The sequence below is a fragment of the Bombus vosnesenskii genome, unplaced genomic scaffold (assembly GCF_011952255.1).
Source record: "Bombus vosnesenskii isolate JDL3184/JDL3185 unplaced genomic scaffold, Bvos_JDL3184-5_v1.1 scf7180000013311, whole genome shotgun sequence".
Lineage (NCBI taxonomy): Eukaryota > Metazoa > Arthropoda > Insecta > Hymenoptera > Apidae > Bombus > Bombus vosnesenskii.
The window spans coordinates 1,255,933-1,328,021 of NW_022882959.1; the positions used below are offsets into that span (position 1 = coordinate 1,255,933).

Consider the following 72,089-nt stretch of genomic DNA (forward strand, 5'->3'; position numbering starts at 1 on the left):
AAAAGTATTATAATAATAAAAGAAAAAAGTCTCGGAAAACTCTAGATCATGATACGAGACGACACGTAGTCTCTGTCAATGAATTGAGAACAAAACCAATTCCGATGCCTTGAACGATCGGATGCACACGGATATTCGCGAATAAAAACGCGTACAACTAAATAACAATGGGGGCCCATCGAGACCTTGGACCCTCGCGCTCGCTATCCGACCCTCTGCATATACATACGCATATATGTATACACACATACATACACACACGCGAGCACACACACACATGCATATATATATATATATATATATATATATATATATGTATATATATATATGTATATATATATATGTATATATATACATATATATATATAAATTGTGCACGCGGAATTACAATTCGTTTTGGGACAACGCCTCGGCATTGATCGTTGCTCGATCTCCGAGTAAAAACTATAACGTATATTCGATAGCTTTATCTAGATAGATCGACTAAAACTGTTTCGTGTTTTTCCATCGATCGCGTGCTCTCTCCGCCAGTCGAGCCCACGAAAGATAGCGCTCCTTCGCTCGCAAGTCGCTCAACGATCAGCGAACAATCGAACGTGCGTTCGAAGGGAAGTGGCTGTTTAAAAAAGAAAAGAAAAATGTCCCTAGTCCCTCGATGTCCCGCGTTTGGGTTTACGAATCTTCGCGATGAATCTACAGAATCCGTACAGAACACTAAAATATCGAACACGTTTCGAGATCTGTCTCTCTTTCTTCAAAGACGATTCCGTTCACAGTGGTGACGAAGGGAAACCAAACGACGATTCGGTCGAGCAAACACAACGTATTTTATATATCTATGTGTCTTTCGCACGCGCCTGTGCGCGTTGTATACTCTTTGCGTTTCAAGAATTTTCTCGCGCGTTCTTCGGCTCGAACTTTGCCTCGTCCCTCTTGATTCTCTTCGTGGCCGTGGGTCCCTCAGCGTCGTTGTCGTTGTCGTCGTCGCTGCTGGGCATCGCTCGCTCCTCGGCCTCTAGGCTCAGCAGAGAGTCACCCTGGCCAGAGTTTCCCTCAGCGGCGTCTCTCAAAAATGGACGTCCCTCACATCGGTCGGCGTGCCCGCCTTCTCGTGTTCCAGGATCTTCTCCTGGCTGGTTATCTCGTCCCCCAGAGGCCTCTGCGACGTGCCCGAAAGGGATGATCCGGTCACCTGATGGCCGTTCCCGCCGGTACCGTCGGCACCCACTGCTTCAGATACCATCTCTTCGATTTGCTCCAGGCAACCTTGCAGGTAGTCCTGAAAGAAGAGGAAAACATCGATCGGTCTTATAATTGGCTTCTTAGATACGGCTCTAATATTTCAATCAGGGGCATTCCGAGAAACGTAGCGGGTCGGACAGGTTATCCTGGGAATCGAGATTGATAGATTTTGCGGAATATAACGATTATAAGTTACAGAACGTAATACTTGTTACGATTCTTGTTAGAAATTAGAAAGAAGGCGATCGATTTATGCAATCGTTAGGGAATTTCGTTGCACGGCCGAAGGAACAGGAACGCGTAAGATAATTCGATTAATTAATCGAGCTGGCGTGTAATTTTGATCGACGAGAGAAAGTTCCAAGAAGCAGTTTGAGAGATGGTTCGCGAATCCAGCCAAGACGTCGCGCAAAAACGTGCTGATGAGCGGAGTGTAGCAGGTGTCGGGCACATGTTTACGGGGAAAAAAGTCACAGCGTGACGGGAAAGGGAAAAGACGATTCGAAACACGCGCAGACTATACATTCATAATGCGTCGAGTGCAAATAAAGTGCACGCGTGAATGGCTCGGCATGGGGTCTACGTCCTGTAAGCGCAATATTTTCGACGACCACATGTGTTTAGAAGCAGGAAGGAACGTATACCAAGAACTATGTTGGCCACCTGCCCCTCTGTTCATTCATAATCTCCAACCGTCCAGATTCGAACCAAAGCGAAAACCAACCTCTCCACGTGGTTTTTTAAACGTTTGTCTTTTATATTTGTAACGCAGTTCGACGAAAGACGAAACATCGAATAATTTCGACGTTCATCCACATGCGTGAAACTTCACCGATAGGTGCTCCATATGTTAACGAGAACGAACCATTTGCAATGTTCGAGATCTTTGTTTTAAATTTAATTTGTTCTTTTTCTTTTCACTTAAACGTTTTCCTTAAATCGTAAATCGAATCTGACGAAAGCTCCTTCGATTCCTCTATTTCGATGGATCTCTTTGCAATTGAACTTTGTTAATTAAAAATATCTGATAAATCTCACACAGAAGCAGACACACAGAAGCTGTCACGCAACGTTTATTTCCGACATTTCGGATAAACCAGGTGCAAATCAAGCTGCGATTATATCTACTCGTTGACAGTGCTATCCGAGGTTTCTCTCGGGCGTCGTGAAATAATATCAACACGAGGACAAACCTGTTCGATAGCCGTGATGCGAGTTAACTCGTCGAGGAGGCCGGCCAGCCCGTAACCGCTTTTCCCTGTCCAATCGAGACCGTGGAGGGCCGCTGCGACGCTCGCCGCCGCGATCATGCTCGGCGTATACATGGAGAATTTGTATTCTGCAAAAAACATGTCCATTATCGAACTTATCAGTGTCTTATAATTATTAAAAATGATATTTACTAACTGAGCTTCAATTCCGTATAACGTACTCGTGAAAGGATCCTGTAAACGTTCAAATAATTTCGCAAGTTTTTCCTCTAATTATCGAACGTAAAGTAACGGCTACTAATGGATGTCGAGCGTTTCGGTACAACGCCAAAGAAATTTTAAAACGTTCCCCGTGTAATACATTCGTAGAAGGATCGTACAAGCGTCGGAATACTTTCGAGAGCAACTGCAACTACTCCCTTGCCGTGTTTCGGCGAAAGAATTAGAATAAAAAAAATCTGATTGCACTCGCGCGCATCGTCAAGTGTAAACAGTAAATTTCTCGACACTCACTCACGTGCATTAACCTTATTCCCATTGCATCCACATCCACCTGCATAACATCCACCGTGCACATAAAACTCCCTTACATTGCTCCTTAAATTCCAAACACACATCTTCTCAGCCATTCCGAGTAACACGAACGGCATACGAAGTAGCCGATTCTCGACGAACCGGCGAGGAACCTTCTTTCGAAACATCGAAAACACAACTAGAAAAAGACAAAAACACGTTACCATTATTTCCAAAAAAAAAAAAAAAAAAAAAAAGAAAGAAACAGAGAAAGAGAAGGATAGGATAGTCCAACGTTCGATCGTATCTCGTCGTCGAAGCGCGTTAACAGAAGCGGCCATGAAAACGAATCCTAGAATTCCGTGTAACGTTTCATTCCACGTTCTGCTAATAAAAAATCTGCTAATAGAACCGCAGGTAGACACGTCCCAGGAAAAGGGTATTCGAAACGAGATTTACGACGTTGAAAAGTCCGGCCTTGGTGGTGCCAAGCCCAAAGGTTACCGACTCAGCAAACAACACCAGAACGCACAACCTACAACTCTCTCTTTATTTCTCCACTTCCCTCGCGCTTTTTAACACGGTCGAGTTCCATCGTGAAAGCTTTCGCCACCTTAGCGAGCTGTGCTAATCTCCATGCTGTCGCCAGTGACTTTGAAAATGGGCCACCGGCAATGGCAAACAATTGCCAGGGAATGGGCTACGGGGTCTTTTGTCTTCGTTAGGTTTAGGTACGAATTCGGTCCCGGTAATCACCTAATGGTACACCCATCTGGCCGACAAACTGCCATCCCGGACTTTCTAATGCCTTTGTTGGCGGAATAGGTTGTAGTTTTTCTTTTTTTCTAATTTGTTGTTTTACGCCAAATTATCGGGAACAGATGCTTTTATTAACCAAGACATTTTTTGTTAGGATTACGAAAAGTATTCGATACAGGTGACAGAAGGGTAGAAATCCACGTACTGTGTCGATATTCGCTCTGAACACGGTACACCTTAAAGTAACGTATACTCCCGGAAAAGAAACGAAAAGGCGGAGGAGTCCGCCGTACGTCGTATTCATGCGACGAATAAAACTTCGTCGTACATCTTATACGGTAAATACGATATGGAAGAAGTAACGAGGTACCGACTGGCCGTGTCTTTGAATCGATCGGTTTGATGAAACGAGCTTGACGATTAGACGCGGCAACGGAGCGGCATGGGCGACGAGCGAACTATTCGCAAAGCGGGCCTCGAGATCGACGATAAACGTGACAATCATCGACGCGATCGTATTCGTCCTTTTATGCCGGTAATATATAGTCCGGCGCGCGTTTTGTGTGGATTTTTCTCAAACGCGAGCGCTATTCATTCATGGAAAGATGGGAACAGGTTCCTGGACAACCGAAATGTCCGATGGACAAGCTGAAATTCAACGGGCAGCGTGTGTGCGCGCACGCACACGCCGTAATAAAGCCATTAAGAATGGAATTCCGCGAAGCCGCTCTTAAATTTGCAGAGCCGCGAAAGAGAAGAGGAAGAAGAAAGAGAGTTATAAAGCTGGTGCAGGTGCGTTCTGTTGTCCTCGGGGATGGCGAATTACTATTGGAGAACGGCATTCCTCCATCAAGACCACCCCCGCTCCATCCATTTCCATTCTCTTTTCTTTCTCGTCATACTCCGATCGTACTTCTGCAACGGATTTCTGCTTTTTTTTTTAAGAATCTCAGTTCTTTCGTCTCTTTCAGGCTTTACTCTTCTCTCTTACTCTTCTTACTACTCTGCGTAGCGTCCTCGTAGTCCTGTGCAACGTTATCCGAATCTTTTATTTCCTTGTACACCCTATTCGCATACGCGCAGCTTCTTCCCACGTTTCATCTCGGGAACATGTTTTTCTGCGACTTTTCCGGATTTGATTTTCTTCCTTTTCTCTCGCTCCATGACTGTTTCTACGTGGTTCTCGAGTTCGTTCGCGTAATTCGATGCTCTCCGGGTCTTCTACCTTCGTTTCGAGGCTTCGGTATGATTCTGTCCATAGATCTTTCTAGAAGTTGGTCGCATACTTCGCCTTACCTTGCCTCGCCGTTGTTCTCTTTCCGATGCCTACTTCGTTCCATCTTTCCCTAAGGACTGCTTCTCATTCTAGCGGCGTTTTGTTCTTGCTCGTGTTTCCTCGATGGTCTTCCTCCCTCTTCCTTCTCTTGGCCTCCCTCCCTATTCTCATATTCATTTTCGGCTCCTTTCCTCTTTAACGTCCTCTCCTGCCTTTCTTTTCATTCTACTTCCACGTCTCCTTTTCTTTTCTTCGCTTCTGAAAACACGACTAAATTAAAATCTCTTCTCTAGTTTTTTACCCGACATCTTTATAATTCTCATCGAGGCCTGCGATACATCGCAGAGCGCGAAACCGACGGATCTAGCGCGCTAATATTCGAACATGCATCTCCTTCTTGTGACATCGTACGTGTACGGAGCAACGACGAATCGTTTCGCTTCCTCGTCGAAGAAGTGGATCGAACGTCGTCGTTTTAGCTCGCGAAAGATCCGTACGAACACGAATCCAACATTAAAGAAAAATAAAAAAAGAGAATAGAGAGGTGTTGGCGCGAATTGCATCGATGCCGATGACGAAAACAATCAGTTGGAGCGCGTCGTGCGCGTTGCAGGGGCGTGGAATCGAAAAAGGCGAGCAGGGAGCAGGTTCACGGACCTTCCGCGATTCAAGGAAGCGGCTGGAATTCGTGGCGCCGCCGTTTGCTTCTCTTTTCGTCGGTGAAAAAGAGGGTCAACCGACTCGAACCGAGCTCGGCGAGCTACCTAGTTTGGCTCGTGAGAAACAATCATCGTCTCCCGGGCCGCTTCTAGTCTTTTCTCTTTCTTCAACAGGGACCACCAGAGCCGGCCAGACGACGAAGGACGATGGTCCTTGCTTTTTGCCATCCCCGCTTGTAATAACAACCGACTGGCAGCGTCCAGAAGGGGATTTAAACGTGTCTTGCGATCTCGTCGTGTTCGACGCCCCCTTCTTCCTCTTCTTCTTCTTCGTCGTCGTCGTCGTCGTCCTCTTCTTCTTCTTCTTCTTCTTCTTCGCATTCTTATTGCTTTTGTTTCTCTTGGTTCCCACTCTTCCTCTCTTTCTCGCTCGCTCTCTCGTTTCTTTCGATTTCTCGATTTTCCAGCGAGACTCGAGCGATCGTTGTCGTTTTAAAACAGCTCTGTTCTTCGCGGACATCGATCCCCGTCTCTACTTTCATTTGTATAACTGATTTGTATAATTAATAGCATTTTGCGGAGATTTTTGCAAGTTACTCGAGTTTCGAGTTACAACATATTCTTCCGTCTTCAAAGATAAGATCCCCTTTTATACAAAGAGTCTCGATACAGACACGACGATTCGATCGGAGATTTTTACCCACAGTTTTCTCAAATCGAAGGTTGTATCACTTGCTGCTACGTAATTTATTCTATTGGCTCTTAACAGACCCATGTGGTCAGCGACGATCATCGCACGACTATTCCGTTTACGCTTCGTTCATCGTTATTCAACGTGATGGCGATAAATTTGTCGAGATTGTACAATGCATCGTTATTTATACATATTTGCAAGGTTCCGCTTATGATTAACGACGATAAGAAGACGAAGCAAAAATTTAGCGGCGAGGAGGACTGTTTTACGATCGTGTAGCTCGTTATTTCGAATTTTCTCCGAAGGCTCTCCTCCATCCTTAATTTTCTTCTACTATTTGTACTTGCTATAGAAAAATGTCTCTCACAAAATGCAAAATAAACGAACCAGCGCCTTCGTTAAGACACGTAACGCGTTAAAAATTTCCTGCGAATTAATGAGAAAAAAAAATCAATTTTGCTCCCTCCTTCATTTATCTCGCTACGCTCGTAATCACGAAGGTAGAAGTCATTTCTCAAGCGGCAAAAATAACACGGAACAGTTAATTAAGATTAAATATCCAACGTGTTACGCTATCCTTAGATTTCGGAAGATTTATGCGATTTTTGCGAAATCTATTTCTATTTAAATTTCTATTTAATTTAAATTTCTATTTAAATTCGTAAAAGTATAAAATCGCATAAATATCGGCGATCCGCTGATCGCGTTTCTCCCCCGTCTGATCTTCTATCGTAGAGACGAAAAAATCTAACAACGGTTATTTCGGTCAGCTGTAAACGTCGAGAGGTTGGTCGGATCGACGATTAAAGAAAATAAAACGAAAATAAGACAGGAATCACCCTTGTACGTTCGTTACGTCATCTCTATGTCCATTCTACCTTCGATCCGTAATTGCACGCTCGGCCATAATCCATTAAAACGAAACGCAACGAAAAGAAATTAAAGAGGCAGAAAGAAAGAAGAAGAGAATGAGAGGAAGAAAAAAACGGAACGCATAGAATCGACTCAAAGTAGTTACGCGATGGTTTCCGCCGGGTGCATTATTCACCATGCACCGGCATATTCATTAACGCGTGAGTTAACGATGCACGTTCCCGATTGTTTATGATGCCATGGCACGGTTCTAACGAGGCTAACAATGAAGGTCCGCGCGTAAAAATTGCATTTTAAAGAATATCGCCAGGCGATTATAATTTCTAATAAACGCCTAAACGCCGTCTGCCCGGCCAATTCCGCGGATATCGCCGTGCTTTTTCTTTCCCGTATCATTCGTACTAAGCAGACCTTGATAAAATTGAACGTTCGAATAAACAAAACGAAATTGAGAAATCTCGCGACACGAAGTGTATATATAGGAACGTCACGAAGTTATACTTTCGCCTATAGATAGGGTGAGAAAAGAATCGCAATCAACGCTTAATTAAAATGATAATGGCCTGTTTTAACGAACGAATACTAGCGGCTCGTACTATGCACTTCCGCCACAATGTTGCGTTTAAAATGCGCGAACATCGAATTAAATCGCTTACTACGGGGAAAAGAGAAGAAAAACGAAAGAAAAAGCTGAACTGGCGTTAATATTATCGTACTTTTAAAATATTCGAATATTTGATAAGCAGTCGCGATAAAAAACGACACGCAGATAACGTTTGCTTCGTTCTATATTCATAGATGACGTAGAATATGACTGTTGTGCAAGAATTTATCGGTTTCGTTAATTATCATTAACCAGTTTGCAGCAATTAGAATATTATGGCAAATAGGTATCTGGCGCTGGACAACTTGAAATATCGTTGCGCCAATTTCGCGGAATCGGCAAAGTAGGACGAACGAATAATTTTGTGTTCGTAGAGCTCGATATGTGGCGCAGTTACCTGTGAAAAATTTACAATTTTTACGAACGTTTCTCTATGTAGATCGTATCTCGAATTTTTAAACGTATCTTGCGTTCAGCATTTTTACGTAAAAACACTGCGATATCACGAATAAAGAAGACTTAGATTCGATACAATTTGCCGCGTAAGGTTTCCGTTTGCATCGTCGCTTTGACGATTAAAATTCCAACTTCCGATCGTGTTCTTGACCCATAAACAGTAACTTCCAAGTTGTTAATTTCTCATGCGCTTCTTAATGCGAAATCTATTAACCCAAGTAGCAAGAAGTAGTCAACCTTGTTATATTTAAAATAGTATCCGTTCGCGCAACACGCGCATTGTTCAGAAACATTTAGGAGACGCTTTATACGTACATTTTACTTCTGTTATCTCCACAGAAAATAAGAGACGGTTGTAAAAAACAGACAAGAAGTAATTAAGCGTATTTCAAACAGATAGACAAAATAAACATGGATTTTAATTAACATTTTTAAAGAGGCGTGAGTCACTGGCGACGCATGTTGCTTACCAGGAAAATTTTTACTCTTTCGTTAGTACGCGTCACGCGTATGCGACATATCGTGTTTTAATTTTCTTCAGGATACATGCATGATATCTTATTTGTTCTGGTTCGAGGTACTGTGTTATAAACAACGACGAGTCATCGCTGGTCTTACGACGCGTTGCAATTACAGATCGTTCGATAGAAACTGTAAACGTAAATGATGCGTGGAACAGCTAGTCATACGATACATCACGTATACAGTAGACTCCCGCATAACGCGAGTTCTTACAACGCGAATTTATATAGCGCGTTATACGCCAGTCTACTGTATATGCGTGACGAGTAGTTGGCGGCAAGAGGCGATCTAGTCACCGTCCAGCGTTATATGTACGCGCGTGACGCGTTCTAAAAGCCGCTTAGGATCGTCCGCTTAGCGTGTTTTACTATTACGTAATATTTAAAAATATATGTAATATATTATATTTAAAATTTCGAACGTTCGAAACTTGAGCTGCGAACACGCGCGACTATTTCCATAGACGGCGGTCGATAGAAAGGGTCAAATCAACTTCAACGTCTTCAACATCTAAATGTAACTTTCACCGTCACACCCTCACACCTTCTCATCCCATGGAAAAATTCCTAAACGGAAGATCTGCGGATGGAAAATTCCTAAATCGAGTAATTGCCAAAGCCAGAAACCTTAGAACAACCGCAGGCAAACGCACTCGATCCACTCGATCCTCCTACAAGCCTGAATTCGAATTTTGCCCCGTGAACGGGGTTACACGTTGCCAGAGTAAAAAAATCATCGTTCGTCATTTACCTTTGTTCCTTCGAATTTTCCACGGTACAGCGGGCACGCATTCGCCATGCACGCTCATCCCACACACATAAATACATATGCAGAGGTCGGTAATCCTGATCGTTTCTCACCTCTGGCGCTGAGGGCGATGAAGGTCTGCGCGTGCCTCCTGACCATCACCGGGTCCCAGGTACGTGGCACCGGCAGTCTGCTCAGGATGTGCATCAGGAAGTCACCGGGTGTTACGGCGGACAATTCCCATTTCAGCTTCGAGACGACCAACTGCTCCCACCTCTGCAACAATCATCCAGACGAGAACGCGGTTTAGACGATCGCATCATCCAATCTCGTTACATTAGCGTTACGTTGGCGGAAGTTTTCTTCTAAGGAATTTTCTACTTCGGGGAATAGGTTTGAAGGGGTTAGACGTGGGTAGTCGGTGGGTGTAATACGGCGATGCGCGAGAACAGATAAAACGACGACTCTCTAAGTTGCATTGCACATTGGATAGATAGGTTTTTGTTCGGGATTTTTCATGTTCTGCAAATAGATCGTCGGTTTGTGTGTGTAGCATGGATTTAACGTATCATCACTGGTAGACGCTTTCGCGGAGAGAATCAATTGGACGTTATTCTGCACGAGGTTTCGAATATTCGACCATAGGAGAAAGAGTCGACGATTATTCTGGACGACGTTTTGGATGTTCGTTTATGTGAGAAGGAATTAGGAATTTCCTTGTAAATCATGGTACCGGTTTCATATTTTAAAAGTTGAATATGCACGGAGTAATTCGAACGTAAGATGGACGATCGAATTTTAGACAGCAGTTTCCCAGTTTAAAATTACTTTCAGATATTTCGTATCACGTATTAAGATACTTCACGCAACGCGTGATGAGAATACGAGGAATTCCACGTGTTACGCGTTTAATGCGGTGAACATCCTTTACGTTACACGCTGAACATCGTCGATACACCGAACACCCTTCGCATTACACGTTCAATACACCGGGCATCCTTCGCTTTCCGTGTTTATTCTTGCACTTGCCAATTTGCATATCGGACAGTTTCTAATATCAGTAGCCGTATCGAACGTTTCGCGAGTATCGTGTACGCTATCGCGAGATCCGTTATGTCGAAACGTAATCCAGACGAACGTTAAAGTCGTTCGCTATTAGGCGAGAATTTCTTTTTAAACTTGACGTCAAGTTCTAATATCGTTACTTTATTTGTTTATAACTTTAAAATAATTATAGACGTATTAAAGATAAATTCTCGCATGGAAGATCCCGCACGATCGCTTTACACGTTGTATTCTGTTATATATCGATTAGGATAATCTGAACTCGCAAGAATGATTAAATAGGCGATATTATACGCGATACGTTTTCACGACACGAAGCAACATAATAATATCCTTGCAATAATAAACGAGGCAGCACTTTATAGAAACTAGCAGCGAACTCGCTCACATCGCTATGAATCTTATCCAGCCAACCGACTGTTCGAATACCTTCGTAAATCACTGTACACGCTATTAACATTCCAAATTTCAAACAAACTCCAACGTTAACGATCCCTCTTCTCCTAACAAGAAAAATTAATTACAAACAGCCGTAAGAGTGAAACGAAAGTGTCTCTGTTATATAAAATCTCGAGAACCGTGAATCAAAAAATATTATACGCATTGAATATTCCCAGTTATCGAGGAATGGCCGATTTAAGTTTGCATGCAAACGGGTAGACGCGTTAGTTGCTCGCCGCGCGTGTATCGTCGTCTCGATCGTAGTAACCGTGCACAGTGTACACGTACCGCTCTCTGTTTCCTTTCCGTTCTCGCGGATGAGCTGCTCGCTCGAGTACGTCGTAGTACCCTCGTTTTCTCTCGACCGTGAAATTACACGGCGGCTATACTACGTGGAGTACTACGCGTCCTTCGGCTTGATTAAAAGTCCATTGAATTCGGTGGGTATATACGCTACTACTCAAGGTTCTGAAAGTCTCTTACGAAACGGCGCGACGTGACGTGTCCGTGCCACGCCGTATGGCTTTCGCACGTTCACCAAATAAAGCGCGATGGCCTCGTGGCATCGCGTTTCTTAATGAATCGTCGTTAGCATCCTCCTGTTAACAATGTCTCTGTTCGATGGTCATGGAATAATCTTTGATCGACATTAGGAAAGCTATGGCGAAGGTTGGAACGTCGATCGCTGTGACCGACCGTTCCTTCGGATTCAGGAGCATTCGGAGCACGTACTTCGGAGAATCGAGAGAAACGAATTTTTTTTAACTAATCCATTTGCTCGTTCGTTACTTTTTCCATACGGCCATTTGTCGATCTATTAATCAGAGTCTAAATTTCTAAATCTTACCTAAAACATTGATCGAGTTTTTCAATCGACCGCTCTCTAACTACGTCAAATCGATCGTTCGAAACGAAATTCCACAGAGAACCATCGAATTGTATTTTTCAATGAAATAGCCGCGGATATACTGGTGGTACACGTACGAAACGGAAGAAAATGGCTTTTTTAGTCTGTCACCTGAGCTACTTCTTAGCCGGATACTTTTCCTTAGGCGTGAAATTAAAACTTTAGGAAAATGGAAATAACGTCAGCTGGTTAAGGATTAAAGAATGTTTGAAACTATAAATCATTTTACATATTTCGTGCATGGAAAATAATACCGGTAATCGGCACGAGTTAACGGTTTAATTATCAGAGCTTCTTTGGTCTTCCAAGGATTTCTCGGATCTTGCCGGTTTATTTTACGGAAGCTTATCGTCTTCTTGCTCGTTTCGCCTCTTCGATCGACCACTTACACACGAGAAGGCGAAGCTTTATACTCGAGTGCGTGCGTATATGCTCGTAACGCGACACGCAGTGCCAGTGAATGAAACAAAGACGGCGGCGCGCAGTGGTATAGGCGTGATTTTTACGCGGCAGCCAGCCGCGATTCTCAAGTAGCGTCGGAGTCGATAGCTGCATCCACCGTGCAGGCAGTCGACAGCTCCTCCACGCGACGCGACGAAAATCATTCGGACGATGGTACAGAAAGTTTCTTTCGTTCGATAGAATTTGAAATATTATCATCGATACACATGCGCGTGTACATTATCATCGAATAACGCTTTAAATTTTCTATGTAACTCAATCGTTCTTCGATTCCCCGACGAATAGTTTCATTTTCGTCTCTTTGCTTAGATCAAACGACTAATATTCGATTGCCAAAAAACGAACGACTTATTTTCATAAATTCGCTCGTCGTACAGACACGCGTATCGATCGAGTCATTCGTATAGCGATGTACCGTGCGATAGAACCTCCTAATGACGAAACGTTCGAATAATACAACGCATACGTGCACCGAAGTCTTCCTGTATCGGCTCGTTCGAGTAGTACAACGCTCACATGGTAGAAACCTGAACAGCGTAGGTTCTACTACGCCATACTCTTTCAAAAAAAGAAGTTGCCCTTCCATACGGAGTGACTGGCCAGCCCCACGACGCGGCGGCGGTCGCTTTCGCGGTGATCGGGAATCGCAGAAGAAAGAGGGTACGCTGCGTAATATCTCGTGGATGGCCGCGTAAGTACATACAGCAGTGGTGTGTCACGGAATGCGTGACGGTGCAACGACGCGATGCGCCGGGGCTACGCACGCCACGGTACGATGCGTACGCGAGCGTAAACGTAACGATTCCGCGGGAGGCCAACGATCCGCTTCAGGGATACCACGTTTTACTATTTATAAAGCAACTCGCCGGTTGCGTTTTCTCGATCGTCGATGATCTCGGTGAGAGCCACGGCGCTGCGTAACGACGACGACGACGACGACGACGACGACGACGACGTTGTACATAGGCGAGACAAGTCGCTGCGCCTCGGTCTTTGGCTGCCTTCGGACGAGCCTCGTATCCTCCTCCTCCTCCTCTTCCTTGTTTCGTTTTATTATTTCCTTTTGGAATATCTGGTGTCGTGGTGCGAGCGCGAGCCCGCGTGTTAGATGATGCAACGTCGCCGCGGTTGCACTTGTGCATTTGCATTTTTCCACGACGGCCATAGCCTAGGAAACCGGGTTCTCACGAGAGGACGAGGTCTGCTTCGTTGGAATGTTAGAGCCCCTCGTTCTTTTTTCTTCCCTTCTCCCTTTACGTCTGTGTACTTGTGTACAGGATGTTTCAAGAAGGTTCGCTAGAAATTTGGGCGCGAGTGGTTCGAGCGGCGGAGACAGCGTTGCGGAGAGCATTTGGTAGAAAATAAATTGGAAGTAAATCGCGGCAGTGATCTTTTTGCTTTCTTCGGAAGGGCAGGTTTCCAGGATTTATATTCAAGTCACTGACCGATCTTTGTGCAACATCTGGTATACTTCTACCCTGTCTATCTGGTGCCTCGTCCGATTAAATGGAATCGGATGGCGTTCGATGGAGAGTTGTGGTGCGAAGGGAAACGCGAACGTGTTCGTCATGCTTCCAGGGTAATTTGTTCGAAGACGGCGTTTAGAATCGATGACTCGCTGTGGAGTTGCTGCGCCACTTGAAAATATCTCTCGAGCTAGGACTAACGTTCGATCGTTCGACTCGTGACACGGTGCAACGTTTATTGTTATCACTAGGTTGCAGATGGTTATGGAAATTCGTATCGTTATAGACACAGCTAATGCGATCGAACATGACCAATCGTTCATGGCACCTGCTAAACGTTATAAAGAATATTCTACTTCGTATATTTTACACGTCTTCTTTTATGCGTATTTTGTACATTTTCGCGCATTTAAACGGCCCATAAATGCATAAAAATTATAACGATAAAACTGACTGATTATCGCTAATGGATTGGCTAATGAATTTATCAATTACACATACAACACATACACAAGACGCAGAGACGAGGTAGGCACGTTATTTTTCGTTCGGAAAACGTGCGATTGTTTGATGCGAATGAGTACGAAAAGTGGCGAAAAGGGGAAAAGTAAGGTAAAGGCGAGAAATGCACCGAGCGAGCATATCGAGTGGCCAATATCGCTTTATTATCATTTGGTCGAACTTCCTGTTGGCTTTCTACCGGCTCGATATGCGTTATCGACCACGAAATCGAGAGAGAAAGTCGACACCGAGCTTGAAACAGAAAGAAGAAGGAGCACGCTGTGAGACGTGGAATATTCGAGTTCTACGCATATGGTATGTCCACAGGTGCAAATGGCTGTTGTAATAAACGTGTACAGTGGAAACAGGAACGTAACCTCGATTAAAAGGACCATACATCGAACAACAAAGAAGAAGAATATCGTTGGATCGAGCGATCGTCGATTCTATATTTTATATCGCTTTATATCATTTCATATCGTTTTATATTTACGATTATTCCACAATATTTTCTACGTTTTAAAGTTATTCGAGTCGCGAAGAATAATCGCTAAAGTGCTTAAATAAATACTGGAATAATAACCGAACTGCCGAATGTTGAAGGAATGTTCGACAGATTTCTTCGGTACGTTCCATGAGCTTCAATAACGAAATAAACGTATCGTCTATTTCGCCAGCAAAAGTATGCGAAATAGCACGCAAGGGAAATACCTTGCTGGTATATGCCTGGTACTATTTGCAATGAGTAATAATTCATCGATCGATGGAAAAAAAAGAGGGGAGGACCAGGAAGAGAAGAACGTGCTCGTCTCGAAAAATCTCGGCGACTGGTTCGGACCGGTTGACAAAGCGAGAATAGAAAAGCTGATTGCCAACGTCCGGAATGGACGCATTCCATGCAAAGAAGATAAGAGGTTATGTGGAGGATTATCGCAGCAGGCTTGAATTTTTTTAGAAATATTTGCATTCCAATCGCAGGGAATTCTAATTTATCGAAGAACGGTATAAAATGCCTAAAAATAGTTGTAATACATTCTAATCGATACTAACGCAGGAATCCGTACATAATGAACTATTCCACGACATAAATTCGTATATTTACAGTAGCTGTCTTGGAATAATTTGTGACTACATTGACATGCCACTGTCAGCCATCTACGGTCGAAGTATTATCTACAGGCCGGTTTCTTTCCAACAGAAAACGGAGAGCGTTGCATATGGCATCGGGTAGAACGCCAAATGGGCGAAAGAATAACTCACCAGGCATTAACGAGTCTTTAAAAACAAAGGTTGGGAATTTCCAGCAATAAAACCGAACTGCGTTTTCTCTCGTGTCTTGGTCGTATAATTTTCCCTTTTCTGTCTTAACCAGAGCAAAAGTCGACGCAAGCTTTCCAAAAGTTATCCCAAGAGTTTCGAAAAATTTGTACAAAGTATCCGCAATTCTTTGCAATAACGAATGATATAAGTTGGGCCGATAAAAGAAGCTGGAAGAAAATCAGACAAGCGATAACGAATATTATTGTTCGTTCTACGTATTACGTTACTAAGGACTTACGTTAACCGAGTACGAGGCGAAAATGTAACGCGAGAAAGAGCAAAATATAGCTGCATCGTAAACCAAGTCACGTTCAAGGCTTTAACAGAAGTTGCGCGTAAAAAAAGTACAAGTTGTACGAGGGTGAGGAGAACAACTTGATACGCTACTGGGTATTCATGGTATTGCGGTAGTGCGTATCGTGTGTACGCGTACCTACTTTGCGTAGACGTGCACGCATGCGCACGCACGAATGACGCAACGCGTGTGCACGCGTGATCCACGTGCAATTTAACCCTCTGCGGTCTCGTCTGGCAGGACGAGAAACCATAGCTTGCGATTATTATCTGCCGATCGAATTAAATTAACCGAAGAGAAAGTACGAACAACGCAAAATTTGATCAAAGGCTCGATGATACTACTAAGAATTATTCGATAATACGATTGAAAATGTACGCGCGATCTCGCGAAAGTATTCGAATGCTCGTAGTTACGCGAAACGCATTTCGAAGTTTCATCGGTTGTCGGTTGTAAAAATTTGAAAGCGATCGAAAGACGTACACGCCAAATCTACGAATATCAGTTGCTTGGCGAAACGGAAATTTTAATCACGCGCGTTAATCGAGTACAAAGTTTCTTTTGGTAATTAAAAGCGCATAAATAAGTCACTAGCAACAAAGGATACGTTGCTCCATTTTACATAGATATTTAGGAAGTTAATGAGAAATTACTGGACGTAGAAAGAACGCGGTTCTTTAACAACTTATACCGTGTGGCTTTTAAAAACTTAGTCATGCAGATATCTGTGGTATGCAGCAACCAATTTCTGATATTATCGAAGGAACTATAAGACCTATAATAACAATGATCGTAATTAAAGTTGATGTACAATTATGTTAAAGAGCCGATCGTAGAAGCCTAACACGATAAGATCGTAGATATCCGAGAAATGCTTATTCGACGTAACAGGCTCTGAAAATAACGGCTGTTATTTACTAGATCTACCTATTGAGAAATCACCCCTTTATCGCTGGCCTTACTACTATCGATACTTGTTTACGTTAACGGCTATCCGCTTATTAGTTCAACTTCGGACCCAACCTGAATTGGATCTACGTCATCAGCTTCTCGTCACCGATTCCAACGGCGTTTCCGATTCGTCGAGTCGAACGTAGCGGCTTGATCGATCCTCGCTTCGTTGTTCCAATTATTTTCGACGCGATTAAATCATAGTACCACGATCCGAGATCTATATATTCGCGCGTCGCCTATTAATTTCATCGTACGTAAGAATTTCCCTTTTTATTTCTCTGCGGACGATCGACTCTTTCACGGTAGATATTATATTAACGATTAGTAATTAGTATTAGTAATTATATTAATAATACAAACTATCTTTCCTCGGATTTCGATAACAATTACTACCATAGGCAAATTCCATCTGTACTTGGGAAAATTAACCTCTGTACATTCACAACGCAATTTAAGCCGCTGATATATCAGTCGACGAAACACAGGATAAATTACTCTGACATATGTTGCTTCACAGAGATAAGACATCGTGTGAAATCGGATAAAACGCGGTGATAGCGGAGTCGCGTAGTAATTATGGTTATTTTGTTGTAATTACACGGGCTCCATGTGGTAGAACGTTGCTTAATTTTCCGTTTTCGGAAATCATCGACTTTCCAAGTTGCAGATGACGAACGGAGGGTGGAATCAGTGCGACAGGTGGTGAGCGTCGACGGAAAGGGTATCGCGCGAGTTGCACAAATTTCGATACTCCGCTTCGGCTAATTTCGTGTACTTTTAATTTTACTTTTATCGATAGATGACGGCGATTTAACAAGGAAAAATAGGCATGCAAAAATAGAATGTTTACGCTAACAAAGAATAACGAAAACGTACAGAGAGCGAACGATAATCCGTTCGACCGAACGGTATATCGCGTAAGGCGGAAAAAAAGAAAACGAGAAGGCGGGAAGGAAGGTGATTCCGTGTAGCTGCGATCGATTTTTGCCAACGAGAGCGGCCCGAATTCTAGACAGACCGAGCGACGGAAACGGCGAAAGCGAGCAACAAAGCTAACGGACAATAGGTTTCCTTGAGAGGAGAAACGCGGAGGGTTACGTCCCTGCCATTACCTGGCCGGTTCCGAGAAACCGGGGTCCGATTTATCTGGTTCGCAATGAGGAATCGATAGGAGGTGGCCTGCAACGAAAAGGTAGACGCCGATGTTGTGCATCGGGTGTCCCGAGAAACACTAGTCTCGTGGGAAATTGAGGAAAAAAATCTAAGCGCTTATCAGGTAGTTTAATTAAAAAAAAAAAAAAAAAAAAAGATGCCTGGACGAAGATAAACAGTCGTAGATTCTCGAAACACCGTGTATTTTGTGAGCAGTTTTGTGAGTGTAAACTTAGTAAATAGAACCGTAGATAAACAGACGTAGATTCCCGAAACACCCTGTATTTCGTGAGCAATAAAGTGTAAACGTAGTAAGTGGACGTATCATAGGATGGACGATAAGATAACGGGATGTAAATTTTATGTATGTAGGGTATCGAGTAAGTCGCGAAGCAAGTATTTCCTATTAAAAATCTATACGCGCGTTTTATTATCCCGTGGACTCTTTGCTTCGATCTATAATTTACCGGCTACCGTGGTATAACGTATAATACCACGCTAATGTATCATCCGTGCTGCGACATATAGATCACCTATTTATCTCTAGGATGTAGTAACATTCCGCTCAATTATATTCCATATATGTATGGATAAATGAATACCAACGGATACAGAGGGCTAACGAACCTTTTTATTTCCCTCGTAACGCAAAAAGAAGCAAGCGATAAAAATTCCTCATCCACCGAACGAGAATTCTCATCCGTTCGTTGAACCGTGCTCGCTAAAAAGGACCGAGAATCTAAATAAATACAAAAAGGAGTACAATAGAATGATCGATAGGTTCGATAGATGGCAGCACCATCGCGCGGAGCTGAATGGGTCAAACAGTTGGGACACCGAGTGGATGGAAGGGCAGAGGGAATCCGTGGAGGGAAGAGAGAGCCGGAGAGAAAGTGAGAAGAAAAGGTAGAAAACGAGCCAACGTGGAACGGTGGAGAGAAGTCTCCTTTCGATTTGAAGGAGAAAGAGGGGAGAAAGAATGACGCAGGATCGAAGGGCGGCGCCTGTGAGCAAGGTGTTTACCATTCTGGCCAAAAATAAAGTACAAAAGGCCAAGGTATAGAGGGCTCCTTCTCTCAGCGTAACTGGCAACAAAAAGCAGAATCACCGTCCGCCGCGCATTCCTTAGCCCTCCATGGGCGTAAGGCATTCCCAGGGAGAGGAAAGGACCCTCTTCGAAACGGTGCTCGAGGGGTCGTTTTCTGGTCCTTCTAGTAGCCATCTATGGCTGCGTCGTTTAACGCTGGCCAGTGCCACTTCCAGTAACTGTCTCTCCCTCTCTCTCTCTCTCTCTCTCTCTCTCTCTTACGATCTTTTTTTCTGCAGGACATCTGCTCCAATTACCGGAGAATACGACTGGTCCTTTTTCGCACGTGAGAGACTCCCTTCTACATCGGTAACGCGCCACCCTACCGGAATAGCCATTCTCTCATTCTCTCTTCCTTCGCCGCCTTTATCGGCACTCCTGGTGAGATATGGACGCGAGACACCAGAGGGAAACCATGGCGTTTCTTCGACCATTCGGTGCCCGTTGTTCGACACTGGCGCCTGGAGCTTTTGAAACACCCTCTTCTAAGCTTGAATTAGGTTCGTCACGGTGTTCGAGAGTTTGAATCGTTTGGGTGGATTTTCAGGTAGTCTTCGTCGAAGGGTAGATTTTTGATGATTTTGTTGGTGTTTGTGCGTCGATGGAAAGTCGACTGTTAAAGAATATGGGTCAGCCGGTGTGGATTGTCGAGAAAGAATAAACGCTGCACTTTGGAGGAACAAGGAGATTTGGAAATTACACGCGAGAAATGTGTATAAGAAGTAAAGCCTTTTGAAATACGATAACGCTTATCGCCATGGGAAGAATTTGCCGGTTCGTTATCTAAATTTCGCTTAAATTTTTCATATATTCACCCTATCGGAGAGACTTGCTCGAGCAAATTTAAATTTGAAATGAATATTTTCAATACACGTATTTATATATTTATTTAGGACGGTGAAAGAAGGCTGTGCAGTGTATATAGATAGACGCATCGTTGTATTTCTGACGATTCCTTTCCCGGAATCGCGTGGGACAGCTGCTTCCAATGTCGACTTTTATTTGTGCATGTGCTTATGCATCCTGTACCGTGAAACGTATATTTTTCAATTTTTCACGGACCGAAAAGAGCTTGTTTAAGAATAAACGGATAACGAATAAATCGCTAGAACGTATAACGAAATTACACCGAAGAGATATTCGTCGTGGCAAAGTCGAGAATCGACCAAGAGTCCAACGAAACGAACAGCGACTGGCTACGATAAGAGAAACTTGAAACAGTTGTTACAAAGCGATTGTATCGTCTTCGAATTATATCGCAATTTCAAGTTTTTAACGTTTTAATAAAATTCTCCAAAGGCAAATTCCTTTTAAAAAATTACCATAATTTTTAATATGGCTCATCTAGAAAGCTATTACTGAATGGTGGAGGTTCTTAAAGAACTTGTTGCAACCTTGTCCGACTTGTTTCTACGTTCACTTTGGAGAAGAACGGCGGTGACCTCATCGTGCGTGTCTGACGTGGTACTGGCAGCGACTACTGATTCCTTCAGCCTGCCGCACGTGCTCTGCTTTTTGTCAGAATTTTCATCGTTTCGCCAACATTTTCCTGCATAACTGCTTCTAATACCGAACTATTTTCGAGAAATCTTTTCTGAATTTACGAACGGAAATCGTAAAGTATCTTTTATCACCGTGCTTTGTGCTATTTATACCACGTTTTTAGTTTTAAATATAATTTAAATTCTTCGTCGATCGCCTTGCTTTTTCTTCCTTTCGCACACTGTCTTTTGATACACCTTAAGCGAAGGTAAGAAACAGGATGCTGTAACGGCTGCATCAATTTACTTAATAATTATATATTCATTAATCAGAAATTCGAAAAAAAAAAAAATAATTTTCGATGCTTACGAGTTCGTTGGCCTTTAAATTCTTCGTTTAATTTAATCTTTGTCAATTCTGCGACTCGATCAAACTTCTTATCAACGAAAATAACAAAATAAATCTCGCAAAGCCGCTACAAGGAGAGAAACAGGTTTATCTCGATAGGTGCGACGCTATTCATCGCGCAAGACTCCTAAACCACTATGACGCAAGGAATTAAAACTTAAATCGCATTAAATAACCTAAGAATATTATACATATAATAAAAAAAAAGAGACACACAGACAGAGACGTCTAAGAATGTAACGAGAATATAACCATTCTACGCATAATATGTACGATACGGAGAATTGAAATAGATCATTTTGTTTGGAATCAAATAAAACGTGGAAGAAACCAATTTCTAGGAAAATGTCGATGTACCATGATGAACCAGCTACGGGTACCCGCATACCCGATCATCGTCCAAAATTATGTTTTATACCATTCGAAGAAATTGAGAAGGATCGATGTACGAGCAACGAGTTAGGCGTTTTCGAGGGTTGGGCGGACCCCGGGAAAACGTAATTAAGATTCACTTTGTGCCTCCTAGAAACGCTCGGTTCTGACTACGAGGCTTTTGTGTTTCTCTAAGATCGATCGTTTCCTGCCTCGATCGTTTTCGATTTTTAATGAACGTTTTAATTAGTCGATGGTATAACGTACCTTGGAAATTCTTCGCTCGTATGGTGTTATTTTTGTCGTACCGATTAGATATTTTTCCGAGAACCACGAGAAATATCCTTTACTAGGAAAAATCGTAACCGGAAAATCGCTAGAGAAAGGAATATCTACGTGCTACGTCCTCGAAACCTCTTCTACGATTTGTATTGTTTCGAATTAACAACGTCGTTCGAGAAACCGCTGTAAAACCTACGGATTATCTCGTTCGACCCAAACGCGGACACGTTACGAACGCAGAGAACGAGAATAGGACATTTTGACCGAAACTAAGTCATTTTTCTGTCACGCGTGCCGCTAAAAAGAAACAAGCGAAAGATCTTGGAATCGATGGAACGAGATCTGGTGCCGCGAAATCGATCGTCTCGATGCTTCCTGTGAAACGAGAAGAACGGTTCCGACGACACGTGGTGCGATCCACCGCGATACGTCACATCCGCGTTCGAGGCCAACGTGGACGAAAAGAATCGAGCCGCTGTTGCTTTTAGAAGTTAGAAAGCCAATTCTCGCGGTATATCTTGGCCTTGGCTCGATCAATATTTACGAACATCCGGCTTACGAAGATCAAATACCAAGACGCTACGTTCGATCGGGGGCTCGTACAAGGGACCCTTGCGACAAGTTCTCGTGTAACACGGTAGCTCGTACAAACGGAAGTTTGCACTCGATTTCCATGGAATCATCGTGACCGGATTCGCAAATCCTTTGCTACGCCATATTTGGAATTGTCTCGGATTTGTTTTGCGATCGTAAATCATCTTTAACGGAAACTATCGCTTGCGTCTAGAATAGTCTAATAGTCGATAATTTAATGTCTTTCTCTTCTTTGCTTTGTCTATTTTACTCGAAGAATAGATCAAAGAACGTCCTTATAATTTTTTAGGCCAAAGCGAAGAACACGAAATTCACGGTACACCGTGAAATTTGAAGCTTCTTCTTCGGGTATTCTCGATATTCGAAATACCATCGATAGAAGGTATTTGCATTTTATCGACGTGAGCTTTCGCTCCATCTGTCCCCTGGAATCGGTGCTTCGTTAAACGACAGAAACAGTCGCATCCCGTGTGTCCTTTCACGCGAAACCAAAATGTAAATTACGAATGATCGTTTTTGCAATAACATCTGCATAGCCTTTAAGACCACGCGTTGCCTTTGTTCTCGGGATGTTTGAAAAAAATCAGAAGCACAATGCTGCGCTCGCCTGAAAGGTAAAGGAGGCAGCAGCCTCGAATGAGAAAGAAGTTAAACGCATAAAATACTTCCTGCAAGCTACGATGCATTACGAAATGTTAACGAAGCAATATCTTTGTTCGTTCGTAAAACGATTATTTCTCGCGGGCTGGGCCCATTGTTCCATCTTGCGCGACATCGGCGAAGGGACACGTTCCAGCTTTTGCCTCGAATTGCAAAATTGCCTCTTCGTTTCTTTCGCTTTGGTCTTTCGCGCGAAAGTAAAGTACGTGATCGGTTTTCAGCGATGGCGATATATATGTGTCGCGGCAAGGTCGGTGGTCCGGTTAGTTTAAATGGACGCTAGAAAGCTGAGGAGAAAAGGGAGATTTAAACGTCGTACCGTTGAACCAAGTTCGGGATTATTAAAGGCGGAACAAGGAAGTGGAATTTATCAAGCGGCAGACATCGACCTTACGCTCCACTGTCAATGAAATTGGTCGATGGCAATAAGGGAAAGATAGCACGGTAACAGAATCGGAATGGAAAATATTGGATAGAAAAATGTGAAAGCGAAGAAAGTGACGTTACGATTCGTTAATAACGTTGTAAAAATTCGCTCGTTACTTCCGAAGCAAATAAAATAAATCATCGTTTAAATTTCTCGATGACAGCAAGAGAAATCTTTATTAAAAGAAATTTATTATTAACATAAACGTCGTTTCGGAATAATAACACGCGAACAATGATCGTACTTCAAAGAGGAACACTGTAAGTTTACCATTAAAATTCAGAGTTAACATTGTAAACAGTTGTCACAATTGCGGCAGTGAATGAATTCAAATTGCACATTACGACCTATGTATTTACCGTTTTCCTCATCTTTATGTAACGCGTTCAACCAACCACCAAGGGGGAAAATGCACGTGCCTCATTTGAATATTATGACTTCGCGTCTTCGCAGCATATCCCTTCGGTGTTCACTTCGGCTTTTTATTTCCTTCGTGAATGGTTTTAACAATTCCGTTTAAATCCGCGTCAAGTTTCGCCTATTTCCGAAATTTCTAAAATCCCGAGTGAATTTTCTCTTTCTGTGCCCAGTTGCGGAAATCTGAAAATATTTCCAATCTCCAAATCCCAATGCGATCCTTTTAACGTTCAAAGAAACTGGAGCACATATATCTCCTGCTCCGTTCTCAATGAAAACGATCCTAAAATTTATCTTCGCAGAACGAACAAACAATATCCAACGAGATTGACCGTGTTACCTAGGAAAACTAACGTTCACGCTAAATCCATCAAGCCGTGTCTAATTTCCCAACCCTTCTCGTTTCACTTCGGTCTATGCTCGAAGCTCGAACGAACCTGAATTTATTCAACACCCACCCACGAAGCTAAATAAAATAGAAGTATAAATATGCACGGCGCGAACAAGCAACGCTCTTAAAAAAGAAGCAAAAGGAAAAGAAGAAAAAGAAAAAAAGAAGAAAAGATGGATAAGCCTCATGGTGGAGCTACGTCACGGCTAAATTTCTGTCGAAGGCAACGATAAAGAGTATGGTCGGGTACGTGCGCGAGCCAGAAAAGCGAGTTTACGCGGCCTCGGGCTGGTCACCGCCCCCACCGACTCGTTCATAGCGAAACTATTTCTAATAGTCGGCTACGAAGCCGACAAAATCGGCTCCGTGACGCGTCGAACAATAGGCAAACGGGCTGAATTAAGGACAGAACCGAGAAATCGTCCTAACTCGTGAAACTAACGTCCCTATTGTCCCTCGGGTATATTTCTCTTCCCACCTTTCTCGCTCTTTTTACGTAACGACAAAAGTCGCGCGTATCCCTGGCTCTTGCGTTAACATAGGTTTTTAGGGACCTTGAAGACGTGCTTCTAACTGGCTAGAGAAAGTTCCGGTCGAGGAACGGTAGGTATTTCACGTCTTAATGGTATTTCTCATGGACCCGACTAATTATATTCCTTTGGGCCTAGATAATCGGGGCATCGGTATTTTGCTTTTTGAAGGAATTTTTGCGGAGTAGGGTTGGTACAAATATATAAAAGCCGCAGAAAGTTTAGAGATCTTTCATTCTCTAAAATCACTGTAAAACCTGTAATCACTGATCTTCTCTTTCACGGCGAACAGAGTGCAGCGAAAACAGTGCACCTGTCGTGGAGCAACTCGACGACAAGCTATAACGTAACGTATCCAGGAAACCGACGAAACGGCGAATTCGCGTTGAATCTACGAAGGATTTATTATCCTGTGTTATCCTTGAAAGCTTCTTCTAATAACCATATCTTGCCGCATTAAGGACGAAACACGGATTAACAAGAAGTACGTTGAATCGATTCCTTTCTTACGTAACCACCGATAAAACAAGAAAAAAAAACCTGTTTCCAAGAAACTGGAATACAAAAGCTAGAGAAATCTATTCGCACGCCTGTAGAAAACCTGGATGCAAGGAATTCCTGGGGATCGAGCTAAACGAAATCGAAACCGGAAAGCTAGAAGCGCGATTAACTCCATAGATTCAATTTCACGCGATTTAAGGAGGGTCGATTTAATTCCAGTTTTCTTTCGATCGCTGGCAGTCCAGCGATCCTTTCGTCCCAGTCCCGTCGAAATGGAAACCTGCTGGCATCGAACAAGCGCACCTGTCGCACGACCGCTTTAAGGTAGGCCACGTCGAGGAAGGAAACACCTCGTTTCATTGGTCAAGACGCAAGGTGTGTATTACGATGCTCGCGACAGGTTGTAGCATGTGTTGATAACGACTCTCGAATGCGTTTCTGCAATTTTCTTCTGCTGCAATTTCACGTACAAAGGCCCCCCTTCCGTTCTGAATGCTTCGAACGATTTACCGCAGCAGGTTCGTTCGCTGAAAATTTGTGCCGATAAAAATCTTCTTAATTTCGACGTTGAAAGCGTAATTTTCCTCACGATGCTTCGTTCTACGAGTCTTAGCAGCTAATTGGTAATAAAGAAAAACGAGTTTTTTTTTCGAGTCGTTGAGAGAAATTTTTGGGACGTTCGACGTTTTTAATATCCGAAGGACGAGGAACATTCTTCGTATGGGAAAATCGACTGCGATATCGTCGGAATCGCAAAGCGTACGCTTACGAAACGAATCAGAATCGCAGGTTCTTTTCAGCGATTAAGAAATTACGTCAGAGAAGCGAAAGAAAAAGAAGTCGCTTTCTGAAACTAAACACAATGTCGGTAACCGTCGTCATCCGGGGTGGACATAGTGTCGGCCGATCCGAAACCCATTCTTTCTCTCTATTCAATGGAACGGGAAACTGTGGTATTTGAATTTAGTCACCGGTAGCATACGAGCTTTTTCTCATACGCGTCACGTGCCGCGGGGAATTTAAATGCCAGGAAACACCAGCGGCAGAAGAAACGAGAGTTTCCAGCGCGTGACAAAAGAATAACAATGAAAAGCGACGAGGAAAGGAGATAAGGCGGAGGAACCACGTAACCGGCGATCAATAACTATAAATCGAACGGCAAAAAAATTCATTCCTAGGGAATAGTTGCTTCTAATATGTTACGATAATAATAATAATAATATATTCCAAATAGTTATTCTTTTTGAAATTAAACAATTTCAGCTCGAAAGGGGGAAGATTCTGTATCTTTATAAATTTACTTAAACTATATATAATCCCCGTTTTCTATTTGCCCTACCAATTTCTATCGTCTAAACCCTTTCGCTTTGAAAACGTTTTTCATAGCACGGGAGGATTGAAAATTGATCCGCCGAATGAAGACATTTTACCGATATTTCTATTTTCCTTTTACTGCTCGAATATGCAGGAAGAGAAAAATAAAACAGGTGAAAAGCAGCACCTTTTCATGCCGCAGTACGCATCTTGTTTCTTTGCAATTCGCGTGCTGGCTCCTAATTGCAGCGACAGATGGTCGACCGTTGGCTCGAAACGACGCGACGCATCGACCATCGTAATAAAACGCGACCGGGTTATCCAGATTAGTTTGGTCTCGAGAAAAGACGAAATGGATCGTGTCCCTTCCTCTTGAAAAAAGCCTCTTCTTCTCCTCCGGCGGTCGTTCGAATCGACGAATAAATTAAGAAACGCGCATAAATTATATTCGAGAGAGGCGAATAGGAGTTTTCGAGGAGACAGATGTCTGACGACGAACGTGTTCATCTACTGTGAATTTTACACTCGTGCTGACCGTACACTTCTCGCCATTTGCATACGGATCTTCCCAGACGAGTTTGGAATGCACGCGTTGGTATGAATCATTTTCGAGTTTCGAACATGTCCGATTCTTTTGAAAATATTTAGTTATAACGTTTAGCGATTGAATAAAATCGCACGATCTACTTACTTCTTTTTCTTTTTTTTTTTTCTTCTTTTTTTTCTGAGAAGTTGTTTCTATATATAGCAAATATGGTGAAACTAACTTTGATTTTATTTGAGAAAAGGCGTACGAAGGAATCTAACAGATACGATAGATACGTGGTTACTCGATATATCAGGTAGGCTCGGAAAATATTGCGCAAGTTTCGACGTGTTTTCCATTTTTCGAAAGGTTTATCAAACGTAAGATCGCTCCTTAAATCTTTGGAACTTTAAAGTAGAATGTAGATAAAGAGCGTTCTATTTATCTATATTTAAATATCACGGTTGCCAATAAACGTTAACCACGCAGAAATTTTTAACTTTGTAAAGTTATTGTCAGAGGTAAAATTACTGTTTACGATATATAACGTTTCTCGAGAACGTCTCGTTCCGCATCTTGCATCGATGCATCCGATGGCCTTGCGATCTTTGTTAAAAATTATTGCGCCTCTAATCGCGCGATTTCCTTATATTTTGTCTTACATTATTCACGCATGACTTCTATCTCGCGTTTCGATCACAGAGAAACTCTTTCGAGAAAAGACGTATCTATGAATCCAATATGAGAAAAATACTTGGAATCTTAAAAGAAGAGAAACACGAATAGTAATATATTGAACAAGACGATACGAACGCCTGGTTTTCCGAACGTTTCTCAAATTTTACGGTGATTTTTTAAATTTGCCAAATTACTTTGCTGACAAAGTCTCCGAATACGAGTGCCTCGCACAATCTAAAAATCTAAAAATACCACGACGCTGTTACGCGCGAATGTTCACAAATATACTAAAACAATATTTTATAGAAAATAAACTGCGAATATAAATTTCTTAATCTTATGGAATATTTCATTGCGAAATAAATTTAAAAAATAAATAATTGTCCGCTGAAAACAGTAAAGTCAAATGTCGGCAAAGTACCTTCTCACCTACGTACGAGCTAAAAAATCGAAACTCACGGAACGGCGATTTCATGGGGCCTCGAATTTGCAACCGTATTACCGTCCAAAGACGTTGTAGACGTATTTTCTCCAGATTTAAGTAGCATCCCGGTTTTAAAACATCGCGGCTGCGTAACCAGGAGATTCCGTGCGCGATGCGCGTATGGAAGCACGCGTACTCGACAAGCGCACGCAACACGTGCGATGAAAAGCACGCACCAGGACACGTGTCGTTTCTAATCGAACGCAGGCAGGTGAACGTTCGCAACTTCCTAACCTTTGTTAAGAAGTGCGCGTGTGTAGGTGCTCGTAAATTATCCGATCGTTGGCTAAAAACGAGTTGGAGATAAATCCAGGAATACCGCGTAAAGATATGATTCAGAATGGTGGTTTGCAAAATTTTGCCAAGACTAATATTAACAGCTAACTGATGCGAAATTTAAAAAAGGAAAAAAAAAGCCTTCTTTGGAATGGGAAGGAGATACGAGTGAACCGGTTATTTCCAAAACGGGCAAAATTCGCGTAGATTAAACGTTGAAATTAAACAGAATGATTAAGTGTAACCGAACTATCGCGTGCCTAACCGGTACTTTCAAGGCTCTGTTATCGCGTAGAATGATCAAGGAAAGGCGAACGTCTGACTGGTGAACATCCGCAAACGGCAGCGGACTATGTCGAATCCATAGGCGTTCGTGTAACCACGATCGGGGAATTATACGGTACATGGACTAACGATCGACTAGGAATTTGAAAAGAAATTAATCGATAATTAATAGTCGAAATAATTGCGGGGAAAAATTGGTTGGCTCGTTAGTCCTGTTTATTAAATACGGGAAATGCGACAAGATCTGCATGCATAATGACCAACGGGCAGGTGATGGTGGTTACATAGAGAAAGGATTGGCGCTATAGCTTTAACGAACTGCCGGTTATTTTCTCCAGCGATATTTTTCGTTATTTTAGTCGGGAATCTTCCATTTCTCTATATTTACGTTATACGTATACGTTGTACGTTAGCAAAACGTGTAAAAAAATGTCGTGCGACGATCGAATAGCGTAGGAAAGAAGAAAAGAGGGAAAATGTACCTATCGAAATGTTTACTTTGCAACGAGTAGAAAATTTCTAGAAATATCACGTGACTCGTTAATTCCAAGGCTGGACTTATCGATCGACTGTTCGCGCTAGTTTCGATTAATCGAACAAAGAAGAAACAGAGGCTCGTAAATTAAGTCGAACAAAGTCGACTCTAAGGTTTCAAGAAATTGAGTCTCGAAAGGACTTCGATGGACAGAGGGACCCATGGGAGGAAGAAATTTAAAGGGTCTTCCTGATACGATAAAAGTGGAAAAGGAAGGATCGAAGCTTCGCGGCTTCTTTCTCTCCTAGTCCAAACGCGTTTCCAAGCGTATCGACGGTCGTCGTTCTTCGTTACTATAATACAATTTACTTATTTCGAACGTCAAGTATGTACGATAAATGGAAGTATAAAAAGTCCGATATTGTACGAAACCATCGAGTATCGACGCTTGACGAAGATCTCGAGAATACGAGGAAAATCTTCGTAATTATATATATATATATATATATATATATAGTTGGCAAATTTATTCCGTTTAAAAATAGACAAAATCGAGGCCGATTTATGGTGATCGGAGAACGAGAAACACACAAAATGTCGTATCGCTTGATTATATTACGTAATCAACGGACGTGCCTTTCTATAGTTGCAAATCTTTCAACCTTCGCCGTAGAGGCATCGGCCGAGTACAAAAGGTTAACGACTGAACAAACTTCCATCCAGCTCCCATTCCCTCGTCTCCTATAAAACACGCATTAGCATAAATATCCGCGATAGAACTACCGTCGCAAAGCGGAACAACTTCCCTGAGCGTTGGATCGAGTTGCGATCGAATCACCTCGACTCGCACCTGATACACGAACCGATCAACAGGTGACGCTTTCCACTACAATTACCCGGCACCTGGCCCACATCCGCGCGAATATCGAGTTCCCTGTTCACGTGTAAACGCGCCGAGTCGCTTTCACAGCCTCCGTAAAGAGGAGGAAACCGAATCGTCCGCGTACGCCCGGTAAATCCATCCGAGGAAGATATCCAGCGGGATTTCCTGACTCGCGATCGAAGGAAAGGGGTACTGCTGGTTGCTCTCTGTGTCGTCGTATTGAGAGATGCAGCTGCCTTTGGGCGTCGAGCACGGGCCCGGTGCAACCCTGCAAGAGCCAGGATACCAAAGCCAGCACCTGGCCATCACCTGCTCCCCTCCTTTTTCTGCGGCTTCTGCAGTGGTGCACGGGGCCAGCCGGCCGGAATTCGTCTCTATGGGTATTTCTGCGTCATCGAAATGTCCCGGTATCCTGTGTACCCCTTTCTCGAACCCTACGCCGTAAGCTTTTGCGAGCAGGCTCGCCTTCCCGCCGTCCACGAGGTTTCGCACCAACTCTGGGAAGGTGGAGATTTCCGGTGCTGTGCACTTTGACACCGGAACTTTGGTGGTTTCTCAGACGAGAGATGGTTTCAAGGTAGGACCTGATTGTTTCAAGCGATCCGAGATCCATGGGAAAACCAATTCACCATTCTGTCCACCCATTTTTCTTTTCCTTTATCGGGCAATTTGATAGAAATCGTAGCAAATTACTCGTAATGAAAGCAATCGTCGACATCGTTGCGCATCTTTAACGAAAACGTCTGGAAATTTGGTTTTCGAGCGTATCTCAACGAGCCGCGTTCTAAGATCTTATATCGGTACTAGAACAAAAATTACGATTCATCGAACGTCAATCGTGACATTCTGTAGCAACTTGGATCGGCAGAGTGACGCGAATCTTAGAATATCTAAGATCATGACCCGAGTCGACAAAGTTAAAAAGCGAAACTTCCAGTCCGCCGTTCATCGCCTAGAAATTGACTACCTCGCAACGCGTTTGATCCGTTGATCGTTCATATTGCTTAATCACGCGTAAACTAAAAACAGCTTTCCTCTTCCTTCGTACCTGATAATTACACGAACTATATTTTATACACAGTCAGTTAATTCCTTGCACTCTGACTCGTTAACCGAGTGCAAAGTGTTTAAACGCGAAGATAATTTCGGTACAAGCTTCGTTCGTACGGAGTATCTCTATACGTGAACGATAACGTTAAAATTGACTAATAACCCGATAAACTTGATTAATTTTGTAATACCTATGTACGAATAAATAAATAAATAACCAAACGGCTAGCCGTAAGCCAACCAAATACGATTAAAATTCACGGGGAAAAAAGGAACAACGTGGACAAACAGCAGCCGCAACGTAGCGTGAAAATTTAGCTCGGCTAATTTCCATATCGGTCACCGGTCGCAATTGGCGACACAACCCCCGTGTGTCGAAACTCTGCCCCGTTTCCGGGCTTGGCACTGTATTTCGTAATTTCAGCCGGTGTCCGCCGGTCCGATCGATAGACTTTTTCGTGCCTGTTGCACGCGTGCCAGTGCATGTGCATTCCGACATGTTGCAGGTGCACCACGCCCTCGGCTAACACCTTTCTGTTTGTTTTCCAATGATTAGTCAGCGGTCTATCTCTCTCCCCTTCCTTTTCTTTCCCGCCGCCCGTTTTTAATCGTTCCTGTTTCTTTTTTCTCTCCTATTTCTGTTTTATTACACAACTCGACGAGCACGAGGCACAACATACGATCAACTGCATCGAGTTTATTGCCCTCAGGGGCGACGAAATCGTCCTGAAAACGGCAATTACCCTTTCAACGTTTCCACTGTTTCACGGCGGCGATTATCTACCCCTGCGTGCTTTCCGCTTTTTGCCTGTGCGTTTTTTTTTTTTTTTTTTATATTTGGCAGATTTCTTTCGTTCGCGTGATCGTCGCGCTTGATACGCAAATCAGGCTATGCCTGTTCTTGTTCGAAATTTTATCAAATTTAACTATTTCGTCGCTATCGAAGTAACGAAACTTTCTCGAACGTAATACCAGTCCTTGGTCGGACGCTACAGCAAATTACGGCGAAACGTAGAAAATTTGTTGCCAACAACGCGGTTATAATCGCTACTCTTTGAACCCAAAGAATCCTAATTGATTTATTAATAGTTTGCTTATGTCAATATCGATCGCCGTTGAAACGAGATGTTCGCAGAAATCGTTTCATGGCTCGACAGATATTTATTGTGTGCAGTATGATAATGAGATATCGTGTACCAATTTTAGTGCAGTGCTGGATCTAGGTTACTAATCTTCTACTGGTGCAGCAATGTCATTTATAGACGAGGAATGCAGCTACACTGCGTGCGATATTCGTCATTTAGATAATCGCAACTAATGCGAAAATGTGTATACGCATTTCGCAGTCGCGTTAATTAGTACGATTAGCAAGCTGCAGACTCTTCTACGAGCTGTGTCCACTGTTTTCTCGAAGCACGGCCTTTGTCACCCCGACTGCTTCTCGCACGGTGTCGTACGTTGCTCGAAAGCGAAATTACGGCGATATTTATACCGGTTTCAGGTGCTCGAGCAGGTCGCAACTTCGATTAAAAGCTGATAAAACGAAAAGTCAATAGAAGAAACGAAATTACGGAGAGAAAACAAAGAAATCCTTCGAGATCTGTCTAAGAGCAACCACGAAGCATCGAGCGACTCGAGAGTGGCTGGAAATTAAATAATACGCTGGCCGTATCAGACGTTATCTATTTAGGCTTGTTCGGGCTATCGCTTGTTTGCTCGAGAAGCCCAGTTACGCTTTCGTATTCTCGAAAAGCAGGAATTCGTAGAGCGACTGCGGCCATCGTTTCGTTTCCTATTTGCCTCGCGTGATATTTAAAATCCTCTACGGATCGTTCCGATTTCTCAGTGACGCAGCAGCCACGGAATTCTTGCTTCCTCGTCGCCGCGTTTGCAAAACGCTCACTTTTCCCGACGATGACCCGACCACGCGCAATTGGACACCGCACGATGCCGCCGTTTAGATTTCGAGACGTTTCCAAATGATTTAAACGCGATCGTGTTCTTTTCCATGTTTTCATTCGTCTCGGCGAGAGACGTTGCGAAGAGAAAGATCTGCTTTCCTCTCGTAACCTGTATTCGATGAATTTGCTCGAGTAGAAATATTTGGTAAATCCTTAGAGCGGGCGATCCGATCGATGAAATCGTTGAAAATACCTTTTCCATGTTTTTATAGGATTCGGCAATAACGACAGGAAGAATATTTAAACAACACAGAAGAGAAACCTGTAGAAACAAACGAAATTATGTTTCCCGTGACAACAACGAAAATAGATTTTCCAGACTTACTCATCGACCACTTTCGAGTAATAATAGACGCCAATAAAACGTATGAATATAATGTGACCGGCAAGAAGAACAGGCGCGTCAACGTTGCCTCCAATTCGAATAAATTTCTAATAAACCTCCAACAAATCAGATGGCTCACCTACGAGATTTTGCAAGATTTGTCATCTCTCAGGAAGTCGTGACATTTTAACGGAAGGTGGCGCCGATTCCAATGACTATTTTCATCCCAAACCCTAGCAATTTTCATATTTCATACGATGATTCATGGAATCGATCGAACTATGCATCGATAAATTGTCCGTTCTCTCTCTCTCTCTCCCTCTCTCTCTCTATATTTAGAAACCTATTCAATTAACTACGTAATTTTCATGAGTCGATTATGGATTTTTACGTATCTGTGTGAAATACAAAGTTAGAAATACGAATGTGCCAACATTCGAGGTGTAATAATATTTAATGAGCGAAAAGAATCTATCCATCTATCTGTAGATTACCAGGTAACGATAAAATATAAATAGACTGTTACGTTGAATTGTTTAAAGCGGAAAGCTCTTTTTAAGGCAGCGACGTTCCTAGGAAATTTAAATGTCTCGCGACATTGAGAATTTGTTAGGAACGTAGAGATTGTCGGCAAGTTTAATCGATCAAATAACAGACCCAGCGAAATCCTCTCGATAGCATCGATCTTTATCTGATAAAGAACTACACGTTCCCAATTCGGATTTTTAATAAATTGGCAATGCCATCCGAGGCCAGATTAGATAGTAAATAAAGAACCGTCTGGTGATTTTGTTTGCTAAAGTTTTATACCTCACGACGATTTTTTCCTTTTTATTTGTTGCTACTAGTTTGTCTTACATTTTTAGTATGGCTCTTTTCCAAAGTGTCTTTTTTTTTTTTTATTTATATCGCGAAACACGTAGAAACACGGCGAAACTGCTCTATATACCTGTTCTTCGGACATTTTGACGTCAAAATTTAAATTCGAAAGTTTCAAATATCCGAGCTTCGAAGCTACTCGTACACTTTGTTAAGTAATCGTGGAATCCTATCCGCGCAAGGATTAAATCCACAAGAACGTAATTGCACAGATCGAAAATCGCGATAGAAAGGAACCATGACACGAACAGACGATGACAAGGTTGAATAAGCAAGAAAATTGCCTGCGTCTGCTGTGATTCTTACATTCCATGAATGTGGAACGAGTTAGAAGACTTCGTAACGTTGCACGCGTAACGTCGGATCGCACGATAATCGGCGAGGCTATCGATAGGACGAGTTATCGGCGGCTTGAGTTTCGGCCATTTATTTAACGGTCCTTGTCGGGGAACAATCGAGAAACAAAAGCGTCTGATATCGATAACGTGCTCTATTTCCCCAACTGTTTTCGCCAAATGCTGCGACAAACCTACCGTAAAATTTCTCCTATGAAAGTTTCATGGCTTTGGCATACGAGCAGGCGAATCGATAGTGGTCTACGATACATTTTAACGAGAAAAGGAGATTCATCGCGCACCATTGTGTGTGTACGTTTCATCCAGCTGGCGATACTTTTCTATATTTTTCCTTTTTTTTTCCTTTCCTTTGTCGTTGTTGATTCTTTTCTTTTTTTTTTTTTTTTTTTTTAAGAAACATATTCAATCACAGGCGGACGACAATCGTAGATAACGAAATGTTTATTAAAATGCCTTATCAAAGCGCCAAAATTATCTTTGACGAAAGATTATGCGAAAATATCGCATAAGACACGATAGTATCGTGCAATCGTTGTTCAACTTTATATCGCCAATGTAACCTGTTATTTTAATAAAAATCTAATCTCTCGAATATCTGTAAACAAATAGCTACTCGAGTCGATTTTTCTTTAAACGACTCTTAAACGATTAAAATAAACTTTCACAAAGTGCTATCGTATGGAAACTTTTGCCAAGGTAAAAAGAAATTTCGGATACCGCGCAAAATTGAAAAAGCTTCGAAACTTATATTTTTTTTTTTATTCGACAAAGAACGCGGAACCACTTTTCTCGGATAGAAATGGTAGACAGATGTCAGTCAGACTACTTTGCACCGAAAACCTGACAATACTCTATCTAAAACTTATCGAGAAGGTGCAATCAACGATAAGCTCTGGTGTGTTTCATTAACGCACAGCGTTTTATCGGTAGCAGCTGACAGCGTTTACTAGCAGGATTTTCCCTCTTTTCCTATGGCCAATAGTTGTGAAAGAACGTATAACTCGATATTTGGGTATCTGAACAAGGTATATCGACCAAAATGACTAAACTTTCGTGAGCAGTCATTATGTACTTATTTATTTAGACGCAATAATCTCTTACCGTTTGTATCATTATATTTGCCATTTGATTAAGACGTTCTTTTCCTCTAGTCTCAATCTCGCAACTATAATATAATCGATGGTCGAAGGCGCTAGAGCTCTTAGCATCGAGGTAGAAATTTATAGAAACTGAGCGATAAATCGCGCGGTAAATTGTCGGTATTCTTCGCTTTTCGTTCCAATCGCCAATCCAATAATTAATAAAATCGTCGTTCCAATCCAATAATTAAAAATTAACAATGCAAAAGCCTCCCTTCGACCGCCGAAGTTCGAAACGTTACCCAATCGAGATCCGAAGAAGCGAATTCTCTGTAAGAATCGACGTGTGTGCGAATGTTCGACCACCGTAAGAGAAGAGAGAATTTACCGATATAAGCAATAAGCGGGAACAAAAGCGAAAGGCAGTGCGATTCTGTGAACACTTACCCATAGGTCATCCAGGGTGACGGAGTTGTCTGTGTAGAAAACAAGCGCCTCGGCGGTCAGCGGCGATGGTTCTCGCAATTTCGAGGCGAGAAGCAAACAGGCAGTTCCTAGTAGCTGCAGCTGCGACTTCCTGATAGGGCAGATCGAGAGGAACCTGTCGACGTAGTTCATGGACAGGGGAAAGACCTCGTCCTGGCACTTCTGCTCCTCGCATACCTGTCACCGATCATCAACCAACAGATTAGAATCGTGTCCTCTCGTTTGGCTCGCGGCTAGACCCAACACGACAGGGTCCCTTGTTTCGTTGCGACGAAACACGAAAACGATTGCTCTCGACAATTTGTCCCGTCGCGCTGTTTCAAAGGAAAGCGATGGCAAGTGATGCTTGGACGAAGTTAGGGGACTATCGATACCTGGATGATGCAGATTAGGTGGAACGCGAGTACAGTTACGTATTTTCGGTTGATACAGTCACATGTCGCTAAAACGTAAAATGCGTCGAGATTCTTCGACATCGGCGAAACAAATTTTTCTGTAAAATCTCAAAAGTTATTCCGTAAGAAAAATTATCATCGGAGATTATATCGTGAATATTCTCTATCAGAAAGAGATTTAACATATCTACTAAATTTATAAGAAAAAATCTCGAGCTCGTTCCCAGAGAAGCAAAAAAAAAAGAGAAAAAGAAAGAAAAAAAGAAAGAAGGTTGGTGGTGTGTTTAGTTTGGTGGAAATTAACGGCAAATTAATAAAATAACAGTAAAGCCGAAAAAAGAAGAAAAAGAAGAAGGGAATACGTCAGACCGGATTTCCTCTCCTCGTATTTTAACATCGTGGCTTTGGCTAATCGATCACCCTGGGGCACAGGTCGGGGACCTCGGTTTTTGTTTTCAAAGCATTCTCGAAGAGAGAGAGAAGATACAATCGATACAGTCGATGCTGAAGAAGAGTATAACGAGCTTTCGGCGTCGTACGAAATTCCAGTACGACGGGTTGAAATAATTCTTCGCTAAACGAACACACTGCGTCTAAAGTCCAATAGAAATAAACGAAACATCGATTTCGGTCAGTTTCGCTAAGCGGATAAGATTAACCTTGTACGAATAAATAAAAACGATCGTTAGTTCAACGAGAAAATTACGTATTATATCGTGCATTTCATTTTTAGCTATTAAGTAACGAGGGCTAATCGAAAATATGACTTACGCAAGATTTCCTAATTAAATATGTATTGAAGATATACCTCGTCGATTCTTTTTTCTTCAGAGATACTGCTAACTCTCAAAATGAATTATTGCAAGCAATTATTGCGAAGTTAAAGAGATACGCGCAACGATACAAATTGATAAAAGATATGCAATACATTTCGTTTAAAAGCCATAGTTTGTATCAAAAGATTGTTTCGACGCTTCTGCAAATATACGCTAGCTCCTCAGGAGAATTTCTCAACGTGCAATTATTGCAAATTCGAGGATCGAGATACAAAGCGATACGAGATACGATACACGGATTTTGTCAAAGGTGTCATTTGCGTTAAAGATTATCGTTTCAACGCCTCTGTCGATACTGTTAACTCTCAAAATGAATTATTGCAAGCAATTATTGCAAAGTTAAAGAGATACGCGCAACGATACAAATTGATAAAAGATATGCAATACATTTTATTTAAAAGCCATTGTTTGTATCAAAAGATTGTTTCGACGCTTCTGCAGATACACGTTACCTCTTCAGGAGAATTTCTCAAAGTGCAATTATTGCAAATTCGAGGATCGAGATACAAAGCGATACGAGATACGATACACGGATTTTGTCAAAGGTGTCATTTGCGTTAAAAGATTATCGTTTCGACGCTTCCGTCGATACCGTTAACTCCTCGAACAACAATTACTGCAAAATCGAAAAATCAAACGTAAAACACGAGATACAGGTAGCAAGATACGAAATACGAGTCGAAGAAACAAAATTTCGAATTCTGCATACCGAAATATATCGATCGAGAAGAACGTGTTGATTCTTAGTGCAGATCGCCGACGACGCTCGAGACGAAACGATTCATTTTCTTACAGAATCACCGTGTTTTAACGCGTCGTTACCTTTATATCGGTAAATTTTACCTCTCGCGCAGAGTTTCGTTCTCTTTTGTCAAATTAAGTTAACGAGTTAACGATATCGCTTACAAAAATTACTTGTACCGTGTCCCCGCGCACTACCGGAACGGAGGTTGACCGAAATTTTCCAGCACCGAAGTCCCACCGGTTGCTTTCCTACCGGTTTAAGCGCAGCCGTACGAATCGTCGTTGCGTCACGACTTATTGAGCGTGACCGACGATTCCACCCTTTTCGAACACCCCTTCTTCTAATTGCGCTTCGTCGTGCGTATACCACGACCAATTAGTACTACCGGTTTAACGAAATAATTGTCTGTGTCCCATCATCGATTAAACGCGTTACGAGGCTGCAAAAAAAAAAAAGGCAAAAATTTCGCGGTGTAAGTTTTAATGACTGTAGGTTCAATTAGCGGCATGAAAGGATGCCTTTTTGCTTCAGATCCGTGGAAGATTACGTTTGGGCCAGTCGAGGTTAGAACTTCGGAGAACGTGGGAGCATTACGAAGCGTATTGATAAGACAGAGTTTAGATCGTTTTAATCGAAATCCATTATACGTACGCGGAATAAGTAATGTGAGAATCGTATGGGAATATTTAGAGCGAGTGGAAGGTTACGAATTAAAATTTATTCGAACAGAATACTCCACTCTGGATGTACTGGCAGATAAGAAAATTAATATTTAATTATTATTTAGAGGAGACGATGTTTAGTGGAAGATAGATCGATCAATTTCGAAACTGACTTTTTCCCTTGGAAAGATCTACCGATAAAATGAAACAAAATGAAAACTTGTAGAGTCTGATCAAATTAGAATAATTCGATTCGACGAAATGCTGTTACAATCTGTGACGCTTTTGCGGTTACTTTCTTTGAATTACGTATCACTCGGTCGATATTACCAGTAATTTACATCTCAGACTGGAAGATTCTTTTTGGACGGCGATTTCTTTTCAACGGGGATGAACCGCGCTGTTCTCCACCTCGATTTAACGAGATAAAGTTTCTTCGAATTACATCGACGTCGAAAGAGCGTCTAAAATCGTATTCAATAAGCAACCAAAAATTGTATTTCTTTTCTCATCAAAAACATCATTGTTATCTCTGCAAGTTAATTTTTATCTACCGAGCCCTTTTTCTCGCTCGCTGCCTAATTACTTTTGAAGCATTATTCCTGTAAATCATCGTGGATAGTCGAAGCGATATTTCTTTCAAAGACTTGGGATTTTTCGAGTTTCGAAGGTGGTCGTTTCTACGAATCGACCTAGCTTACCAATATCCTTTCTGGGGTGGCGATTTATGGCGGCGTTTTTGTACGTTCGAGGCACAAAGTGTGTCGCGCAGATGCGTTTTCAGTTCGCTATGCACACCGTTGGTCAAATTTTAATCTACAGTGTAAAGTAAAGAAACTCGCACGAATTTATTCGAAAAGAATCGCACAAAAATTACGACGCTTACGAATATAAAAAAAGTCCTATTATTCAAGCTAAATGAAGTTACACGGCAGAGGGAGACAATGGAGCGAGCAAATTTCGTGCATTGAAAAGAAGAAGGCGGAACCATTCCGCTCGATCGGCCGTTGCAAAGGAGAAGAATTAAGAGAAAAGGCTTTGGATAATTACATCGTGCATCTGTTCAAATATTAAAGAAAGTTTGGCCGAATTGGGGCTCGATATCTCTCGTTCGAACGGGCAACACGTTTCGAGCTGGAATTAAGGAACGCGGAGAAGGCTAGCCGATAAAAACCGTGGGCCAACAAACTCGTCTGTATATCTGCCGGACGGTCATCCGTTAGCCCTCGCCACCGCAGATAATTAGTTTAACGAACCGTTTTGCGAAAATTCGCGTCCAAACGCAGAAAATTCCATACTACTTGCATTTCATAATCTCTTGCATGTCATTCTCTCTTTGTGAAAACTGTCGCACCAATTATCAGACTTCCTTGAACGCCTTCCTTTCGCCTCGCTACGAAGAACATTCGATATCACGAAAATGAAATGTATAGAACGTAATGAAAAAAAAACGTCACTGTTCGTAATTAGAAAATCGTTTCTTCGTACGATCGTGCTGCAAATCGCTGCACGATACGCGTGCACAACGTCGTACGGATTATCGTTATCTCTTATGGAACACGAGTTATCGATACCACACGCGAACTTTCCGGACAACGCTTTGTATTGCCCTATCAGGCTTTAGGCAACGGCTTCTAACAACTGTTCGCCGATCGTCAAACATTCCTATATACTATATACAAGTGGTGGCAGAAGATAGAGAGGTTTGTACGTTGGTTATCTGCTGCGATAAACTTTAATCCGTCCTTCGATACAGATCCGACAAAGAGAAGAAAGGAAACGCGTTTGACGTTGCCGGGGTCAGCCAAGATTCTTTTAGAGTTCAATGGGACTGTTTGCGATCTATAGATGTTGCGACCTCTGAAAATATTCGAGCGTTTGTGATTTTAACAGATCTTATTCATTAGAATAGGTCATGGATCGTATTGAATAGCTATCGAACGTAAAGTTTGTCGCTGATACCGATAGTCGTGGAAAACGATAAAACGATAAGCGCGTTTAGCACATCTTTACACATTTAAATGAATTTCGAGATTTTGCATTTAAAATTTTATAATTTCACGTTCATCGAAGAAACCTTGATCCAACGTTGTAATATTTTTGACTACCAAATAAACGTTTCGTTTTAACTAACGAATCGTCGACGCCAACGAGTATCTCTGTCGTGAATAATGTTGGGATTTAAAATTAAATCGGTTCCGTTATATCGTTCTATATTCTACGTTTTTCTTATCCCGCCTTCTGTCACAGCACGTAGGTTGAATTTAACGCGTTGCATTTACAAATTATTCGAACCGATACTGATAACATGGAACCAATTAGGTTACCATGGTAATTTATTCCCAACTACAACAATTAACGTTTCCATTCTAAAAGGATTTCGTTCAAGAAACACGATGGTCGAGGCAACCAAACTCTTATTAGCACATCAAAGCCGCGAAGATTAAGCGGAAGAGTATAAACAGAAACAAATTTGCATATTTAACGGGATTTCAAATTGAAACATCGGCGACCTTTAACCCTAAACCGATGATTTCGTTGCACGAGATTCTGCGATTCTTCCGAGGAAATCGAGATTTTTTCATCGCGAGATTTCTTTCGCGAGTTTAGCGATCGACCGATTACCAGAGACTCGCCTCCGTGTGAAATACGCCTGAGATACGCGAGAACGAAGCGAAAGGACAACGTCGAATGAATTTGGACCGAATGAATCGTTCGCGAGTGCCTCTAATACCAAAGAATTCAAAGCGGTGGACTTCGACACGCGTGTACGACACGATCCAGTCCGGTCACGTTCCCGACGTACCCGTATGATTCAAGGCCGACTTTACAAACCTCCTGATCGTTGTAATTAATCGTGCAAAAAAATCAATCGGCAGCTGAATAAACCGGACCTTGAACCGCGAATCGCAGGAAATCGGCCTGGTTAAGAGGCTTCGGATAGTTCGAGGAACTTCCAAGGACATTTAAACACGATTAATATCTTAACGCCAACGATCCACGATTATCGAATCACCTTGAGAATCGACAGATTTAAATTTCCCACCGATCCATGCCTTTGCTGGTTCGCGTCTTATTTATTATTCTTCCGACGTAACTTACTTTCTTCCAATTAAATCGTGCAGCCAGTTTGCTGCATTTGTGCGAGATTTAAAGACGGAAAGACGGAAAGATGGAAGTAAGAAAAGTAGATTAAGTAAACTTTGTTTTCAAATTGCGTTAGCGAATTTGCAATTGTTCGATACTTGTAACAGTACGATTAGCGTTAATCGTATTACTATGGATAAGTTTAACGTTCGTTAAATCTCGCGAAACATTCGACGTTTACTACGATAAATTGTAATATTTTACGCGTACCAAATTGCCAAATATCTCGTAGCGGAAACTTGGGTGCGAGAGTATTTAACGAATCTGCAATTAGTAAGTATTTGACATTTATAGTTCTGATTATAAGCATAGTGTAAGTACCTCGAGTGCTTGGCGCTATTCGCGCCACTTGTAAATTGATAAAAAGTGAAATCGCAAGTTTTTATATTAGATTAGAACGCACTCGAGACGCTGTCGAAAGTTACCTTCAAATAGAATCGGACACTTTTGTGCAATGCACGACGATCGTATTCGAATGGAACAATCGATTTCTAACGTTACGAGATCTTCTAGCAATAATATCGGAACGAATTGAAAGTCAAAATCGGCGAACGTATGTACATTGCATCAGGAGTTAAGATTTATAGACTTATAGATTAGATAGATCCTTCTTATCGGTATTTATAAAATGAGTTATACAACCGAGATTTTAAATATCTCGGTGTAATTTCGTGACGAAACGTGACAACGGAGGGTTAATCGTGGCCTGGATACCGGTGATTATCAACGATTTCTAATTTAACTAGCGTTACGTCATTAGAAAGCCTAAGGATTTTGATCGTGCGAATTTCTGATTTTCAGTTGCTCGATTTCCTCGTCCAATCGAATCTAGTCAAATATTTTAGATAACTCTGATATTCGTTTAATTCCAGCGTTAAAAAATATGACAAATTCAACGTGGAAAAAATTCAGAATTGCGAAACTTTATTCCGTTAAATTTCGAAACTTTCGTTACTGAATACGCTTTGCAATATAACGTTCGATAACGTACGATATTTGCAAAATTTAACGAGTTCGGATTTATTTCTTTAAAACGATATCAATGTGCCAATGAAAGGACGTCGTATGTTACAATGTTTCGCTTTTCAACGATCAAAAGAGACGGTCGACGTCTCTTACCAGCTAACTAAAAGAAAGCGATCGTCGTTGATCGTGGAACAAATTCAGTCGAATCTCGTATACATATGTATGCGTAGGAAATTCGAAGCCGAACCGACCAAATGATCAACCAGGATACCGAACAATGAAATGATTACCATTATGTTAGTCATGAGCGGAAAAAAAAGAAGAAAAGAAAAAGATACTTTGTCGCCAGATAGAGCAAACGATATCGCCGAGAAACACGGATATTTCCGTTCGACTCGAAAAGCAGAAATTTAAATGTAACCGAGAGCTACGAAGACTACATTGTCAGCGAGTCAGAGACGCGTTCGAAGGAAAAATTAATCTTGAAATCTTACGATTCGATCCGGAAGCGGGAATTCGTTATAATAGCCGTCGAAGGAAGTCTACCGACGAATACGATTACGCGACGAACATCTAGGACGACGTTTACCTTCATTTTCGTTTTGGCTAATATCTCGCACCTTTCCATTACAATATCCAACAGTTGTATCCTATAATATTCCGTGACTCGATTCGACTATCTATGTTAAAACTATATCGTATATTGATCGATATAATTAATCAATATAATTACATATTAATTCTTTAGATATTTCAATTTATACGAATTTTCGCAATACGAGCGCAAGGTTTACCCAGAGAATTATCATTCGTAAATTGCCATAAGATTCGACCAAGATTTATCTAGGGAATTGCATTAAGAATCCTCTGCTCGAGTATTTGAAATTTCCTCTACGAAAGTTTAACTCGATTCCACAGTTGGCTGAAAAAGGAAGGTTCTCGGCAAGATTCGAATCTCCGGATTTGCAAATGTCGTGTTTGTCCGCATCGATACGCATTTGGTAACGCACAGGTGACGTAACGCGGTGATCCCACTGACATGATTCGACCGCTCGTCAATGACGGTGTAAAAGATTGCGAGAGCGCCCCGCCAGCCAAAAGCCGTTGCGTACCTACGCAACAAGCGTGTTTTTTAAATTTTAAAGGGACCCCGGACGCGCGTTCGACGTCATCGGACGTCTCTCTCTCTCTCTCTTTCTCTCTCTCGCGCGCTCACCGCTGCCGAAAATAAGTCACGAACGTTATACGTTCCGCGAGCTTTCCATGCGCTACCCAAACGCACCGATATAACGGAATTTTCTGTTCGATCTGTTCGACGCTAACGAGGTTCCCTCGGCTGTGACACCCTGGATTCAAAGAATTCCTCGTCACGCGATCTCTTTCGAATGAAAAACCTCGACCACTCTACGCCTCTACGCGTTACGGCCTGTTAATGTTCTCGATGACAAACGAAATCCTACTGGTATATCGACTGCTCGACGTCGTGACATTTAAGTATTCGCAGATGGAACTTTAAAACGAGATTGATCGTAGCTTATTAATGCGTTCTACGTATAACATAAGCGATAATGCTATCGGTACATATTATATCGATACATTGTTAATAAATAGTTGCGTGGAAATGGTTGGTGCGAGAGAGATTATTGCCAACTTTTACGTAACGCGAGTGTTTACTGGTAGGCCGTATAAAATGACAACGATAACCGATATATAATAACGTGTAATTCTTTTTCGTTTTCACTGCACAGCGATTTAATAACTTAACAAGTCATCGAAACCTACCGCGTTCTACGTGACAGCGTAAAACGAATCTCGTTAAAACGAATGGAAATTAATCCGTGACCCTTTCGACTATCGAAAAAGTCGCGAGACTCCTTCGACTTTTCCACCAACGATTTCCCGCAAAGTACCATCGATCGTGCTATTAATTTCATCGAGACGCGTAAAAAACAACGTAACGTATCTAACCGCGATGGTAGGAGCGGCGATAAGGTTCGGTTAATGGTTAAATTTTGGAAAATTCAAGGGCGACACGTGGACCGGAAACAGTTGCTCACCTCCAACATCCACTCCGCGACGATCTTGCGCATGAGCGGCGAGATGTCCCTCTGCACGCACTCGAAGTAAGAACTGCTGGGTGCGTATCTTTCCTCGGTTTTCAGAAGATTCTGCAACACACGGTCGTCGCCAAGTACGGCAGGATCGGCGTAAGCTCTGCGCTCGACCGCCGTGTTCTCGCAGCAAAGCAGATCCATGATCCCGTGGCGTTTCTAACCTCTCGAAACACGCACACACACGACAAAGAGAAACGGTGGCGGCGGCGGCACAACCTCTCCTCCTCCTCCTCCTCCTCCTCCTCCACCACCTCCTTCTCTTCTTTTTCTCGGCTGTGTATGCGATGACTGCTGCCGCTGCTGCTGCTGCTGCTGCTGCTGCTCGCGATCGAAGATATTATTGCACGGTGTGTGTGCGTGTGTGTGCGTGTGTGCGTGTGTGTGTGCGCGTGTGTGCGCGCGTGTGTGTGTACGTGTCAAGATTCCGGTGGTCGTTGACGACGCGAAACGAATCCTCGCTGTATAAGATCAGACGTATTTTTCCCCTCTCGTTCGTATTTTCCGTCTCTTCTCAGCGCCGTCGCCGACGCCGTCGCCGTCGTCGTCGTCGTCGCGGTGTCACTTTATTCACGTGCCACGTTGCCAAACCGTTTTTCACCGGCGCGACCAGACAGAGCATGCACAAATCGATCGTAAAGATACGGCCACGGCTAGAGAAGTTGGCACGAATTCGCACGGCAAGACGCTTACCTCGCCCAGGACACTGCTCAACACTTCACAAAATAAAACTAACAGAGGAATACACGCGTGTCGAACGTGTGCGTACGCGTGTATATATACACGTAACAGGACCTTGGTTTCGGGCGATGACTTCGAATATCACTCACCTAAAGGCCGTTTACGCGAAAACAATATATACAACGGCGAGAATCTGTCGGGGTTCGACAAAGTTGTGGGAAAAAAAGCTGGTCTACCGATTTTGTTATCCCTTGCGTTCCATGCACAACACACTTTACTTTCGTCTCTCCTATTCTCGCTGTCCAAAGTAGCTACCGGTCTCTCGATCTTGTATAGTACCTTTTTTTCTTTTTCTTCTTTTCTTCTGTGTTTGACTCTTCCTGTTTTTCTTCGCGTATCCTCGGTTTCGTCGAAACGGTCTCTCTCGATCGAGGATAAAGAGCAAGAAAGAACCGAAAACGCGTTACAATAGCGCGTCAACACACACTGGTAGCGAACGAATAAAAATGATCGGCCGAAGGTTCGTACGACGTAGGAATTGTAATAAATAAGCGTAATTTGGTTTGGCGTAGCTCGTAATCCGTCAATTGCGTCCGCGTCGTAGACAGTTCGCGGCGAAACCGTTTCGCTTTTAAAAACGATTGTCGCTTACACGGTCGATTTAAATGTCCTCCGGTGCTTTAGTCTTATTCACTTTCTCACGATCCGACACTGGCGACTTACCAGGTCAGAATGCCGCCGGTCTTCCTGCCGTGGTTCGCTCTTCTCCAGTTCGTTCTTCCCGAAGGGGTGGTAGGTGCGTCCCCACCATCTCGGCGCCAACGGTCACGTGATCACGGATCGATCCCTACCACCAAGGCGCCAGCGTGTCACGTGAAACGTAACTGTCCCCCCACCATCGGTTGGCATGACTGGGGCGCCAGTGCCGGATTCGCATCGTGTAACAGGAACCCAGCGCGACTGCCACCTACAGGGTCGCCACCTTCGGCGTCTCGTGTTATTTCAGGGACGTCCACGATATCCACGGAACCAAGGTGTAGCGTTCTAACCTGCCGTCTTTCGACCCTCCGTCACCTGGCAAGCTTTTTTCAACGTGTACGATTTGTCTAGTCTAGTCCCTTCGGTGCCGTGCGAGATTCAGCATTTCCGCTAGAACCTGCGAACAGGTGGAAATATCTCGTCATGGGATTTAAACCCTTCAATTGCTCGCAACCAAAAAACATTGCCCTTTCCAGCGAAATGCCGCTTTTTATTCATCTTTTTCCTTCGCCGCAGAGCGAAATCGACGAGTACACGGTACAGTACGACGAGTACAGTTTGCAAGTTTCTCGTTTTAGAATTTATAGTCGCACGAAAGGTTAACTCTGTTTTGTTAAAAGAATAAGTTTAATTTTGTGGCGATAAACGTTCAAAATTATTAACAGGTATAAAGTAAAGTAACTATATTCGTGTATCGATCTTATTCTTTCTTTTCCACGTTATCCATACCACGTGGACGTTACGTAAGGAACGTTTTCCTTCGTGCGAGTACCATAAGTCGCGAGTCGCTAGCAAATCGATAATAGGAAACCTGTTGAAATTCTGGAAATTACAGGATCTTTATCGTATATATCCTAATAAATACAAACTGCCTACGTTCGTCTCGATTCTTATTGTACAAAATATTACGATCATCGCAATTTTACAGCGATAAATTTCTTTAAACGTTCCACTAAGAGTACCATTTTTCCAAAACGTATTTTTCCATCGAATTGCAACAAATCTTCGAGTTACATGTTCCTCGATGATATTTTGTTACATTTAATAGCCACGTTAAATCGTGACCATGTTCAAATTTCTAATAACGTGGCATGGGGTTCCATGTGATCACAATCCGATATTGACTCGAGAGAGTTCGGACAAGTCCGGACTCATTCGTTTCTGTTCGTTGATATACAATGTCGAAATTCTTTACTTTGCTCTTTGCTATCGAAATTTCCACTCTTTTCGAATGTTCTGTTATTTTTCATCCACATTTTCGAGTGTAAAATTTGATCGATCGTTTCATCGGTTGTGAAAGATAAAAATATCGGTAGAAAACGTCGAAGGACTCTCGTTCCATTCGACGAAGAACGACTTCCTTCAGGTGTTGTCTGTAATACACCATATACGCGTGACGAGAAACGGAGAAATTCCATTCTTTTATCACAAAACAGATCAAAGCAGTGATTTACGAAGAAAGATTGGTAGATGTAAAATAAAAGATCCAAAGACGATAGGTTAGGAATCTTACTCTGTGGAACTGCAAGGGATTAAGAAGTATGGAGGTCACCTTGAGTTTTTTAAATAGCGTTCCATATTTTCACCGTGATGGAATAATAGCCTCGATTCCGCGGCAAATCTCTGCAACCACGGAAAGAGAAAAGATAAATGGGATTGAGTAATTCTAAGATCACGTGATCAGGTATAAGGATGCAATGGATGTAAGTAGTAATTCCAAGATCGTATAATCAACACGTAATCGGATCTGGACTTAAAACTTGCAACTTTAATCAACTTCTATCGTAAATTATCTCGAATAAACTAATAGCCATCTCCGTATTTTAAAATTGTTTCATAGCGATGTACGCGAACGATAAAGCGTCTTTTGTTACGATACAATTACGTCGCAATCACCTATGACCAACAAATAACAAAATGTTTCATTATAGTATATACAGTATCGATTATATGTACTCGAAGAACAATAAACGTGACATTTTGCGTTCCTATCCTTCGCGTCGTTAGAAGATTAATAAAAATTGGTTGGCCGATTTCGTGGTGCGGAGGCACTGCTCGCGAATCGTTGCTACGTTACTATCGTCGCTGCAGAATATAGAATCGCATTATCGCCAACGGCTCGAGAACCGTGCATGCGAGAGGCCTTCTCCTCTCTCCGTATCCGGCGATCGAACGTAGCCCTAGTGCGGGCTTATTCGTTTGTTTCTTGGCCGAGTCGAGAAATTTCTGAAGCGTGTATAGGGAAAGTGAGGGCCACTTCCGCCGGATAATTTGAACGGGAGAAAGAAACGGTCCGTGTAGGAGTGGGAATGTCCTTCGTGCACGAAACTCGCGGCTTCTCGGCTCGTTTGCGCGTACTACGAGCTTACTACGAGCGTCGTACGCGCGTGCAAGTTTACGCGACCGGATGTTGGCAGCGCGTACCAGACGACGTCGTAACGACTGAACAATAAGTGCTACGCTGGAGTACTATGACTACGGCCCGAGTAAATCGGAACGATCACGACCGTCTTGTATTAGACGCTCGGTGAAAACCGGATGGCCGGATATCTCGCTGCTCGCTCGATCGTCCATTCGATGATTGGTCGGTCGGTTAGGTTGGACGAGCGCCGTAAACGCGATTATTCGAATGTAACTTTAATCGCAGGTATAGTCTCTCGTACGTTCGCTTTTATCACGCGCAGAAACTTCTCTATATTTTCCTACCGCGATTCGTCCTTTGATTCTTGCTATTAATGTTTGAGGGGTACCGCCGACGGTGCTTACCAACTCCATAAGTCGGAAAGCGGAGATAAATGGTAATTATAAACATTATCTTTCGAAATCTAGGTTGAAATTCGCGATCGAGACTGTCCCGTGTCATACATAGATTTATGAAAATAAGTTCTTTAAATCGTGGTTTTTGAGTTACCCGTTGTGAGATAACGACGTAACTGGTGCTATTAGTAACGAGAATAATAACGTTTATAACGTTTATAAGTCGAAAGGCAGAAATAGTTGTGACGATATTAAAAGCGAAACAGCAATGATCGTAAATGCATTATTTTTATAGCGACGGTCATGGTCATGGTCACGATGACAGCGTCGTGACACTGACGAACAATAGTGACAGCGATGTAGTCACGATCGTATTACGGTGGCTCATGATCGAGTCAGGATAAACGTACAATCAAATTGCGACTATAAGTCACGAGTAAGTTGTGGTCTTGGTTCATTATTGGTTGTACGATACTATCGTCGTCGAAACAGTTGCTTCGAACTATCGTTCATTAGCTAATATATTCTAGATTCGTTCCAACACTGGCGGTTATAATAATTGCGATAACCACACGCTGTAATAAGACGGTAATGGAATATTCGGGTTTCTAGTATTCTCTGATATTTATATATTTTTAGTTAAAAAACGTTTCGCCGACGTAGCCAATTAATCCGTGTATTTGACAGTTTTTGGCAGGCCAATTATATTAAACGTAAGACAGACCGCATTAATTAACCAAAAGCGTTAACCATTATTTCTTCACATTTGGTTCTAGATGCTATCAATGAAATTTAAAATTCAAATTGACTACACGATTGCATTCATTAACTTTTCGCCATGTTCGTCGTTATTGTTCGCCTACTAATTAGACTTTAGCGTTATTTCTAGCATGCACCTAGTAATCCCAGTGTGTCTGTGTGCATGTATACGCGCGTCTCACAAGAAGAACATCCTGTGTGCTTCGAAGAATGGAATTTTAACAATGAATGGAATATATTCGTTATCGTTTCTTGCTGCTAAAGTTACACGCGCGTCTTTCCTCGCGTTATAATATATATATATACGTAGGACAATTATCGACTTAAAATAAACTCTCGCGATATTTCCTATGTAACTTGTATCACCTATCGAAATGTGAAACTTGACGCGCGATACGTTAAATCTATTCCTAGGCCATTGATCACGTCGTATTACTTTTTAACCAATTAAATATTAACGGCAGCAGCTGTTGCGAATAAGTTGTAAGACAAACGATTACCGTAACTACGTTAAACTGTTATTCGAGAAATTGTAATCAACCGTTAGAATTACTGGTTGTACGAACAGAGCTATTAAATACAAGTATAATAGGTTCTTTAATTGCAGAAACGCACAACTATGAATCATTGTGGCGGCGCTTCATATAAACAGGTCACACGCAATAATTGTATGTAACGTTTATTACCAAGGCAAAACGATATCAATGACGTAACGTGTATTTTTAGTAACCAGCGGTTACTTTAATACATATAATCTCTTTCTATAGGTATCATTCACCTCCGTTTTAACTCTTCCATGCCGATGGATATTGTTCCACTGGAAATAAAGGGCCATCCAATGACCAACGATCCGATCGTCGATCTTCGATTACCAACAGAGTCGGAGAAACGGAAGAATAATCGACGGTAATCGGGCAATTTGCGAAATCTTAACTTTCGAAGGGAATCGTGCGCGCAACGTTCGGACAAGGGCAGCGACAAAGTGGTCATCGTATAGCAGTTGCACCACGTGGTCGGTACGTCGGGCGAAGATTTATGGCGGTGGAAAGCCAGGCGAATATCCTCGCCTTCGGCTTCGTTTAAATGGCTTCGAGGCGGCTTTATACTCTATACGCACTCTCGCCGCGCTAGTATTTAATTTCACTAGAGCATGAATGTTCCGCTTGGTGCTTACCCATCTTTCACGATACGCCTTGCAATTTTTTCCCCTTCGAAACCAGCCTCGAACGCTTCTTCGTCACGAGGCGAGCCACGGATCGTACGTGTCCTACGAAAAAATGAATTTCGATGCAATTGGAACCGTTTGACGGCCGCAAAACCTTTCGTCCACGTGGGAAACCTGGTTTCTTCTTTCGAGCTTCTTCCGTTCCTTCTTTTTCGAGCTTCTTTTTCTTCTCTTCTCGCAAAGAGTGTTTTTGGAGGGCTTGCCTTTTTTTTTTTGGTTCCTGAAGCGTTGCGTCGTAATTTAGAGTAGGTAGTTCGAAGAGTATTGTTCTTTTTATGGTCGTCTGTGCTTTTCTCGACGTATGGTAGATCTAAAGTTCGAAGGGTTAGGTTGGAAGGGTTTCGAGGGTAATATCGACGATAAATCGCAGCTCGAGAAATTTCAACTCTATTTCCAACGAAAAATAGTTTCTTTTTGCCGAAGTTCGATTTAGCTTTTCAACGATTCTCGTCCTACGATCGCCTTAGATTTTTTCGTTCGAAGGAAGAAGCCTAAAGAGAGAAGAAGCTAAAGAGGAACCAGTAGTCTTTTCTTCGAAATAAAGATTTTTCAGTTGTTCCACCTTCCTGGTAAATAAGCCATTTACAGTCGTGAACCCGGTTCCAACTCGAGTCGGCGTCTTTAACCGAACTTGTTCGCCCTCTATCGCCGTGTAACACGTTCCGATAAGCGATTGTTAAATTTACATTTATGCAGCCATGGATGCGGGTGGACAAAGAAAGTCTTCTTACTCGGTGCTGTTTATAACAGTCTACCTATATGATTTGTGGTGCACTGTATGTATACGTATTCGCTGTGTTCCGCGTGAAATTTAGTTACGGTAACAAACGAAAAGAATTTATGAATATTTTTCTGAAATAAGAACGTACGGATGTTCGATACTCTGACGGATGATACGTTGCAACGTGTCGGATCTATTTGTTGTTTTCTTAAAGTGAGATGCGTGAATTGCTTGGATGGAAGAACGTGTATTGCATCTAATAATACCTACTCACCGCGATGCAATCGCATTCAATGAGTAACTCCATTAGCCACGCGACTAATAATGCAATCAAGCTCGAATTAGTGCCAATTATTAGAATTATTCCGTATAACGTTCTACGCGCATTCCCTCTGTACTAATTCGTACGGGAAATAATCCCGTTTTCTCTTCCATCTCGCCACTCTTCGTTCTTACCGATCGATATCGAACTTTCATTCTCAGATTTTAATTCGCCATTTATAAGCATCCCGACAACAAGCGTTACCCTATTCGACGAGTCTGGCAATTGGAATTTGAGGGTTAAAACGCGACGAAAAAAATGAGTGAGTGGAAACGCAAGAACGTCGGTGTGAGCCGAGCCTCGTTAAGCGATTTATCGGGTGGTTGTGTTCGAAGTTTGAAATTGATTTCGACGGATCAACGTTCTCGTTTCGGCGACGTGCAGACCGAGCGAATTGCCGCCCGGGGCCTAATTAGCGTTTAACTAGCGAAATAATCTTTTTTTTTGCGCGCGTTCACGCCCCTCGACGCAGCGCCGCGTCTTCTCGGAGTCGTCGAAGAAGCTGTGCGACGTACGCGGGATGCCTGTGTGAAAGAACTTTCAACGATGACGAGTGCTTCGAGGGCGTTTAAACGGCCTTTTTTTCCATCGGTTGTATCGGTTTCGAACGATAAACGACTCACGGTTGAACATCGGTGTTCGATGACGTTCTCATCGACGCGCGAGAAATTGCTAGCGTTACGGAAACGAGCGTTAGAAGAAGGTTCCGCGTATCCAGTTACTGCGAAACGCACCGCGCAATGAATCATTATTGGCAACTTCATTTACGCACACGCCCGAAATAAGGAATCCGCGAAGCAGGTGCAAAACGAAACGGGAGCGCGTTTATCGGCACAGCATCGTGGTTCGCGAGCTCCCTCGCTTTTGGTTCGCTTGGTTTACCGGACGGATCGTTGGAAACGTCCGTTAAGGTAAAAGTGGCATTCCATTGCTGCTCAGCCAGCAACGCTGCTGCCAGTCCACGAACTTGTCTTGGGAACGAAATCCCGGTGTAGTTTTTATAAAAATTCCGAAAAAGAATCCCCAAAGAAGCTATCTTGCTCGTTGATCGACCGCTCGACGATAATCGATGCAAGTCTCATGCTGACAGCGCCGATCTCCTTAGTTCCTCCTTTCGTATCGTACGATTAAAATAAATCGTTCTCTCGTGATATTTCGTCTTGCTACGGCGATACGGTTCGTGTTATGCGTAGAATATGGAATCTTCAACGGACCAGTCGTTCGTGTCTTTTGCTACGTTCGTAAGCGAATGCTTAGCGAATTTTTATCGAAACCGTCGATTGCGTTATACAATTACGTTGCAGCGTAGAAGAGCGTTCGAACAACGATCGAACGTATATTTTACATCCGACGATTTTAATAGCCACGCAGACCAATTCGACGAACTACTCTTGGAACCAGCCGGTTGTCTCTCCATAGCCAAAGATTCGAATCAACCGGGACGAAAAATACCTCCGAGAAAACTATGTTTGTGGCTGGCGATTAAACGAATCACTCGGTCGATTTCGACGCGGAAGAACGTCTTCTTACCCCGGCACACCCCAGCGCGACGATCGACCAGTGCGCGATTTCGTGCAGCTCGCCTTGGGTCGGCCAGTATTTGGCTTATCTGTCGGTAAGTGGGCGTGCTCGATAATTCCAATGCCTGCAGCCCTGACCGTATGATTTATACGTGGCTGCATAATGTGTCACATCCTTCGATGAGCCTTCCGATTGCATAAGTGACTACGGGGTTAACGTCGCGACCGTTGAAAGCCTCGATGTGGCGCCAGTCTTCTCGCATCGTACGTGAACGCGAACTCGTATAAAACGTGTGTCCGTTTGACCTGTGTGCGCGTGTACGTGCGCACGTCGAACGTGGAGTTCGAGAGCTGGAAGATGTTTGCTTTGCCGCTCTTCTCTCGCAATAGAACGCGACGGTGCTCCGGGTGTACACGGTCGAGAGAACGCGCGCCTTCGAGGTATTTCACCTTGGGCCTTGAGTAATAACCGACGATCGAGACACGCTGACAGCCGCGATAATTGGACGGGGGTTATCTTAATTCGGACTTGGCGATGGATTTTTTCAGCAGCTTCGTTTTTGGCGCGGTATATTCGATCGAGGTGGATGATCGCGACACGTGGCAGGTCTGATTGCTTCGACAGTCCGGATGAATACATCGACGAACAGGGTTTCGCGGAATGCCGGCTCTTGCTTCGCGTTCGTTCACGTTCGTCGAGGTAACGCTGAATTTTGACGAGGAGTTTCGCAGATAATCGATGACTAGTGTCGCTACAACGCAAATTGGATAAATTGGAATTTCGAAGCTGTAGAAGCAATTTACAGCTCGGACATGTTTATAGCTGCCTGTTGACGTAGATTTCCAGGCATCGGTAGATCGCTTCGCCTTCGTCGAAGCTCCTTGTCAATTTTTTTCCTCACCGTTACATTCTCTTCGAATCGAAGATGAAACTTTCAAAGTTACGAAGAAGAAACTTTCAAAGATACACCAAGCGACGTTACAACGAACCTCTCCGACATTTGTACGATTAATCCATATAACGATTCCCGTTCTAAAATTATAAAACACCTTGCAAAGACCAAACGAATCCAAAATGTAACCTTCGACGCACGCAAATCTTACCAGGCCCGGTCAAACGACCAGTTTCGAAGTTTAAATAAAAATTGCGCGTTCGTTGTTATTCCTTTTGGTCTATCTAGAAGGCCGGCACGAATAAAGGGATTTGTAGAGATTTAGTCTCACCTCGAACAGAAGAGCCTACGGCTTTCGTTCTTCGTATCTGAACCGTTAACGATCGACGTACCTGCGCTCAAGGTCCAGAAAATACGTATGCCGTTTCCTTCCGGAGGCTGGCGACTTTGAGGACTGCATCGTAACGATAAATCATCCAACGAAAGAAATTGTCCGTCGTTCGAGTTGACCGTCTTTTCGCTTGTACTTTCGTATTTACCTGGCAGATTTTACGCAATTTTCCGCAGAACGTAGTCAGAGGCTTTGCAAGTGTCGTCGACACGTCCTAATCTCTTTTCGCAAGATTCGTTATCGTCTTTGGAGATTTTCTTCAGCTGCGCGTACATTGGATATTCTCGAGAGACCTTGTCTCGTAATTATCGGAGATTTCGTCGGAACTCGGAGTTCACAGGCTTTTGCAATTCCTTTGTTGAGAATTTCTTTTGTCGAACGGTCTTTGGATAATTTTAAGACGCTGGCGATGCACCGTCGATACGGTCGCTGTGGATTTACCGTCTCGACAAAGTAGCCAAACGTATCGTTTAAATAATAGAAAGTTCGAACGCTATATCGTTCAGAGAGCATAACGTTTCGTAGTACAACGTTTCGTTACAAAATACTAGCGCGTGTGTGGTAGATGTTTCGGACAATACGATATTTAAGCGGTAGAATGTTTGGATAGTGAAACATTTGAATGGTAGAGCGTTCAGGTGATAAAACGTTCGAAAGAGCGAAAGATTCGTAGAATTTGTAAGAGGATTATAAGAGAATTTCTATATTATCTCCGCTTCTTCGCTAACGTTTATTAATACTAAATTTTTAGTTCGTAATATAATATATTTGAACTGTTCGTGATCTTTAACCAGACAGAATATACGAAGAATAGAAAGAACATATTCAGACACGTAATTACCAGGCATCAAAGCTTGGAATACTTGTGAATTCCAAGTTTAAAGGTCGTAAAAGTCAGCGGCTCGTGTACAAACCTATTCTACATGGCGACACGACACTTAAAATTATGGGAAGAGGAAATAATACTCGTGGAAAGCGATGACGTTACGAAAGAAAGGGATGGTGTCAGATAGTACGATATTAAATAACCACACCCTTTTTAACGATCTCTCGTAACTAAATCTATCAGGGGTCGCTTATCGTGGCCCCCATTGATAACTGCTTCCGCTGTTCTTTGATAAAGGAGCGCGCTCGATACAGAGTTACAAGTGTTACAACGGTGTTGTTTGTAAAAATAGGGGCTCTCATTACGAGTAACGCTACGATCTAGCCTAGTTTTATCGAATCCATAACAGTATTTTCTCGATAAACGCAATCATCGAAGGACCGCACTTCGATACAACATAGACCAAACTAAAATATTCTGTACAGAGTGCAGGGAATCGAATAAATCTCTGTTTATCTCTATCATGCGTCTTACTGAAATTTAAATTATACGAGGATAACCATTAAGCATCGATGCCGTTCGAATAATTACGAGCCGTGGAGCGTGTGTGTTCCATAGTAACTCGTACGCGCAACATTCATCCGCATTCTCATGGAACGACAAAGCAAGAGAAACTAGAATTGCCAATGTAGTTGCACGTAATTAGCAACAAATGATAGCCACTTATGCAATCTTTATTACAGACGATCGATCGACGACGTGTTTGCCGGCGCAAGGCTGTATCACGAGTGTAATGATAATGGCCAGGCGCCGCCGGCGCCAAATAATTGTCTGCTTTTGCCCTCTTTACTCTATCGACGAGCATATATCGTCATCCTATCGAAGCCAGAATACCTTTGTTTCTCGTACAGCGACGCGGATCGGCGCGTTCCGTCGATCGCGAATTACGATTAATTAGGACGTGCCCTTTGATGATCACGCGCCGCAATCGCGGCAAAGCGAACGCAAAATGTTTTTACCGGAGATACGCGCTCAACGAAGAGACTAAATAACTCGATGTGATTTGGCGTGATTTTTGAAAAAATAAGCAACTCGTACGAGAAGCGAAAGCAACGTCGATGGAGAATTTCGAAGGTCGACGTTACGTTCGAGTAATTCGGGAAAACGTGATCGTAACGGCGGATAGAACACGAGGTTTTCGAGTATGATCCAACAGCGAGCGACTACCAACAGACATACCGTCGAACGCCGGTGTCGTGTTTGGATTTCACATTCTTCCCGGTAACACAAGTGTTCTTCATGCAAGGCGTGTCCCTGTTTCTCGCGCTGCCGACGGATCCACGTTTCTTCCGTTTGAACGAAACAACCCAAATCATTCTTATCTTTCCTACGTGGAACGACCGGCTCCCTCCACGGTTCCTCCGCGTCTCACCGCGACGAGTCGTTTCCCTCGCGCTGGGCTCCGGAATACGCCGCGTGACGCTATGCGACCCCTTCGTTTAAATTATAAGAAAGACGACCAGGGTCCCGGTTTGTCGCGGCACTCGTCGAAATCCGGTAGGATTGGAAAGAGGAAGAAGGAGAAAAAAAAAAAAAGGGAGAGAAGGAAATCCGGAGAAACGTAAAATCTAATCGCGGTGGAAGATGTGTTCCAAGGAATTAATAAAAGAGAAAAGAAAATGGTATTCCAGGAGAAGAATAAAAGATCATTACCGGAGGACCGATCGTGAAATTGTAATCTGGGAACGTCGGGGGAAAAAGAGACGCGCGAGACGGATGGGAGAGGATCGGATTGGGGAATTTGAAAAATTCCATACGAAGAGTCAGATATCGTGAAACGAAGATTACATCGAAACTTGGCGAGTTACGTCGCGCGTCTACAGTGATTTAAAACGTCGTATAGTTTTTTAAACCTTGACGTATATTCGCGTCCTATCTCGGTTTTTAACCCGTATCGTGGTTTTTAAGATTTACGTGTTTGCGCTTTAAAATGTCGCGCCGTTGCAAACTCTGATATTTGACCGCTCCTTGCTTTACATTTCATTTTTGTATTATATTTGGAAGATTAGATTCCCTTATTTATACTCGCAGGTACTACGATCGCGTATTAATATTGTCAATATTAAATAAACGTATTATTTTTCTATCGAACGTCTAACTCAAATAAAGATCTTACGTTAGAAATCGAACGGCGAAGCTAATCGTATCGTATCGTTTTCTACTCCAAAGTAATTCGCCATCTTTTAAGAAAAATCATTCTTTCGCAAAGATAATCGATCCTATCGAAGATCAAACGACGAAATCAAACAACTATTTTTATCGTAATTTTTTTCATAATTGTACAAAAGCTTCGCAACTTTTTTATTCCGTTTTATTCGTCGACTGGAAACTTTGTATTCTACGGATTATCCGTCGTAAGATCTTCGTAGCGGTGTATTAAACGCGGGCGTATCGACAATGAGTCGTAAATCGCGAGTCGTGTAATATATTCTACCTAGTGCACCATGTTTAATCGCGTTGTTCAGGCTTCGATGACTGTGTCATAATTTCCAAAAGTTTAACTCGCGATTCCCCCTAAACAGAAGGAAGCCGTCAGCTAAATACTCGATTTCATGCCCGCATTGCTCCACTTCCGTCGTCGTGCTTCCTATTTTCCGATGTGGCACGACGGAGACGCTGAAACGAGCTGATGCGGGTAGGTTAACCCTCGTCAGGGTCAATTCGACCCGACTACGTGGAACGTAGCGGCAATAGTCACGAGATCGATTCTCATACGTCCAACGTAAACGTTACTGCACGAAGAACATGAAATTGGTAGAAACGTTTTAACAGTTTTCTATCGTTAAATTATTATACCTTTCGTAGAAGATCGCTTGGAAAATTCAAATTAAACGTTGGAACGATCAGGATTTTCGAAGCAAAACCGGAGGCCGTTCTTGCTGTTGCAAAACGTAACGGGACCGAAAGTGCCTGTACAATTTCACACTTTCATCCAAGTAATTCGAGAAATCGAAGCGAAATAGAATTCTGGAAGACTTTGTAAAGTAAAAGGATACGCAAATTCAATGTTATTTCCGAATAGGCTTACGTAGCAGCGCCTTTAAAGGTTGGTCCGAGCTAGACTCGTAGCGCCAGGCAGTCGGAGGGTCCACGGACAGAACGGTCCAACCTATCCTAACGTAACCGGCCGACTATCCTCTTTTTCTTTCCCTTGGTGACGGTTTCCTTGGTCGTTTCTCTTCGGTTGGCCCCGGTTCTCTCGCTCGTTTCCAAGAAACAGTTCACGGACGGTATACGTACTAATGGTAGAACGTGGTGGGGAAGCGTTTGTTAACCCCCGGTGTGTTGCACGCTTTCCTTCGTCTCTTTACTTATTTATTAACGGGTTGTTACCCTTTCACCATGGCGAGAAACGATTTCTTTTTCGGGCCCGTATGCCGGGTGATAACAAGTTACATGTCGCTTACGAGGAAGTACATCTTTGTTTTATCGTTTTGTTCTCGGGTCAGACGTTGGTTAGGACCAAATTTCCTTGCATTCTGGTACCATTTTTGAAGCGAGTAATAGTACTGTGTTTGCATTCCCGTCTTTTGCGCTAACGTTTGTTAAATAAACGAATAGTACAGATCGTTTTGACTTTCCTTCTCCCCGGTAACGTTCTTAAAATAAGTAACGGTAAAAATCGTTTTAATCGAATACACGATGTTGCGAAAGAAGGAAAGTTTTATCGAAGTTTCGGCTTTAAAAAACGTCTCGTACTCGTCGACGTAACAGTAACTAGCGTGACGATCTCTGTATCTAGATGCGTAGATCCATTGGAAGGAATGTACGAAAGGAGAGCGTTTTTCGTCTCTCTCGGAAGTCCAGTTCGCTAAACACGTTTCCCACTTAGCTACTCCGTCGAGTTTCTCGTTTCCTCGAGAAAATTCAAAGGCTCCGTGTTCGTTTCACAAAAGTTGCAGTTTCAAGAGTCCGCACCGTAAATAACCGAGCAAGCTCTTTGTCGAGTGCAAGTCTTTGCCAGTCTGCGAAGCCCGAGCATTATGCCAACGCTAACTTGAGATGACTAGGCAACGTGGAATGTTCTTCTTAGCATAGAGCAAAAATCAAAGGAGGTGTAGACTAAAGTACTTTGAACACAGGTTGTAGAATAACCGCTTATGGATTCTCAGGAAACAACCGGCCTGATGCTGTAACTCGTTTCGCCGGTCATCGATGGTCGTCCTCGCAGCAAATCTATCGACGGATCGCTAAATTTTGCGCCGAATCGCACGCGCCACGAATATTCTTCTCTTTTCTCCGATTTCTCGCTTACAAATCGATCGAGAGTATGGCTCGTTTCTAACGCAAATTTTCTTTCATCGCGAGAGCGAATAATCGTAATCGATCGCAATTTCTCTCTCTAATTTAGCAGCTTGAAATTAGCAAAGAAATATCATTGTACAATCCATACATGCTTTCTCTCGTTCTTCGAGGAAATTTGAAAAATTAGCAAAAATATGTACGAGGATGATAGAGTTCGTTGGAGGAAAAATCCGTGGCGTGTACGCGATACTTTATTTTAAGAAGAATTTTAAAAAGACCAGATCTTACTTCTAAAGATACGATTCGTTGTTGTTTATAAGAAAATTTGCCAACGGTTTTATCGTAGTGTTATTCGTATCGGAATACGTTCCGTTCTATTGGAATCTCTTTGGAAAAATGGACTCTCGAACTCGCAACGTGATCCTCGGAATGCCTAAGCGGATGCTGCTCATCTTTTTAAAGACATACGTTTTCATTTTGGCCTGTGGTGTCCCTAACGGAGCCTTTGGATCGCGGTCAGATTAAAGGCGTTACCCTCTTATAATCTGGCTAGATTTAAGGTCTGGGCGTTTAGGATTCGGTCTAGCCTACCACAACACGACCCTTCTTAGACTAGAGTACCGACCGAGTTCCTCGAAAATCCGGCCCTTTCGACAAATCTTTCACCGACCTCACCCAAACCCAAAAACACCACCTGTTTCTCCAAAAATTAAATCTCCGACACTGTGGTCTTTAACGGTACGCGAATAGACGAAAGTGTCTTAGCTCGAGTAATTCTTTCTTACGTCTTCTCTGGAAGAAACTTAAAGGAGAAAGTAAACCGATCGATGGAGTTGCTCAGGAGCCATCGAAATACGTCTTTCCAAACTTTGTAAATTTATTTCTGAGAAGGTTAAGAGGTGTCACCGTAAGACTCTCGTTATCCATTTTCCACTAGAATTTTAGATTCAGCGCGAACCGATAATCCTCAGAGCGAACAACGACGTTCAAGGATGTTGAAAACGGACGAACCGCCTGCCCTTTTTGAATTCCTAGTTGGATCTTGCGTCGCCCTTCTTCCATGGTACCAGCAGACGAGCCACTCATTACGTCACGTAGTACAAATGACTTTAAACGCCACTCTGGCTCTGGTCGGCTATCCCTTTCGATTTCGACGTTGTCTGGGCACTCCCCTTTTATATTTCTCGCTGCCAGCATCGCCGACAATTCGACCACGATGGAGGAGAGGAGCTGGAATCCAGTCGTTCCCTGGTGGTCATCGGTACTTCTCCTCCTTCTTCTTTTTCTTCTTCGTCGCTTCTTCGCCAGTTTTTTCCTCTACCGATTCGTGGATCCTTACGGAGGTGAGACTTAGAGCGAGAAAGATGGACGTTTCGGTGTCGTCTTTTAATCGCGGATCTCCGTTGCTTCTTCTTTTTCAAAGTGTCGCGAGATGTTGGCGGTTTTCGTGCTTGATACGTGCTTGATGCGTTGGTGTTTCCGTAGGAAACTCGGGGTCGGTGGTTTGGATACGTTTGTTTTCAGCGATTTTTAGCGAAATTACATTTTATTACGAAGTATAACGCACGATATAGACGTATCGATACAAAGTATCGCATGCAAGAAACGTTTCTGGCCTTGGACGATAATACCAATCTGTCTGTCTTTTGATAAGAACTATCCGTGACTTTGTGTCACGCAAAGTTATCGTTCTCAAAGTACTTACGGAATTATTTTAGCACTTTGAGGTTAAACTTTAATACCTAAATATCTTAGAATGTGAAATCCTAAGTAACCTTAAATACTCGTCGCGATCGATCGAGCGAAGCGACTAATTACGTTTCATCGACGATCGGTAAGATAAAAGGGGAACCTGTAAAGAGAAAGGCGGTCGGAACGAGCAAATTAGACGAACTAATTTTCCAAACTACGAAACGTGACCTGTAACGACCGGAGAAGTCGAGAAAATCACAGATACCATCTACCTACGCAAAAAAATTTCCCACGCGACGAGTCGTAATCAAAGTTAACTCGAAAAACCGAGAGAAAAAGAACACATAGACAGACGCACGGGTATCATTCGGCGTAGCCAACGATCATTCCCTCTCTGGTAAACATTAGAGAGTTATCAGGTGCATCGTATGCATTCCAGCTTTGCGCGAGAAAGTCGGAGGGCTTCTCGAGGACTTCGAGTGGCCGTCAAAATATTTAAATGACGAGCTTCGTGGCAGCGAAAACATCTGTTTTCTACTCAAACTTTTTCCCTTTTTTTTCTTTCGTTCGAGCTGTTCTCCTGAAAGAGCTTCAGGATTCACATGTTCGTGACCATATGCGACGACCGACGATATAAATTAGAGCATCAGCTCGACCGCCTGTATTTTTGTCGTTCCACGGCACTTAATCTTTTTCGCTGATAAACGTGTCCCGTGGTCGCCATCCAAACGTGAATGAATCGTAATCAGCGTCCGCCTTGACCGACCGATAAAACAAATTTAATTCAAGAAAATGGTTATTCTGCGCGTTCGACGCGCTGCTTCCGGCGCACACCACGGTCCGGCAGTTCGGCGACGTAGCAGCAGAAAATTATCGCGCCAAGGTTATCTGTTCATCGATCGTAAATTCAAACTTTCAATCGCGAGTTGCAATTTGAAAAATATATAACGCAGTACGCGACTATGCGGCAAACATCGATATCGAATGTGCAAAAGTTTCTCGTTGAAAAACAATCTTTTCTACAACGGACCATCCTATCGAAGGAAGTTTTTTTTTTTCTTATTTAGTTGTTTACATTGACAATTTGTCCGATTTGGACATTTGGTAGAATCGGACATTTGGTAGAATCATCGAAGGAAGTGGCAGTAATTTCTTCAAGATGGTAACCGCGTAAATTGGAAGTTTTGCGGTCATTCGCATCACATTCGCGTTGCAGGCATAGATTTGATACCGTAAACGATACTGCCACGATAAGAGTAATTAACGTTATAGGAAGTGCTGATCCGTAGGAGAAGTCTATGAATGAATTATTCCGATTGCAAAGTCGGTTTGAGCTTCTCTTCGTCTCAACGAAGGTCTTTGACTATTCGCGTTAAATAAATTAAAGATTCTTTCCTTTTTATTTTTCCGGTCGTTCAGACTCCTCCGTCACGATTCCACGAACGTTTCATAAGACCTCCATTTACCGCCTGAACGGTACGAAACGGGAAAACGATTGATTTTACTCGCGATTAGCTGATTGAACGACGACTGGGGACAATTTACGTGGCTGGTACGAACAGCCACTGCGAATTTACACATTGATTAATTATAATTCGTTTGATCGACTCTGCGTGTCGGTTCTGTCCTACGTTGTCTTTTTTGATTCAGTTACAGAGGAACAAGCATAACGCGCGATCGGTTTTTCTCTAGCAGGCGCATTCCTCGTATAATCTTTGAATTATTTTTGCTTCGATAAATGGCTAGTACGAGCGAAGGTTGGCCTGAAATAGATTTACAATTGAAAAGATGTTTGAAACAACTTTACGTTCGACTTTTACCGCGAGATATCTATACGACGAATCTACATTTCAATGTTGCGATATTACATTTCACGCGTTGGCCTACTCGTTTTTTCCTTCCTTATATTTACATTGATTTGCACATTTCTCCATTCTAACGAAGTATGTACGCGTCACAGGTAAATTTGCGATAAATCTATAAGCGTAAATCATGCAACAAATTTACGCTCACACAATGGATGCTTATTTGAATTCACGAAGAGACGAGACCCACGTTCGCAAGAAGTCTACGCGCTGGTAGATCATTTTACGATAAATCAACAAATTTTTATCGACAAGAAATTTACATTATCATCCGTATCTGTATTGATATATCTCACTCGTATCTTTTTCTAAATCAAATAATAAAAGCGTCTATACTTGCGGGTCTCTGCAAGAAATTCGCATTCAACCTACATTCCCATCTGTTTTTACGTTTGTAAAACATTTCGGAAAAAAATCTACATACGTAACGAGTACCTTATTGTTTTACAATGTACGCATATTTATCAATCGATTTTCAACGTATGTACGAGTCAACTTGACACATATCGAGAAACACATTGTCACGTCCCTTTCGAATCGACGTTCGCTTTTTACATTTCCATCGAATTTCGATCGTAAAGATTATCGTTTGCCTCCGATAATTATCGCTTGTTTTTTTTTTTTTTTTTACTCCGAAACAGAGGAATTCGCGAGATAAACCAGTTCGCGAGAAAAGAAGAACAAAGTAGCAGGCAGAGTTTAGAGAAATGGAAAAAGTTTGATCGATCGAGCCACGGTGGAAGAAGCGTGGAACGTTGGTTTATCGCGGAGGAAGCGAGAATAGGCGCGAGAAAAACGCCTTCGTAACGAACGAAAACGCGTCGATGCGATATTCTTTTGCCAGTCGCGGCGTCGGTGGTGGGTGTGGGAGCGAATGCAATATTGTGCACCCACGTGCAACCGCTAAGCCTATAACTCACGAGCAGCGCGCGCGTACACACGCGCGAGCTGTGTACACAGTTCCGCGACAAAGCGTACCTTGAATCAGGACATCGCGAGCCTTGAATTCGCACGTGTGTGTACACGCGTGTATGTGTAGCGAACAGCCTCCCCTGGGACTCAACCGTGTGTGCACCGGTTCTCACGCGATCCACCTCGACTATCGCCAGGCCACGCCAAGACTGTCGTTGTAACCTATTTTTTAAAACGATGCTTGCGATTTCTGGTTGAAAGGAAGCGTTTGTCCTACTCGCTCGGTAGCGAATAGACAGCCATCGAAAGATGGTATCTCGTTAGAGACGATTCAACGTAAAATAGTTAATCGTAAGAATCGGAATCGTAAGATGCGTCCGCTCGGAGAAATCGTATATCGCAGGAAGCGTGGAGAAAGAGAGGAATATCGGGAAGATGTTTCCCGATAAGTTGGCGGATTTCGAGTTATAGCAGGTTTTTTCTTTCCTTCGCAAATATTCCCACAGTAACATCGACTCAAGAAGAAGAGGAAGAAGCTAAGAAGAAGAAAAAGAAGATCGAAGTAAGACATATGGGGAGAAAAGATCGGAGGTTAACGTACCACGAGATGTCTGTGAAAGGCACTTATGTAGAAAGGCGGGGTTGCATCGGGTATATGTACACCTTTTGGAAACGCGACAATGCGGCACAGTCTCGCCGGGGTCGGTAAAAGTTAAACACCGAAAGAAATGTGCCTAACAATGCCGTAATTTCGCGGTGTCTCGAGGGAACGTTGGACTTTTCAACGCGATGATTTAGTGATATTTAGTCGTTGGCAAGGAACCTGCGCACCAACATTTTTCTTCCAAACAGGAAGGAACAGTTTGAAAGGCAACGTAGGCGTGGTATCATAGCAGGCAGAAGGTGTTCGACTTGCCTCGAATTCGTTCCTATCTCTTTGAAAGCATCGAAGAATCGTACGAGTCTCATAAAATGGAGAATCGGTCAGTGGAATACGAATAAGACAGGGAAAACATCTTCCGAATGGAATTTCTCTCTCCGACAGGTTCAACCGCTTTCTTCGACCGATCTTCCCCGTAATCCTTTTTGTCCCTCGAGTAATCGAAGAAATTTCACTCTTCTTCTTCGTTCGAACGACACTCGTCGGTTTAACGCCGGCCATGTTCGAGCGTTCGAATAAAATTCCACCTACGAAGGGTCAACGGTTCGGCGTATCACGCGAGAAGGCAATTACCCCGCGGAGAATATTTCGTTCGATATTTGACGATCGTCCGGGGAATGAAAGGAGTAGATCGCGTACAAGTATCGCGTGGAATTCGAAAGGCAATGACGTTGAAGCAACAACGGAGCACGACGCAACACGCCGGCTGCAGCAACAATTGCCGCAGCAGCGATATTTGACCTACGATATTTGCCTTAACCACGATGTCGTTCGATTGCACAAACCTGTCCCTGAACCCGAGCACGGTGCTCTTTACTCTTCCCAGGCATCGGCACGATGAATGTGTGCGCGAAGAAGCCCAAGCACGCACCACAAGCGCAACCGAGACCGCACATCGCGTCGTCGATTCCTATCCGAAACCGTTTACTCTTAATCGTCGCGCACCACTCGTTTCTTCTTTTCGAAATACTCGCCAGTCCCGTCGATTTCTTTCTTCCAACCGTTCCTCCCTTTCTTACAAATTTTATTCCCAATCGTTCGTTCGGAATTTTAGGATTTCGGACAAAGCTAAATAAAATTTCCATCTAAATCTTGCATCGTTGTCGATCGTGTATCGTTAACGTTTTTCGTAATATTAATTTCCAATTACGACTTTGATATGCCATTGCGTTTCGTACAAATGCGATTTTTGTTTCTTTTCGCTTCGAACGGTTACAAACTTCTGGATCTAGTTACGAGAGCCAAGTTGCAGCTGAACTACAGTTCGATCGATCGTTTCGTCTACCGGCTGTTTATTTGCAATGCAAGTATGACTCGTGCTCCGAAGTAACAATACCTGCATCAACGTACGCATCGACCAACGTACGCGTGTGCCGCCGCTACCATCGTGCAACGACAAGGGATCGCGATCCGATCGACGCCGTAACGTTGTTAACGCGATTTCTGAGAATCGGTTATCGACGAGAACGTTAAAGTTCCATCGTCGGTGCATTTTACGGAAACCGTTTGTCGTCGTGCAACGAGCGTCAAGTTTGAACCGTTTCCACGATTCGGACGGTGATGCCCGAAAATGTATTTTTCATGTGATCGCAACGAAGGAGAAGAATTGCACGACGCAGCTTCCACTGGGAAGACGAGCCAGCGTCGTGATAAAACTAAGGCCAAATTGACAACGATATAGGTAATAATTTTGACGAAAAACTACGTACGACGTACCATCCGTTCGATAAAGAAGCGAATTTGAGATTCTCGTTAGTTGCGCCGCTATCGACGCCGAGCGACGATGCGCGCTCGATCGATCGGCTAATTACGCGCTGCGATCCTCGCGACGATCCACCTTTCGAATTCGTCGTCCGGACAATGTCGTCGTTGACACGCGCAACTACGATAGACGTTCGCTGCGTACGTTGCGTACACTATAGGTAGACGAGACGCTGCAGTTGCATTCGCGTGGGCGTATAAAGGCGATTCCCGCGCGGCTCTCTTCTCGTCTTTCTCTTTCGCCAGCGTGATAAGTGCGCACCGCGAAAAACGAGACGCCGGATGTGACGTCACCGCGACCCCGCATATTTGCGTACACACAGCGACGCGCGCGATTGCACGCCGCCGCAATAATTTGGTTCCGACCAGCAGCTTGCACGCCTCGGACCCACCACGCCGTCTCGTTTTCGAATCCTTCCTGGAATTGCTTACTTACTTACGTACAAAACCAGCGCAAGCGTCATCGACCGTTTACCAAAACGAAAGTATGTTTCGTTTACGGCGATTTGCGTGCCGAGATTAGTCGCAGAGTCCTATCGTCTCTGTATATTTGTAAATTGTACCTTTTGGAAAACGCTTTAAACGAAAAGATTAGAACTTCGTACTTTTAATTTTGTATTTTTAAATTTTATTTTTTGGAAATTACGAGGGAATTCGGAAAGTACGTAACCGCGCGAGATACGTGCGATAGCTTCTGTCGTAGGAAGACAGGTTGTCGTAAATGGCAGGTGTGCGAGGTTCGCCTCTTTTATTTCCTTTACGATTATTCAAGTATTGGGCTAATAAAAGCGATGCTTTTACTAATACACCTTTGCTTATAACGGTACAATCGTTTCATAAGTCACGCGCGAACCTCGCAACGGATTAAGCTTGCATTTAAAAGTTACCAACGATCGACGTACTACGCTTTCTGCGAATTAAGTTTACGTTTAAGAAGCAGTCGTAGAAGATAAACGATACTCCGTTAAAGAGTTAAACAGAAAATAAGCGGAGAAAGAAACGACGACGCGTGGTTACCGTGGTATGGTTAAAGTTCGAGCGGATAATTTGAGGGATCGCCCGATCGAGCGTTTCGAACGACGAAATCGCGTCAGCGGCGTTAAGAGGAAGCTGCTGCTTTGCAACTTCGATGCCAGCCTCGTCTCGAGCCGCGTGGTAATTTGGCAAAGAGAGTTACGTCGCATCGGACGTAGCTGTATAAGACCAACGCGTTTAAAACGAGTCGGCTACGTGTACGCGCGCGTAAGAAACCAAACAGCGGTAATTTCTACGAGTAAAAAATCGGATATACCAGCCATGTAAATAATGAATTATTTCCGTGACTCCTCTGCAACCGTGTTTAGTTGATGTATGGTGCGTAGTTCGATCGACGCAACTATGTGGCCGCGTGATTAACGACGAACGAAAGCGATCGTGTTGTCGGAGAAGCACGAAGTTAAGTCGCTGAATGATTTGTGAACATTTCTGGTGAGGAATGCAAAGATGCCGTGGCAGCGAGTTGGCCAAAGCTGGCTGGTTTATCGTAGCAATTTCTTTCTCCCACTCGTTTCTCGCCTTTCCAATTCTTTTCGATCAATTTTAAGCGTTGGGTGGACGCATTTGCTCGTAACAAACTCGCAAACACCCAACACCCCGTCCAAGAGATCGGTAGCCCGTGAAACGACCATTTCAACGCGACAGAGTGTCTTAAACTCGATTACAGTGGATGCAGGATACGGTGTCGGCGACACGGAGAGCGTGGAAGAGAGCAGCAAGGAAGAACGCAGGGGCGTTGGTGTCGGTGCCAGCCTCTTTCAGCCATTATTCCTCACGGTTCGTATCGACGAACCGGACTGACCTCTCTCGATGTCCGTAAATTACGATGCATTCCAGTCGATGTTCCACGGTGATAAGTCGCGGCCTCCAAATGTTTCGTCGCTGGCGGGCATTATTTTCGCCGCTCGCGAGCCGATTGCTCGCAGATACGAGCGGACAGACGGCTCGCGCGAAACGAGCTGTCGATGCATAACGAACCCGAGAGCGAGCTGGATATAAGGATCGTGCTCTACATATATTTACGCAACCGGCCCAACGGTCCAGCCGCTTCTTTATTTTTTCATGGCAATTTGCTGCCAGATGTTATTACGTACGCGATTATCGGACGGTAATGTGACGGTGTTTACGGCACGGGTAACGATACCGCGATTGATAATCGGACATACCGTTCTGTGTCTGTGTATCCGCCTTTCGCGTTTGTCGCGCAGAAGGTGCGTCGTTTTTCCCTCCTCTCGCGACCGGTTTCTTCTATATACGCGTGTGTGTGTGTATGTAATTAATAACGGGGAACAAATCAGGGATAAAACGTAAAAAAAAAAGAAGAAATAAAATGATTTAAACGCAAGGAAACTGCATCGAGCTACTTGAAACTCCGACGATCTCTTTGGTATGTTGCCTCGTTACAACGTTGCAGCCAACATAAGCGAGTTAATTCAATTTAAATATCGCAATTAATCCAAGAAAACGCTAGTCACGAGCGTCTCTCGTGGCAGTTAACATGTTAATTATCTTGGAAAGCGAACTTCTCAACCGACGTACCGCTTACAAAATCGACGATCAAGACCAAAACCCATCTTACGTACGCGCAACGTCTTCCATCTCGTCGTATCCACCCACCCTTCTCCGCACGATCCTCCCTGTTCATCTATTTTCCTTCGCGCGTCGCTCCTCCCTCGAACAAGAATCACTTTACCACGCACCAGCGTAATATACGTGCCTCTTCTCGTCTCGTAAACTCGTTGCCTCGACTCTCTCGACAAACCCGACGCCGCCTTTTTCCCCTCCTTTATCGTCCGGTTTCGTTCCTGTTTTCGTTATCGGTTATTTAAATGTTACGGGTTAATACGAGCCACGGCTGAATCAAAACCACCTACCACGAGGAACGAATAGCCGAGTCTCGGGACGCCGGTCAAGACCCGTGATCGACTCTGCCGATAGAACGAATTCCATAGCGACCGTGAATCGACGTTTGCGCGTCGAGGAATACGAAGCGCGCCTATGGCCAATGGCCAAACAGTCAGAATGGTCAGTTATGCGCGATCAAGATAAATGGCGGCCCGTCGAGCAGTGGCGTTCCTCTTCGTGCAAGCCATCGACCAGTCGCGGAATATCCATCGACGTTATGGCTCTATGAAAACGTCCTGGGTCGCGGGTCCTCGTCCGTCCGTGAATACAACTCGTCGGCATTCGTCACTTCGGCCATCATCGATTACACCCTGGATGCCGTTTCTGATGGAATCATTTATCGGACGGCACGGCGGCTGCTTTCTTTTCTCTCGTTGGAGAACTCTTCGACGAAGGTCGCTGCGATGGCGCGTCCAGCTATTCGTCTCGAGTCCCAGGCCTCTCCAGATGCGATCGATCGGTGAGAAACGACAGGCTGGATTTCTGCTGATTTTCGTATTAATTCTCGGAACGTGAAGTCGCGAGACTGGTTTGCGTTTTTAGCGTTCCCGGCCAGACAGACGATTTATCGTAGCTTTAATTTCGGTATTGGTTTGACAATGAGACAATGGATAAAATGGAAGCTTGATCCTCTCGCGAAATCTCTTTGGAAACGAACGTTCGAGAAACTAAACTCTCCACGCATCGACGAGAACTTCAGCTACTTCGAAAGCCTACTCTCACGCTCTGACTACCAAACCACGTCCAAATTACTTCCAAACCCGTTGGTCCATCCATGCGTTCGACGTTCCACGCAAATTCCCATCTTTTGAAACCGAATCGCGTGAAATTCCAGCGAATCTCGCTCGTCCAAGCTACGCCCAAAAGCATCGAACGTGCAAAGCTTGCGACCTTGAACGTGCAAAGGCGGTCGACGTACACAGCCACGCAAACTTCCGTTTGGCCAACCCTTCGGCTATGGAGCAGCTTATGTACCGGCGTCGATACCTGTCGACTCGATCGAGGATCGTCCCGTCGGAGGTGACGCGGTAACAAAATCCAGCGGTCGGTCGGTCGGGCACGCGGTACACGCAGATTCTTTTCCAAAAACGTCGTCCGCGAGGCACCTGCGCCGTGAAATTCCTGCCTGGCGTCCGCGGCGTGTTCTCTATGCAACCGGCCGATGGAGTGGGAGTAAATGGTGGCGACGATGACGAAAGAACGAAAGAAAGGAAGAGGAACGCGCGAGAATGGAGGTGGGAGAGCACGGGGGATGCTGTCTCGCTCGTTCACAGGGCCATCCATTGACGCCTTTAGCCCGGCATTTATGAATGAAGTCCTCCCCACCACTGTGCGCTCGCGCGATCTTACGTTGCACATGCGCTCCGCGGCTGCGTGCGCACGTTGCGCTCTCGTTGCACACGACTGCGAGCGTAACGATGCAACGCGTCGTCCGTATAATAGTCGTCCGTACGGACCGGCTACTATTCCCTATTAGCGTTTATAGATAGAGTTGCTCGCCAATTTGCCTACGTCTTTATATTCATATCGTACGCGTTTGAGAAAATACATTGAGAAATTTCGTTAGCACCGACGCGAGAAACGATTACCGACGTAATCACGATCGACTACGTCGAAACAAATCTGAAAATGTAGCGTAATTCGTATGTGCGTAATCGTAAGATCATACGCGAATTACGATTACGATTCGATGCAACGAATTATTTTCCGAGAAACTAGGCAACTAGGAAAACGAAAGATACGAAACACCGTGGCGAAACAATCTTCCATGAGATTTTCTGTATTCTGTAACGAAACCATTTACAAGGTAGTAACGGTAATTTATAAAATCGATTTAAGTAATTCTAAGGTATTTTAAGCAGACGTTTACTCTTTAGGTATAAAATAAATTACTTGGGAAGAAAAACCAC

General features: G+C 43.3%; 1 protein-coding gene across 1 annotated transcript; it reads right to left on the minus strand.

The window, feature by feature from the left end:
- Positions 1-349: 349 nt before the first annotated feature.
- LOC117234950 (G1/S-specific cyclin-D2) lies at positions 350-45,549 on the minus strand. Its single transcript, XM_033496542.1, has 5 exons — positions 45,136-45,549; positions 36,289-36,504; positions 9,670-9,832; positions 2,436-2,581; positions 350-1,279 (listed from the first exon to the last, which is right to left on the minus strand). The coding sequence occupies exons 1-5, from the start codon at positions 45,331-45,333 to the stop codon at positions 1,067-1,069; spliced, it is 936 nt and encodes a 311-aa protein (XP_033352433.1). The 5' UTR covers positions 45,334-45,549; the 3' UTR covers positions 350-1,066.
- Positions 45,550-72,089: the final 26,540 nt, after the last annotated feature.

What these genes read in the sequence shown, in the direction of transcription:
- LOC117234950 (XM_033496542.1), bottom strand. Translation starts at nt 45,333, where the DNA reads ATGGATCTGCTTTGCTGCGAGAACACGGCGGTCGAGCGCAGAGCTTAC. An exon ending in TCGCGGAGTGGATGTTGGAG is followed by an intron (nt 36,505 to 45,135) that starts GTGAGCAACTGT and finishes GATCGGTGACAG; the next exon opens with GTATGCGAGGAGCAGAAGTG. An exon ending in GCATCACGGCTATCGAACAG is followed by an intron (nt 1,280 to 2,435) that starts GTTTGTCCTCGT and finishes CTCTTCTTTCAG; the next exon opens with GACTACCTGCAAGGTTGCCT.